Below are 70,164 nucleotides of genomic sequence, written 5' to 3'. Positions count from 1 at the left end.
GATTCTGTATTTTCCACCATACTGTCTGCATATGCAGGTAAAATCTTGCCTGTCAGTGCAAGAGCATGCAAACACCTGTGACCCCCCCCCCCATCTCTCTCTCTCTCTCTCTCTCTCTCACACACACACACACACACACACACACACACACACACACACACACACACACACACACACCCCATTAGGACCATTTCTCATTTACTCACCATTAGTTAAGAGCTCTATCTCTTACGCTGTAAAATCAAATCAGGAGTGTTTACATTTTCAACTTATGTCTTCTCCCTCCACTGTCGGAAAACTCAGTCCAGGATGTACTTGTTAGCCAAACAATTTTTTTAAATTTTTTTTTTAAAAAATGATGAAAATTGGAGGTCAAGGTTGCAGCAATGTTTTCCAGAAGCGTCCAGAGGAATGACCCGTTTCCATTCAGTTTGTAAGAATCACTCCCAGATGAAACAGTGAAACGGCTGTAACATGAACTGAGGCAGCTGCTCAGATCAGATACAGGAAGCAGTGTCCCCTCAGTCAGCCTGTCACTCCACAGAGCACTTTAAGTCCAGCACTGTTTTGGTCCTGATGCTTGAGAGCCCGAGAAACTCGCTTCTTTGAGAATGTGCCGACTCAGCTGAGGATCATCACAGAGAAGCTGCCCTGACCTGCACAATCATAGATGATAGCAGTGAGAGATAATCTGCGGAGACTGATGAGTCAATGTGGCATGAAAGCTCACCTGTTTTTTCTCAGCCCTCCTCCCGTCTCCCGGCGGTAAAAGCCGTCCTGTCAGACAGACACCAGCGCAGACACACCGGTCTCCTCTTCTCCCCTCGCCTGTTACACATTGACTGCTTTTGCTCTGCTCTATCTCTGCACTTGACCAATCCACTCTATCAGCTCCACCACTCTCAACTCCACACAGATTTGCACTGTGCAACCTTTTTCCATTTGGATGACACTTTCACTCACTTGCCTCTCCACCCCCCTCCGCCCCCCCCCCCCAACCACACCCCTCCCAACCACACCACACTTCTGCCAAACCAGTCACCTGTGGGCTTAGAGGTACTCAAAACCATTTCCCAATCTCCCGCCCTCCTCGCCTCATTCTTATCTTGTCTATCTCTCCTGTTCCTGTCATTTTCACCTCCCTCACTCCCACTCACTTTTCACTCCTACCCACTTTTAGCCCTTTCACTTCCTCTAACAAATCCTCTGCCTTTACCCAACCATTACCAATTTTCTCTGACCCACTATTTGCTATTAGCCCCTCGTCTTCCTCCACCCCTTCCTCCTATCCCTCCACTCTCCATCGCTGTCTCTGCCTATCCTCCTTATATATCCTCAGCCTTCGCTTCGCCTTCTCCCCATCTCCAGCGGCATGAATATATTATTATCTACACAATGGGGCCCTGCTTATTGTTTATGAATTACCAGCCTTGCGGCCAAACAAAGCCTATTTTCATAAGAAACCTCCATTTCATTTCAGCTCCAATTAGATTGGGGGCTAAAGAATAGGAGTCCTCAGGCCTCAGCCCCTAAGGATGGCAGGTCCATTCAGCTTCATTCAATGGGGCCTTATTGCTTTCCCATACAAAAGAGCACGTGGACGGGCTTTCAGACTGAAACACCAACCAAAAATGACTGGGAGACAGTACTGTACAATAACAAATCTTTAAAGAAAGGACACTGAGTGCTTATCCTCCCATCCATCAATTCATCCCTCACTCTTCGCTTTCTTCTCCTCCACTGTTCGTATATTGTAAGACCTGGACATTAATGACAGACAGTTGAAAGAGAAAGGGAGTGAAGAAGAAAGAGGCAAAGCAGCTCAGTTTTTCACAATACATGTCAAGTCTAAATGATCACTGGCTGCTGAATAGACAGAGGGAAGGGAAAAGAAATGAGTCGTGTGTCTGTATGTGTGTGTGTGTGTGTGTGTGTGTGTGTGTGTGTGTGTGTGTACAGCTGATTGATTCAATGCTTTGAAAAGCGAGTGAAAAGAGTGAAGGAAAGAGAGAGGAAGACCTTGATGCTTTTCTTTTTTTTTCTCCCTGAACTCCACAATAGTCGTGGGGGTCTGAGTCGTATTGTGGAGCACCCATAGTGACAAGCTGTCACTCCATCCTGATCGTAAGAAAGACTCGGAGAGAGTGAAGAGGGGCCGGGGCAGGTCAGAGCCTTGATAATATGCGTCTGCCTCTTCATTTCACAAGTTTCTCACCCATCAGAACACTTGACAGGAAGAAGAAGGCTCTCAAGTTTTCCCCGGTAAAGTGAGACTAGAAATGAGGGAAAGCCGGAGCCCAAGTGTGAGCTACTTACACTGGAAAAGCTCAGGTAAACTTCCCAGTATGAAAGTAATGGTTCCTTTCATGTTCTGCTTCACCACTGAGGACTGAATGGGAGTTGGCCAGACAAACACTCCCAGAGAGTCAAGCCAGCAAGGTCAGATCATGGCAACGCCGGTCTGGCCTTATCAGCCCAGATCTGCTGCACAGGATGAATGTCAATTGTGCCTTTGTTCCTATGAAGCAATATTCAACATGAAACAAAAGGCTACTGTTTTCATTACAAACGAGTAGACAAGGTGAGAGTCACGGTGAACAGGTTGACATCTGTGCTTATTCATCCAACAACAGCAGAATGGGATCATGTCCCCCACAAAGCTTGCCACGATTACCGGGGGTACACAATTGCTTTCAATATGCTGGTTGTTTAAAAAAAAAAAAAAAGAAGAAAAAAAAGAGGGGGCACACAGACAGACACGCACATAAAGATGCAATCAATATCATAGCCATACAAATCTGCACTTTTGTAGGGCTGTCATTTAATTCACTATGACACTATGGGTCATTTCTGTTTGTCACCCAACTCAAATGGAACTGATTTATGATGTGAACACAGAACCTGTATCCACATAAGCATAGCAAAGTAGACCGAACAGCATTTACTCTTCCACAAATCACATATTGCAAATCCTGCATTGCTGGAAAAGCAAGTCAACCTGTCAAAGAAGATGAATGCTTTCATCGCATACATACAGATGGTGTAGGCCTGAAGAGATGATATTTGACACCCATAAAGCATAAGCCAGGCAGCAGCCAGAGTCGTCTGGCCTATAGCTCCTGTTGGGCACCTCAGGCCAACACGGGAACATGATATCTAAATGAACGAGATGGATAAATCCTCTTATGTGCAGCAGCGGGGTTGGACATGGCCACATGTGCAGCAGATAATCAAGGCCACCCACACAGGTGTCTTCAGCGACTCTGACTCGGGCTGCTGTGTGAGACACATTAAGTCTGTAGCGCCTGTCAGTTATCAAGAGCATGACAGCGACTTTCTGCTCATCGTTTTTGTTTTTCACCTTGTAACTTGACTGCTTTGGTTAGGTCTCAACACTCTCATCAAGCCCCCCCCCCCCTTTTTGTGATGTCACAAACTCATGCTCATGTTATATGTCTGCCCTCAGCACAGCCCATTGTCCAACATTTTATGATAAAGGGAACACAGAGGTCATTGCATTTAAAAAAAAAAAAAAAAAAAAAAAACTAGATTAGGCCTGGGAAAGTGTCACTGAGAGAACATGTGGCCTAATACAAAGCTGTTTACTAATTTCTTCAACATAAGATGAGCTTGATGTGGTGACAATAAGCTATATCGATGTTTGTTTGTTCGCCTTCCCCAAAATGGGAAAATCGAAAAACAAGAATCACATTAAAAGCTGCTTAAACTGAAGCACAGACCAGCAGGTCCGAACCGTTGTCATAATAGGAAAAGCACAGGTGAAATAAATAATGTTCATAATGTTCAATTAAGTTTCAAGAGTTAACCATGAGATGAAGGTGCAGTTAATATCCACTGTTTATTTTATCATCTTATCTACTGATATTCCACGGATATTACAAAGCTCAAAACCACCAGCTGAACATGGCACATGACTATGTGTGCATGACTTACTTAGCTGGAGGTGAAGATGAATACTGGTGTCTGGTGCCTTTGGTGGCGAAGGTGCTCCAGACTACTTTAAGTAGTTAAAGTAAAAAGAAACTGCCATGACCTCTCAGAGCAAATGGTTGGTGGAGTGCAGACATAAAGCACAACGTTTACAAACGTTTTAACAGGTACGTTTTTCTCATAAATGCCGTATAAGCTTACAAAATTGTAACAGCAACATGCCGGCCAGAAACATTAAAAAAAAAAAAAAAAAAAAAAAAAAAAAAATCGTTTACTTTGTGGTTTAAGGGCAGCGTGCGTCCTTCGCCTTGTAATACCGCCACCTGCAGGTAGTAATTTGTCCTGCAGCGTCCGGGTTTCTCCTATCATGATGTTAAATGCTGCGTACAATTAAACATTTGGCGAGGAAACAAGACAAAAAGCTTTGAATACATATACCACTGCACACCATCACATTTTGAAACAGTCGTTACCCGAGTAAAACCGAGTTGGATGATCTCCCTCCTTCTAACTGTGTCACGAGTTCTAAACTTGTTGGCAGCATCAGTGACGTCACAAAGACGATTCCAGAATGTTTTTGAACTCGGTTTAAATCAATCTTTATAGACGTTTTCATTTTGACATGAGTATGTCAAACAATTGCCGGATGTCTTTTTGACCATTACATTTAAAATTAAACGAATGTTTTCACTTCAATATTGGTTATATTATTTGACTTTAGGCCAATGCTTCACTTTGATATTAGTGAAAACAGTGTGTTCTTTTGTCCCTTTCACATTAGCAATGACATTTGTCATGAAGCTGTTTTCACTTTGACGTTGGTCGTCATATCTGACATAAAGTAAACCAAATTTGTGAGAACTAGATGTAGACATATGGTTGCCTGTGAAGAAATCTATGATAAAATACAGTTTTCGAGGAAATTAATTCATTTTCATAATATTAAATTCAGTTTTAAGCTTATTGGAACTTAGTGCCCACTTTAATTTGACTTCAAATAATGCCACAATGTCACATTTCTTTTAAATACAAATATCCAGCTCCAGGGATTCAAATTTAAATGACTCGAATATAATTTCTAGCCCCTAAAATTCTATATAGCATTTGTTGTGCTTCATTTCAGCCACATCATGTTTGGAAGAACAGATTCTATCAAATAACTGGTTACTAACTTGTTGGTGTCCATCAAACTCAAGGTTGTTCATTTCTGCCGTACAGTTTTGCAGCCCATACTGACCAAAGTTGGAGATGCTTGAAGGGGGTTCAAAGTGGGACTGGTTTGGGCTCCTGGGTGTCTGGGGTCTAAGGCAGGTGCTTTCTCTGCCCAGTTGTTGGTTAAGCCTCAGTGGCTTTGTGTGTGTGATTGTGTGTAACAGAGAGCATCTTCTATTTTACTTCATGGTGAGGTGCAGATTAAGCAGCAACTCAAAGACATTATTCAACCAACAAATGTATTTCACTCAAAGGACAAAGGCTCATCTTTTGAGCAGTATTTACATTATACAGTACAAGTTCAAGAGCTGTACAGTTCCCTTAGGATGCCCGCAAAGATTTTCAAACCGCAAAGTGGTCAAACAATAAAGAGGATAAGAAGGATAAAAAAAAAACCAAAAAAAACCCAGACACAATAGACGAGTTTCCTGGCACAAGCTTTGCTACAAGCTAAAAGCATCAGGCTCAGCCTGTGGCCGAGAAAGATACCCTGAAAATATCATTCCATAAAAAAATAAATAACATGAGAGAGGTTATGAAATGGAATTGTTCAAGTTCAGACTTCTCCAAGGCCTTTGTGATCATTAACACCATTGAAGTATGATTTATGTACCGCTAGACAGCGGTCCTGTTAAATGATTGTAAACAGAGGGAGAGTCGCTCTCTCCAGTTGTCTTGCAGCCATGTTCTTCCTGAACGCAGCTACAGACACTGATGATGGATGTTGAAGTAATAGAAGTGTATGATTTATTCACTTTGCTTAGTGTTCAAGGAATGTAATTGTGGAATAGACGTTCAGGGCAGTTCAACATTACATTTCAGTGAGGCCTGTCTATTAAGCAGAGTGGAAGTAACAACACTCTTCTTAAAGCACACACACAAGTACGTGCATACAGATGCACCATGGCTTTCACTGAAACAACCGACCTTAAATTATGCAAGCGAGTATGCATTTCACACACAGTACGAGCTAGTCCACGTGTCGTGCACGCTCTTTCTTCTTGAAAGCTTCAGATGGGATGTGCACATGAGCCTCACAGGTTTGTCTCATCCCACGTCGGGTCATTAATGCTCTTCAACACCCTCCTCACAACTTTTTCGAGATCCTTCCGTGCTCTCTGTTCCTCCTCCAGTGACCTCTTCATCTTCTTATTATCCTGGAGCGGAAAATCATAGGACTCATTATTATCAGAGTTAGAGAAGACATTTAAACACCCTGTCTCAACCTTAAAGTTAAAGGAACATTATCATTAGCAAAAACATTTTAAAAAAAAGATCAAAACGAATTAATTTGATTAAATGTTAACACTAGTTAACACGATGTCTAGCAATTATTTTTCAGATCATAAAACCAAACCAAATCCGTTTAACAAACAGTGAATCACATGATAATGATCTACCATGAAAAATCCCACATTCACCTGTTTGAGCTCTTGAACTTCATCCCTGAGGGCGTACACCACATCCACCAGGCTCCTTTAACAAGATACAACTTACATTTACAATTACATCAACCAAAATCACTTTCATTGCACGCATGAGTCTAGTTTTAAGTCTTAGTTAGTTTTAAGGTTCAGTAGGGAGGATTTAGGGGGCGCTACTGACATAGGTGGAACATAATATTTATAATTGTGTTTTTATTAGTGTAAATTAATGCCCCTGAACCTAAGCATTTTTGATTTTAAGCTTGCTTAGAATGAGTCCTTCATAAAAACGCAGCCGTTTTAAATAAATAAATAATAAAGTAATGATAAATAATATCATTACTTGCAGGATTTGTGATTTTGGTCTTCAGTAGGAACAAATGTGCTTGGAGCCGAGTGCCAGAGGCAGCGTTGGCTTTGGTCTTTACGTGGGATTTATAAAATGTAAAGACTAAGGAAAAACATGAAAAAAAAGAAAGAAAAAAACCCCAGTTATAGTCATTATCTTACTTTGTTTCCACTGCACTTTGTCCATTGCGACTGGGATCCTCCAAAAGAACTTTCTCCTCACCGGGGATAATCACATGCAGCCCTGTGTCCCTTTGCGGCCCTGTTTCAAAACAGAAGAGCACTCAAAAACGTACACTTCACTTTGTGTCGCCGTGTCATCTTCAGTAAAATACTTCACTGACATGACAGTCAGCACTCAAGAGAAGGCAACAACAAACACCCCAGCTGATAGTAGTAGTAGTAGTGTGTTAGTCATGCACAGACCAGATCTCAGACGAAACAGAAGTCAGAGGAGAGTGAAAGGAAATGAGAGGCTGTGGAAATATCTAGCGAAAAAAAATCACACAAGCATATTCAATCATTCACAATACAGATCTCTGTCAAATGGAAAATTAATGAGAACACCATCTTTCCGAAATGAAACAAAACACGATCACATCTGCTGCTGGACAACAACAAATCACCAGAATGCCAGAGTCTACCAAAGGACAGATTTATTCAAAACTCATAATACAGCTTTTGGGACTTGAACACTTCAACAGTGTAGAACAAATACACTGAAGGCGCCGTTTGCAGAGAAGACATGGCCACACGTGTGTGAACTGAGTACGACATTAGAGCACACAGACGACGACGTTGGTTAAAGACAGTCGGTCTCTTCACCCTGCTTGTCCCACAGTTTGACTTGTTAAACCACAGAATACACCTGTCACAAAGTATAGCACATGATAGAAGGACAGTGATATTCTTAGCTCAAACACTCATAGAAGGTAGAATGGATTTTTTTTTCTTGCTCCAAGACAACTAGTATTTACAGAAAGGGAGACTATGTGCTCTTTATGTTTCAAGTCCACTCTGACAGTATTCTGAGGCTGAGTGTGTAGTTCACATAGAAATGTTCCTGTATAATTGCAATCTCTTGGTTCTCTTTTCTTCTTTTTTTTTTTTTTTAACCCTCAATGCTATTAAACCACTGAAGGTGAACTTTTACACTACGAATGAGCATTTACTTTACAGTAACACTGAATACTTAAGTCTACCTTTAGGATTATATCATACACACTCTAGGTAGACGACAAAAAAGTACAGAATTTAACAGTTTTTACCCCGCCCCCACCCCCACCCGCTGGCCCATTACATGATTGTGCAAAATAATTCAAACACCTCATGTTATAATTTCAGTGTAAACTTTGATACAGACCAATAAAACGTAAAAAAAAGAAAAAAAAAAAAGAAAAGAAAACAAATGATTCTTACAGGGACCATTTTGTAAACATCGACATACAGAATAAAATATAAATAATTTAAGAAAAACAGCTGTATAAAAAATAATAAATACAATAAAGAAAATCCTTTCAGAAACAGTTGAACCTGTAACATGGACCAATATATTCCATTTGTCGCTCACATTGCTTACTGTAAGAGCATGTCAACCTGTACTTTTAATACCAATACTGGAAAAATACTTCTTCATAAAAATAGTCATTAATGCAAGATAGCGTGGGGAGCCTCACAAGCCAGACAGCGCACAGGCAGGTCTGGCTTAGGAGGCCATAGCATAGGTGCTAGTTTGTTGTGACACGAGCGATGTTTGCAAGAGATATTCCGCTAAAAAAAACAGCTACACTCTGAAGGAACAGATGGACATTTTGGGGAAAATAAGGATATTTGCTTTCTTTCAGGGTGTAAGATGAGCTGTAAAGCCAGCAGTTGGTTAGGCATCTAAGCACAAGGACTCAAAGCAGAGCAATTTGTTCAAAGTGATTTGTTGTTTTCTATTCTTCTGACTCATAACTGTGAGTTTGAAACATGAAGATAGATACTTTATTCCGTTTTCCAATGAGTGAGATGGGAAGATCCATCAGTTCACACTTGTTAGTTTAGTATGAAGCTCCAGTCTAGACATGTTCATCCATGCCGAGCATAAAGACATGTAAATGACATCCCTAATGTTCAGGAATTAACGTGTTGTATTTTCTTTGTTTAAAGGCGCTTGTTGCTGGATTTTGTTCCCTTAAGACAAATCCAGACAAGCTTACAGTCTTCATGCTGAGCTTGAGAGTGATATCGATCTTCACATCCGACTCTCTGCAAGAAAGCAAGTAAGTGCATTTCCCAAAGTGACAGACTATTCCTTTAACTACCAGGAGACATATCCCTGTCAAACAAAGGCATTTAATTTGTATTAGAGGACTATAACTGTTTCAGTTTGTGGTTTGCAGTTTAGTAGTGCCGGGCTGGTACACTACAACTGGTTTTATCTGAAACATATTTGATAAAGGATCTTAGATTTAGTATAAATGCAACCCTGTGACACTGACAGAGAGGAAGATTACTGGATGCAAGCTCAGGCTGATCAGGGATGATGGTTAGGAGACTACACAATAAAGGAAATGATTAAAGTTAACAACATCAAGAGTCAGTTCACTGAAAATACTAAAAAAAAAAAAAACATATTCAGTCACTGCCTGCAACCTTGTACAATAGAGCCGAGTGGAATTACATAAGTAGTGCCCACTGGATTGAAACTGTACTTTATCTGCACGTGTACCTACTGCTGGAGGTAAGTGTGAAAATATGCTTTTTGTACATCGGATGAACAGATCCTTCATAATCACCATTCTTTGTACACTGACTTTTATCCAAACCTTGACTAAGAACAGTATGTGATAGTCTCCTCTTTCTGTAGCAGCTACGACAAAGGACAAAGAACGGACTGAATTTCACAAACTGTTGAAGGACTTTGAAACTTCGAAAGCTGCCTGGATATGATGGATTTTATTGTTTAGGCCTGGCAACATGAACAAAACTTCAAACTAAGATGTAAAATGTTGAGAATTTGGATTTAACTTTTGCATGCTGCTATATTTTCAGACAGCAGGGGCATATGTGCCTGAACCTGTGTGTGCGTGCTTGTGTAGCATCTGTGCTATGTTTGAGCATACATACTCTAAGAACACATACCAGAGAGAAGTAGTACATGGTAAATAGAATACACTCGTTCCTGAATTACATCTGAATATCAGACAGGAAAAGCTCAGTCCCCATCTCTCCCTCCCCCTATATTCCACTCCAAAAGTCCCTGTGCTCTCTGCTGAGAGAGACTACCACATCTATGGTCAAACAAGGGGAGTGGTCACATTCAAGATAAATTAACAATAATTACCAAACACTTACTGCATGACAACTACAGAAAGAGAGGAGGCACATAAAAGGGAAAGTGGCAAAGGCAACAGGGAGATGCTTAAAACATCATCAAACTAACCGTCGAAAAATAAATAAACAAAATAAGTTAACAAAAAAAATGAACAAATATAATAGAAAATAAATAGATAAATTAAAAAAAAAAAATTACTTTTCTTTTGAATACATTGAAGGTAAAAGAGGTAAGCGCGCTGTACGTTACATTAAAGTACAGCGTGGCAGTACTGTACGTTCTTTAGTTCTGGTGAGAGATGCAGCTTTTGCGCGGCACTGAGCCCATCCTGTAACTGTGGGTGGTCCAGATGGAGTCATAGTCAGAGTCCTCCGAAAGATCAGAGCTCAGTTCTGGCCGCGACACGCTGCTACGGCGGCCCGGCGAGTCCACGCAGGACTGGTCCACGTCCGCGAGCACGTGGTTGTGCATCAGGTCGGTGCCCTGCCAGGCTGGTCGAGGGTAGGCGGAGAGATTGCAAATGCAAAGGGAGGAAATGATGATCGGAGGAAGAGGAGTGACGGTGCGGGGGGGTGGAGGGGAGGAGGTGGTATACGCAGCACGCAAACAAATGGTAAATCATAAAAGCATCGCCAAATGCAGGATGGGGTGATGCAGGGAATCAGAATACGTGGAGGAAATTATAGCACAATATGAAGAAAACAAAATAAGATGAGAAAGGAGTGAACTCAAGGTAAATCAGAGCAATGCGAAAAAGTAAGGAATGGAGAAGAGACAGGAAGAAGAGAAGATACTGTTAGAAGGATCAGTTCAGAACAACAGCGTTAAAAGAAAGACACTGAGTACAGAAGGCAGGTACAGCTGCTCCAGCATGTGCTTCTCTTCTCTTGTGCACAAACATCAAAAGGTTCAGAGACTGCTCGTGTTGTGCGTGAACGGGAAGTTGCACCGTGACGTGCACAGAGCAGGGAGAAGCTATAACATTTGCGAGTAAATATCCCAGGTTTTGTCATTTCATCAACATCAGCACCCGAGTTACACACAATTTTGTGAGTAGTGGTGCATCAGATCAGGAGCGCCATCAGGTGGGTTTTCTATGAACTTCATGGGGTTATGCACTGTGAATTCCTCCCCCAGGGTCAGACTGTCAACACCGAGCTCCACTGTGATGTTCTGAAGCTTCTGAGGGAAAGCATTCGGTGCAAATGATCTGAACTGTGGTGTTATGGCACTCGGGTTCTCCAGCATTGATGCTCAGCGCGTTGCTCCTCACCACTCCAACTCATTGGATTTGACTCCCTGCTTTGACGTGCGCTCTCTGCTCGAGTTTCAAGTCCACACGTGTGGAACTCGGGTGCAAACGATGATCAAGTGACAAAAATTGGAGTACACACTCATGAAGGTTCTAGCCGTTCCTTGCACATTACGAGGCTTCCTACCGTTCATGTGCAACAGGAACAGTATCGTAGGCTTTGCATCGACCCTCGTACACGTACGAGTAAGGTTTAGTTTTTGCTTACTGGAGTTAAGGGTCTGCCTGGTTTTGGCGCTGGTGCAGTAAGCCTCGATAACTTTCAGGATCTGGGCGTCTTCTTCCAGAGCAGCTGTACCTGAGGAAGAGAAGAACACATTTTATTCACAAGCTCATGTCTCTTCTCATTGTTACTCTCCTACTATATCCATAAATGTCAGCATCTGCAAACCTCAAAAGAATAGTTGGACATACTGAGATGCGCACTTATTTGTTTTCTAGCTGTAAACTGGATGGAAGATCATTTACACTCTCATAGCTGCAGAGTGGTAGTGATCTTCTCTTGGCAAGGCTGACTTAAATTCATTTTTAAAAATGTCAATTATTTTTTTTATATATGAAAAAAAAAAAAAAAACTTTAGGCATAAACAGGAAGGAAGTTAAACGTACTCTTCCTCAAGGCAAATTCCTCTTCAGACTGTTTCCTCTCAGGCTTTCGCTTGGGAAGGAGTTTCTTCACACTCTTAGGACTTTTACTAAGGTCCTGCACATGCAGAGCAGAAGGGAAGAAAATTGTACATGAAAAAACAAACACATAAATGTTTAAACTGCATATAAAAACGCAATGCCTCACCTCCTTGTAGCAGAGGGCGGCGGAGGGCCGCAGTGGTGGCGCAGGTCGCAGGCAGCTGAGGCTCCAGGGTTTGGGGGTGTTTGGTGGTTCCAGTGGGCCCCACATCATGGTGCTGTGGGAGGTTCCATGGGAGGAGGGGTGAGGCAGGGTGTGGTAGGTGGGGGCCACTGTCATGGCTCTCCCATCAGCATGCCGGGATGGAGTGAGAGGGTGGGACGGGAGCTGAGGAAACAAAACAAGAAAGCCCGTTTATCACACTATGGACAGTCCTCTTCCATCCCAGAGAAACAACGGTTCTTTACCTGATAACCATGCAATCTATTTTAAAATGTACTGATTAGCAAATACTAATGCACCTTAACAGGACTTTATTCTTTACTGTACAAGTTGACTCACAAATGCTTTGGTTTGATTTTTATGTATGGATTTGGAGTGGCAGACAACTTGTGCAGGGATGAATTTACAAAACATTGAATGTGTTGTTGGGATCGTTAATGTATTTTTTAATCATACAAAAAAAAAAACGGACTATACCTTGTACTCCAAATTGTCTGTTTGATTTGACACCTTGATATTTTAAACTAAGCAACTGTTGTTGCCTTTACTGCGCAAATGCAGAAAAAAAGCAGGCCATGCTGAGCAGATAATCATGACACTAGACGATTTGAGCAGTAAGAGTAAGACTTTGTAATATTTCTCACTCAAGTGAGTCACAAGACCAACTCGAAAAATGTCTACAAAGTCTACAATGTGGTTCATGGTTTGGCTGCGTGAGTTGCATTTAAATTAATTCCAACAACTTCTAACGAACAGGTAGCTCATTCAAACTTGATTCAATTCTTGGAAAAGTGTGCCAGTTGGCAAACATTAACCTTTCAGAGTTGGTACCTGCGTCGCATTCACAATATGCCACCAGTTCATAAAGACTTTCATTCAAACACTTCAAACGTTCATCTGAACTTCAGTCTTCAGTAACACAAAAAGCTATTAATAGTGTTTCTTTTAATAATGCATCCGTCGATAGCCCTAATGCTGCCACATATCCCAGCCACACCCTGCAGAATCTTGTAGGAGTCCAAAAATGTTGTCCAGCCAAATGTGCAATGCAACTCTTTCACTTCGTCTTGGGTGTGTCCTTGGATCTACTCCTTGTTGCACTTGCCCAGAATTTCTCCAAAAGATATACATCTCCCAAGTGACACTTCCACATTTTTAAATCAGCCCAAACAATTGCAGCATCATATTAGTCCCACAGATCACAGTTTCTGTTTGGCACAATGTTTCCACCAATATGCAAATGTGGCGTATTGGAAACTAGAGCAGCACCTTGCAGAGCACAGACCTCCACCAAGGCCATCAGAGCACTCTTCTTTGATATGCAAATCTGCAACTGCAACAACTATATACAAACATGTGTCTGGATATATTTCTAAACTATTAGAATGATGTGTGCCCAGCTGAAGCCTCACTTCTCAGTTGTACTGGTTCCAGTTCTCCCCTAATAAACTACTGTCCATAAGTGCTCTTTAACAGCTGCTTGCTGTGTTGGAGCAAGTACATGTGTAACCCTGAGGATTACTGGCACCTGGGAATGTGGATTGTGATATGAAGTCATCGTTTTTCTAGACGAGCCTATATTTTATCACTATTAAACTTTACCACCATCTACTGGATTTTAAGATGCATGGCATTACATAGGCCAAATGCTTTATCCCAATAATTACAATAATGGAAGTGAAAACATTTTAAGGATCGGTAACATGATTCGGATCATCATCTCCAAAACATTATAGCTTCTTCCTTGGCCAAGGCCACACTCTTCCACCAAGTTTCAGAAATCAGGCCAGAACTTTTTCCATAATCCCGCTGACAAACAAACAAACAACCTCCACTGAAAACATCACCTCCTTGGCTGTTATGTTAATAAAATCACCATCATTGTTCTTTTTTTTTTTTCAAAGGATAAACGTTTATTATTATGCATGTGCATTCATTTCATTAAAGGCAATTGTGTACCACAGCCCTTCCAAGTGAGAAATAAGCCACTTCACATGAGACTGTGCCGTCAGCTGAGATGATTGCTAAACATTATGTGCCAACCTTTCATGGTATATTGACTTTAGGGGTCAGAGCCGGTGGGAAATCAACATATACATTCAGAGTGTTTACTCCACGCTGTCTACCAGTGAATAGAATGAAAATGATCAGAATGTGGGTGAGTAATGATTAGCTCCTGACCGTGTGGCAGGGAACAGTGAGTGGTTTGTGGCTGGGCGCTGTGGCTGCAGTGTGTTTGATCTGTCTGGTCAGATGTTCCACCCAGTCCTGCAGGTCCTGCTGGTTGGTGCACATCACCTGGAGACGGTCAAACAACGAGCCTGCGGAGACAAAGACGATGTTGTTGAAGGCATTGCCTGTAAATGAATCAATGCAGCATCTTGCGCGTCTCAAGCAGCTTTACCGTTGAGCTCAAAAGCGTTTTTATGGGCTTCACAGTCTTCTAGTTTGGTCACGATCATGCTGGCCAGGGGCAATTTACCCTGCAGAGAGAAATCAACTCATCAGACACAATTCATAAAAATAAACCTTTTATCCATTATAATATGTACAGAACTCTTGATCAGATTGCTCTAAAGGAGGGTTAGTAATTACTGACCTGGAAGATGAAGCCACTCATCCTGGGGCTGGCAGACAACATGAGGAGGATGTGAGGGAAGAGCATGAGGTAACGCTCATTCTTCTCCTGACAAACAGGAAGCAGTTTAAGAAAGAGAGAGAAATGTAGAGAGGATGGGAGAGTGGAAGCAAGAGAATTAGGAAGCATAATTCAGTTTGTGTATCACAACTCTATGATGGAAAGACCTGACCAAGTCCATTCAAATCAAAGATTTATAATAACATGAAATCCTTTTAAAAAAAAATACAATTGGGCGAGAAGACATCAGGAACATTTGTAAACTAGCAGGTGGAAAGCTGAACAACATATCCATCGTGTGTCTGTAACCAATCAGTCAATCACTCTGGCTACACATGACACAGCTGTCAAAATATGGTACATCCCCGTTTTGTTATTGACAGGATAAAATTTACACGTGTAAGCTGTTTTCTACAGCAAACCCAAGGCTGGCACTAGATGATTCACATTTCTTTGTGTGATCTAGATGAGCAGTTCTGAACATTTTCTTCACTGTAGACCACAATTATTATTTAGTTCTTTTGACAAGTCATTGTTTCCTTTTGTTCCTGAGGCAAACATTCAGTGACTGGTATCAGTCCATGTCCTGGAGGTTGGGAACCATAAATCTAAAAGGTTTGATACCAAATTATGTAAACAGATGAGGTGATGGAGAGAAGCACTCTCATTTTACACAGGAAAAACATGTTTGAAGGTTTGATGTTAGTTTTAGATCGTATATTTGAAAGACAGTCTTTAGTTTCAACCTGTTAAGTCATTATTGTTAATCTTTAACCTTTTTTTTTTTTAATAACATTAATTAGTTAAAAAATAATAAAAACACAGTTTTATAGCAGAGTGAAGTGCAGGGGAAGGAGGTGCAGCAGATGGTGTGTGTTTGTACCTCTGACACAGGACTCTGCACTAAGACCTGGCTCATGTAGATCACAGAGCCCAGGGTCTTGATGTCGTCCCCCTCCCACAGCCGGATGGACTCGGTGAGGATCTGCAGCTCCAGCTCCTTACGCTTACGCACCTCCTGGCACTGCGCCTAGTGGGACGGGAGACAGACAACAGCTTCAAGGCCTGCTATTCATTAATTTCAATTCATATAAAGTCTGCCTACATGCCAGGTCTGACTGTGGAGGAAGTGTGCTCAGCTTACAGACAGGTTTTTGAAGGATGCCATGCACTTCTGAATGTCTGGCCTGTCTGGATGACTCTCCTAAAATAATAGAAACATGTTTGTTTACTGAACACAACGCGCAACACAACAGCTGTAGACAGATGTTCACACACAAACACACACCTCCATGTGCCTCTCCAGCTCTTTGAGTAAGTTGGGGTATTTGTCCAGTCTCATAAAGGGTTTACTGAGGCCTGTGGTCAGAGTGAGGATCCCAGGGCTGACAGCACCACGGCCCTCCATAAACTCCCCCAACACTTCACTGCAGGAAGGAGATAAAAGAAATACAATTAATTATTCATCATTTAACAATACAGAAATTATCTTTGACATCACAAGTAGCTTCTTCACAGGGTTTGAAAGCCTTTGAAAGTTTGTCCTTCGGATGTATTCAAATCATTTCATTTTCTGTAGAGAGAAAAAACAAAATCAGTGCCTCGACAGCCTTTGTGTTGACAATGAAAAGTAGTTGTGACAACAATGAAAAGCCACAATATCCCCCATGATCAGCAGGTTGACTACAACTCTTGCCAAGATCAACATCTCAACGTGACCAGCTTCGCTCTATAAAGGCAGGTTGCAAACACTGTAAAGTAATACTAAATGCAGTCGACGCAAACATACCTGTGTTGGGTGAGCACATTAACTGTAGAGGGATGGTTGGAGCAGTAACCAACATAGAGAGCCTTCATCTGTGGCATGAGGTTGAGGAAGAAGCCACCCACCCTTTGCTGGCTTTCAGGAAGCCTAAAAAAAAAGAAATATGGACAAAGTAGGTAGGTATTTACTTTATTAATCCCCGAGGGGAATTTTTTTTTTTTTTATACCAAGTATATGAACTCTCCAACAATGAGAAGACAAGAGACTGTATGAATGTGTACATGTGTGCAATGGGCTGTAACGCCATCATTTCTGCAGTCTATGGTCTAATCCAACACCCTGTAGTACGTGCAGCCCAACACTAGATGTCACTCTGCTTATTGTGAAACCATGAGGATGCTGCTGCAGTAGGGCTGTGTGCGCTGGGAGGGACTAACTTGGTGCACTCCTCCAGTGATTGGACGAGCATCTGCTGGAAGGTGCTGATCTCCTCCAGGTTTCCCAGAATCAGAGCCACATCTGAGCTGCTCAGCCTGGAGGAGGAAGTGATAACGGGAAAATTCAAAGTGGTGACAACATATTCAGTGACATGTACATTTAGGTCAAGTGTTCAGGTCATCATTGTGGTTTAGGTTGTGTATCAAAATCTGATCCCGGTTCATGGTGTTCAGCAATCCCAGAAAAATAATCTGTTTAATGTCTACATGAGTCATACTTGTCAATGTTCTGAAGAGGCCGCAGGTAGTTCGTCAGGAGGCTCTGAAGGTCCTTGGAATATTCTGTCTCCGTCTCTAAAATGTTCTGTAACACCTACAACAAAAGGAAAAATAAATCTTAGTGTCCATGTATCATAGGCTTTCATAAAGCAGCTACAGCTTTTACAGTTATTACACATAAAATATGTTTATTTCATGAGCTAGTGCCAAAATCTTTTTAGTGATAAATTAATTAAAGCATTATAATGCTAATTTGATGCGTATCACCGATTTAATAATACATGCCTTGGTTAGCAGATCCTGGAGATTGACCGATCCGTGTTTTAACATTCATGATGCTTTCATTTATGCACAAATGTCTCTGATTAACTACTGTATGTAATGAAATTATAATGAAGATTGTTGTATTACAGTACAGTAGCTGGCAAATTAAGAGTGTCTGACTTTTGATTAAAAATATAACTATTTACAAACCAAATGTTGGTTTGGTTCCATCCGTTACCTACCATCAGTCACAGGTACCAAATAGACATAAAGAGGCAGGATTTACAGCTGCTGCTAAGTGCTACACGATGCATCCTACATACTGTGTGTGAGACAGACACTCACTTTGCTTATCATGTGGTTAGATGACTGAGGAGACAGATTCTCTCAGGGAAGATCATTTACAAATGGAAGAAGCACAGATGCAGGCACAGACAGAAAAACATGACTGACAGAAGATAGTTCAAATAACTGTAGAGTTGCTTCCTTACCAAGTTATAGTAGGTCTTGCTGATTGCAGAAGTGTCAAAGCCTTTAGGTGGGCTCTTCAGGGTGCCAGACTTGGGGGACACTTGTTTGTCTGTGGCCAGAAAGAAAGCAAAGGATTTAGGGCACATACTTCCACTTCAGAAAACACTGAGCTTTAAGTAATTTATGTCTGAATGATTTCTTATATAAAAAAAAAAAAAAAATTTTAAAAATTTTAAAAAATAAAAAAAAATAAAAAAATAAAAAAATAAAAAAAAAAAATATATATATATATATATATATATATATATATATATATATATATATATATATATTATTTTTTATTTTTAAATAATTTTGTTATAATGTAAAAAAAATCTTGCTACAATAAGTTATGTTATCAATGTATCATAACTTCCATTTTATTAATGGTGTGTGGGTGAGTGCTAATTTTCAAATAAATCTGAATAATAAATAAATCGCTGAGGTATGTGACGCTTTGGACAGAAATGAAATGCACTTTTAGTCCATGTTTATTAACAATATTTCATTCTTTTGTCACAGCATTTGGCGACCACTTTAAACACAACAACCGCATTGGGCAGCAACTATTATATCCCTTGAGAAAATAAAGAAAAACATCCTCGGCCAATTAAAACAGTTGCTGATGGGCCAAGATTTGACATGTTCTTGGTCACAATACGAGCAGAGTTGTCAAAACTGGCACCAACTCAAAACCTAACAAATGCGTCCAACAGTGACAATAAGAGTTTCTGAGTAACAGTGGGATTGGATTTTTTTATTCTTTTGTAAGACAAATCTTTTGTGCAGAGAAAAGCTCATCTTGTTTTACCCGGCATCTCTTTACATGCCACATGGCCTCTAAACCTGTTGTACAAGTGGAAAAAAAAACAACGGACCACAGCCGGCCTCCAGGGGCAACAGATGTGGAGCTGCATTTCTGTTATGGGGCCAGATGGAAAGACAGTGACAGAGGCAGCTGTGATGCTCTGTGCTGGTTGGAAAGTCATATTATGAGAGTCTCTATGTAGGAGCTTTCTGTAAAAATGTTTTAGTATCATATCCAAACATTGTAATTTCATGAAGTTGCTGATCAGAATCTTCCTCACAATTCCCAATCAGAGCATCTTTATCACCCATCGGGTTGAAATGTGTCCGGAAAATGTGCCCAGAGGAAGCTGAAGTACCTACCGGAGCCTTTGACCTCGCGCGTATAGTTGCTAGGAAACCAGCCGGTCTTGCCGTTGAGCGTCCCCTCCCACCATCCGCCCTCCTCCTGACGAGTCACGCCGATGATATCACCCTTGTCAAACGTGAGCTCATCCTCGTTGGTCTGCTGGAAGTTGAACCGTGCCTTCACCAGCAGCTGCTGCCCGCTGTTTTCTGACATGTCCTGACGAGCGAAGGCAAGATTGTCATCAAGAAGGAGGAGAAGCAAACAAAAATAAGAGCAAATATGGAATAACCTTTATTACTCATCATCTATGTTGCAAGCAACAAGCTTCGAGGTGTGAATCAGCTGTGGCTGCAGTTTTTGGCTGTTTTCTTGCTGCTGGTTTTGCTTGGATTCAACTAAATTGTGATTGATTCTTGGCTTAAATGAGTTGTGACAGACAGCAATTTAGTATTGAGGTGCAAAATTAAGGATTTCATTCCAGACACCCTACTGCGGTGCAATCGTTGCTGCTTACCGTATATGCTTTTAAATAACTTTCCCATTCGTTATTATTTATTTGTCCGGGGTACTGGTGTTATTTCCCAGCTCTCTAGATATTGCTGTAAGCCTGCATATAGAACTCAAGATGAGATGCGGTTCAATCAAATATAACTTGTGAGAATTAATGTGATGTAAAAAAATGAAAAAAGTCAGCGTGGAGTTGATTGATCAGTATTGTAAAAGATGTGTGTACGTGTGCAGAACGGATCAGGCACCGACTCGCTGCACGAGTTTTTAAACACAGCTTCAATGAAAAGGCTTCTCAAAAGGGATGATCACCATGACTACCTTTCATTCGCAAATAAAATAAAAAAGCGATGTCTGACGGATTGATGAGCTAATGAACTCTTGTTGTGTCTTAAAATATGATAACCTATATATTTATTCAATCAACGCACTGAGCGTGACTAAATTGAAATGTGTCTCGTCTTGTTGTTGTTTACGTACATAGGATAGTAACGAGGTGCAAACTTGGTGTAACTGCAGCCTTATTAATACACAGAGTTTAGTGCCATCTTGTTGTTGTCTGCACAGCTCCATCGGCCTGAGCAGAGGTCTAATATGAATAGTTACTTTTGTAAAAGCTGAGAGCACCATGTGTGGGAGTGCAGCACCTTTAACTATCCATTAATCACTCCATAATTATGTGGCTTAACACCTCAGAAACTATAATTGAGCATATTAAAACATGTACAGGACTACTGCACTGAATTAACTGCTTTGGGTCATAATTGATTCTTCACTCAACAGCTCACAGGCACATGCTCATCAAAAACTGAAGGTTGTGCTAACAACTGCTTTGAAATGCAATATGTGTGATCGGTGTAAACCACTACTGTGTCCGCCTTTCAGAGACTCAGTTTCACTGTGTTTCTGATCTATTAACTGGGTGGCGGCGAGTGTCAACCTTACCAGACTGCGAAACTGGTTCTGCAGCAGCTTGGAGGTTCGGCCCAGTGAAGCCTGAGAGGACAGCGACTCAAACGACTTGATGCGGAGAGCTGAAGAGTGCCGGGCGCACACCGAATCACTGCCCACGCCGATATCTGGTTAAATAGGGCAGAATATAAATAAACCAGACCTGGTACCTGCAGTCAGCAGCACCCACACACTCAGAACTACCTCCCTACACCCCCCACGGGCATCATGACACTCTCACACACTGAACACGTTCTGACTAACCTGCAGTGACTTTATTCAGAGCAACCAGACTGCTCAGCACCTTTGAGAAGTTCAGTCCCAGCAGCAGGTCACTGGCCTCGAAAGGCTGTGGAGGAGAGAGAGGACAGAAAGTTATCGGCGAAGGCATTTCCCCATGAAAAGCGAATCACTAAATTCAGCGCAGCAGGACTGTGTCATCAGCTGGCCACAGTGCCAGTTACCGAGCAGTCAGTCGATAGCTCTCATTATCTTTGACAGAAGTAATGGGTGAAACACACAAGCTCAGCAGAGACACGCGTATCTGCAGCAGCTCCAAACAGACCACTCACAGTCCTCTTCCACAACGGCTGAATGATATACATTACAAAAGGCCCTGACAGAAACTGAGCTTATCTGCCTGCATCATGAAAAACACTGTATGGATAAGGTTCACAATAGTTTTTTTGTTTTTTTTATCATGGTCATCAAATATTATTAAAAAAAAAGACCAAAGCCACAGATGCTTTCACATCTACTTTGTTTGGTCCGGGACTTTGGACTTTTCAGTTTAGTCTGAACCAAAATAAAAGGTATGAAAGATGCCTCAGACCACAGTCAAAGGACCACAATCTGATCTGACCAAAAGAGATGGTCTCTGACCAGATGGAACAGAACCATGGTTCGGTTTGTTTGCAGTGTGAGCTTTTGGAGCATTTTGAGGCAGGCTGTGGAGACCCATTAAACAATAGAAGAAGAAGAAAAAAAAAAACTGGAAAAGACGCAAAAATGAGTTGCAGTAATGCCTTGGGAGAAGAGACAAAGTATTTAATTGTAATTTCTTTGGACAAAAAACTCTAATCAAGTGGAAAAGACTCCCGGCTGAAGTGACAACACACCCATCTACAAACCAATCAAGGTTGCGTAAAGGGAGAAAGTTCTGTAGTGCGCTCGCAGAATTACAATGTGAAACCAAAACTAACCGGATCAAACGTTTACAATGTAACAAACACTTGTTTGGACCTTGGTGCAGCCAATAAAAAAGGTAAAACACACTTCGTCTACTATTTATTTCCTGTTTATCCAAAGCCTTCCGTAGAGGGTTAAATTGTGAAGTGATATCAAGACCCAATCCAGGCCGGTGTCAGATGTCATTTTCAAAGCAGCGGAAACAGTCACAGATTTTAACAACAAGTGTAAATTGGGTCAGCGGCCTCAGGTGTCAACTAACAATTACTTTTTATAATTGTTCAATCTGGCTATTATTTGCTCGATTAGTAAATAAATCTTTCAATCTTTAATAATAACAAGAAAACTTCGCCAAGAATATATCACAAGTTCTACGAGTCCAAAGTAACTTTTCAAATTACTACTTAGTCAGACCAATAATCAAAAACCCAAAGCTCTAAAACTCATAATCGTAATATGTAACAACATATGAAACAATATAATTCATTAATGATTTATTATTTGGTTTCTTGGATGATAGTTATAAAACTTATAGAAAAAGACACAAAATAATGAATTAAAGAAAATATAAAACAATTAAAAGTACATGTGTATTGATGTACACATTAATGCAAACAGTACACATGAGCACACAAACGCACATAGATAAACTCATAGATGCCGTCAACTCTATCACAGCATCATGTCACAAAAAGGGATTTATCACGTACGCAGATTATAATGAAATATCAAACAATCATTTTACCAGATTTGATGTTGACTAATTCTCTGATGCTTCACCAATTAATTAATGAAGTGATTGTTTGGTCACTAGAGGTATAGCTTTTCCTCTGTGCCATAAGCAGCACTTCCTTTGTTGCGCCCCCCAAAAAACAATGCACTAGATCAGTGGTCTTAACTGGCAGAGCCTAAGGAGCCACATTTCCCACATTTTTGCACTTGAAAGCCACTCAAATCTTTTTCACATGAAAATTGAGCTGTAATGCACAACGCCTTCAGCCACAGTTAAAAATATACACCCCAAGCCAGGCAGCAACAGTACAACTAGGGCAGAACTTTGTTTTTTCCATGCACACATCCGTAACCAACTCAAAATGGCTCCACAATCTCCTTTTGGGTCCCACAAGTTAAGTTCTAGTCTGGTGTTAACCGACCCGAATTCACTGAAGGAATATACGCCTCTAGCTCCCTCCATTGAGAATCATTCCCACTCTTTGCATCTTAGTAGGCATGGACGTAGGGTTAACTCTAAAACTGTAGGAGCAGCCTTCAACCAATCGGCACTGACCAGCATATGTGCCAAAACTACCACCGCGACAACAGCATTAAAAAAACAAAAAAACATTTGATTTTCACGTCATGACACTTAACCACTGACGCTGGGCACTGATTAACCTGCACTTCCGAGTAGCTGACCAAAGTTAATGTGAACAGGGTTTCCAGATCCGAATCACAGTAAACACTGTGTGCAACGGTCATGCAGATCAAGGTATGTTGAGAACCACTGCACTAAGACATGTTCGTTCCTTATGAAGAGCATGATTGACACGGATTTCAATCGATTCTACAACAGATCTAATTAGTGCGCCACATATGTAGCAGTCCATGGCTGAAAACCCACTAATAGATTTACTTTTGAATCATGCTTCAGTACGGCTGGACATAATTTTTTTGTTTTTTTTTTCGTGTGTTTTTAGTGCCAAGTAAAAAAAGCGGTCATATACCGAAAGTCTCATCAAATATAGTTAGATGCAGAATGTTGTTTACATATTCTGTGATCAGAGGCTCTCTGGCTCATCCAAAGTCTTGTGTTTAAGTGATGTTTGCTAAACACCGCAGTGTCCAACGGTTTCAGGTGAAATGACGTTATTTCCAATGAAACTACACGCTGTGTCTTTGACCTCTTTTGTTGCATAATCTTTATTTAAACAGATAATCTCATTAAGATCAAGATCTGTTGTGCTACAGACATCTGAGAGCAGCAGACAGAGAATGAAAACAAACATGGCCCCACATAACAAAAGGACAAATTAATAAAACAAACAGAAACGGAAAAACTATAGATCGTTATTAGGATCCCCTGCTACTAATGGGAGGGATAGACATCCAAGTCAAGACAGCGTGTTGAGAATCAAACGTTTGCATTTACGATTTAAGGTCTTTTCATAGTGTTTGGTCACAATAAAAATGTAGCGGGACGCCGACCTTATTATTCAACTGCAAGTAAACTGTAGTGTAGTGTCTGTATCACCATCGCCACGACTCTCACTGGGTTCTCAGTTAGTATGAATGGATACGAAGTGATTGTATCTCTGTTGATGACTGTAGTTGTCCCCTCTCTTCCTGTGGAACGGCTACAACTGATAAGTTACTCTCGCTTCAGCTGCACGGAGGGTGAGTGACTGAGAGATACGAGTCTCTTTCATCTTCCGCTCTGATTGCAGATATGTCTTCAGGGGATATGTGAATGACTGGGTTTGGAGTATACTGTATGTATGCGTGTTAAGTGTGTGTTTTTGTGTGTGTGTGTGTGTGTGTGTGTGTGTGTGTGTGTGTGTCACAGCAACAAGACTCCCTTAGTGAGCTTTCAGCTGGAAGCATCCTCTTCGTCACTCGTCTATATTCTCGCTGGGATTCAAACTGAAACTCACACTCTGTATTTTTACTTAACTTTTCTCTCGCCTGTGCAAAATGGGAGCTCTTCCTCCATCTTAAAAGGTGGTTGTAACAGGTTCACAGAGAAACACGATGAATGATACACCTTAAAGATCCATGTGGAGATAATGAACATGACTAACATGACGAGCTACGACTTGTCTGCTCGGCCTCAGCGTCACAGTCAGGTACTGATGCCTCGGAGGAGGCTGTTACGGTGGTGCAACACCCCTGTGTGACTCAGGGTGCTATAAATTACTCCCACACTGTCACGAACCAGGAACTTAGTGTTTACCTGCACGAGGGATAACAACAAACTACTCCATGTATGCTACAGTTAAAGGGATACGGTCACATATCAGAAGTATGAGATTCACCAAAAACAATGAGGGACATTGAGTGTTTTCGTTCAGTTTTACGGGTCTTCATATTAATTTTGAGTGGACAGCATTTGTATCATCGTCGTTTACCTTGTTTGTTCCAGAAAAATGCCACAAATTAAAAGACAATGGTTCGAAACATGCAGCCGAAGCATTCGAGCAGTTTTCTGGCAAAACAATGGAATATTCTTCACTGGCCAAGTTAGTCACCTGACCTCCCTCTACATGATCATGTGCTTCAGTTCCTGAAGACCACACTGAAGACAAAAAACCCATGAGACAAGCAAGACGATTACAGCCCGAGGAGAGTAAACCATTGCGTATATATTTGTTTCTTTCTTTCTTAGCTGTATGTCTATTCATGTTTTATATGTCTATTTATGTTTTATATGTCTGTTTATGTTTTATATGTCTGTTTTTGCACACACAGAACAAGGCACAAACGCAGTCTAATTCCCTGTACGTGTTAGTATACTTGGCCAATAAAGCTGATTCTAATTCTGAGAGTTTTAACATTGTTCACATGTCCATCTGATCTTTTTTTATATGCTACAAGACAGGTCATAAGCAAAAAACATCATAGCTGCGCAATTGTGCTTTAAAACTGCCAGACAATCTCAAAAACACAGATTCAGACAGTCGGACTTTCATACATCACATCCCTAAGAAAAAGGGCTGTTAGACTAACAGCCATCAGTTCAAAAGTCGACTAGTCAGCGCACGTTTATGATATTAACTTATCAAAATATTTTTTTTTTCAAGCACCGGATCAGGAATCAGGAATAATGAGCTGTTAAAATACAGCTTTTACAAACGCACACACGAAGTGAGCCGCCCGTTCAGAGCAATGCAAAAAAAAAAACAGTAATGATTCTGACTGAGAGAACAAACATTTTTTCATAAAGTATTTTGGGTTTTACAGCGGCATGGTGGTGCAGCGGTTTAACGCTGTGGCATCACAGCTGGACGGTTCTTTTCTCCGGGTACTCCGGGCTTCCTCCCATAGTCCAAAGACATGCATGTTAGATCAATTGGTGATTCTAATTTGTCCGTAGGTGTGAACGGTTGTCTGTCTTCCTGTGACGGACCGGCGATGCGATGTACCCCAACCTCGCCCAAACTCAGCTGGAATGGGCTCCAGCCCCAGTCTCTCTTACCCATCCATTATTCATACCCTGAAGGTGTACAGATAATAGATGGATGGAGTTTGTATCTTAGCCTGATAGTGTCTGCGTCAAAGCTACTAACAGATTATTGACATCCGGGACACAAAAAGAGCTGCGCACTCTGGTGTGTGCGTCTGTTTGCTTGGTGGCTAGCCTTTTACTGTCCAGAGTTCTGCAGAATGTTACATTTTTTTCGGGTGTTTTTTTTTTTTCCTTTTTTAGGGCAGCAAACACGATGCACAACATTTGGATTGCTCTTTTACTGTAACTTTGGCTTATCTGGACACTTTGTGGTTGATTAAAGTGAGCTACTGCTATTGGCATGCACTTCACAGTGGCTTCGGCTACGTGCTGCTAAGGCAAAGGTGGATCATCTAAGATTAGTCATTAGAGGATTTTATTTCTTGGAGAAAAAAAAAAGAAAATCTAAATATGGTATAATGACAGAGATGAGTTGTTGTTTTTTTGGAGCTTAATCAATGCCAGAAGATGAATTTTAATATCTGCTTAGAAATATCAGCCTGTCAAATTTATTGGTCTTGCTCTGGTGGCGATGGCTGCAATACAGATTATCTGTACAGACAGTTCATCTTACGCAATTGTGTGCCCTAACATTGGAGAGAATGTAAACCTGAAAGTCCGATTTTTTTACAATTCAAATGCAAACTGCTGGAGGCAACTGGAGCAAGAGCGGCAACTATTGTGTGGTTCCTGCATATCTGATGTTCACATTAGTTAGATGATTTAGAACCAGTGTGTTTTATATATTTTCTGTAATTTAAAGACTTCATCTTTCACACATAAATATTGCGATTGGTGAATTTTTTATTGGATATTTATTGGATTAAATGACTAATGGCTTGGCCTTTTCCAGTTTTAATTTTTGAGATCACATGATTTCCACCGTTAGTGTAGACAGATGGATGTGTAATTAATCTCGGGGTAGATGCAGGGTGACATTACGTGACTGTTCCAGAGGGACCAGAGGGGTCATGGGAACTCCACTGATCACTTCCTGTGGTCAAAGGCATTAAAGGTTAAGGGTCAGTACCAGCAGCTGCTCAAGTGTCAGACACGGTCTGGAGCGTCTCAACTGAGCAAGGGATCAAAATAAGACATAAGTGATCAATCCTGATGAACGATTTCAACGGCACACACACGAACACATCACATCTAGCACGTCAACACTCAGCTGAAAGTCCAGATGTCAGAACTGCAAAAGCACAGCGTCTTTCTGTCGGCCTTTCACATCCACTGCTTTAATCTGCCGCCACAGCTACCTGGGGTCTGAGCCAGCAGTGCTCTGGGCCCTGGAAGACATCCATCTTTTCTCTACAGATGGTGAGCCGGGGGACAGCCATGTCCCAAATCACTGTAATCCTGCTCTGTGCAGTTCACTCTAAAAGTCACATCATTTGATCATACTCTTGCACACCAGGACCAAACATAGAGTAAAAAAAAAAAAAACTATTGGAATAGTGACAGCACTGAGTAGAGTCCATCTTCCGGGAGATAAGATGGGTGACTTTACTGCATGTCACCAGAAAAGCTGCAGATTATTGCTCAATCCTGTTGCCAGAATCTGTCCCTGCAGCCAGTCAAAACTACTTCAGTTTAATCACGGTGCACGTCTTGTGCTTCCCCTGGCATTTTCAGATGTCCGTAACTCCTAAATGACATGTTTCACATACTCAATGTGACAGTGCTCTGTGTCATCCCAGCTCCACCTCTCGTTCAGTGGCTGCAATCTCTGTATGCTGAGGAACACTGAGTTGCATTGTCAGAGGAGGCTGGTTCAATGACCCCTCTATGCACTGGCCAATGCACAGCCATAAACTCTGGTCATAAAGACTCTGCCCTCAATTTGTTTAAGATTGCAGTGGTATTCTCATCAGCCAGAACTACTTCATTTTCTGTACAGGCCTGCATGGGTGAGATGCTTAATCCGGACATGTTTAGACTTCACACCTCATAATAATAAGACTGCAACAACTATATTGGAATAAAACCCAGTTATATAACCATGCGCTAATACTGGTCATAGCTGCAGAAGACAGACAAATAAAGTGCATGCACAATGGCTAGTGTGAGGTGCTGGTGACAATAAAGCCACGCATGAGCACGAGGACAAAAGCTTTGCATTAATTAGAAAGCGTAAACATGATCCAGGCGCCTCGAAGTGGGAGTGGGAAACGTGAATGGGCTCCACTGTAAAAGGATTTTGTCAATCAGTGTCCACTGAGGTTGCCAAAATGTTGCATTTGTTTCCCCACGTTGGACGGTCAAGCTCGACTCTCATGGGCGAGCGATGGGTGATTGTTCTCGGCTGCACATTCACTCCTCCTCCCTCTCTGTCAGGAGCTCCGGCCGGCCGTTCACTCCATGAACGCATTGTCTATTGTCTCCTCTTAAAACATGCAAACTCTATATCTACAAGCAGCTGCTCTCGGTGCAGAAGGGTTTCCTATAAACAGCATATATATATATATATATATATATATATATATATATATATATATATATATATATATATTTATTTATATATGTATATACATATTTATACACACACATATATATATATATACACACACACACACACACATATATATGTATATAAATATAAGAGCGAAATATTTACTTACTTCGACGCGGAACGATGTGCAGCCCTTGAGAAACTCCTTTATGTTGCTCAGGCACTCGCCGTCGTTCTTCGGTTCTTGGTAAATCTGGAAGGACGGAAACGCTGGTTAGAGATCAAAGTTGCACTTCGCGCTGCAGGCGTCTTGCTTTCCACGCTGCGGTTATCGGTCTTTAAACACGTATCTTCTCCTTGTTCGACGCGCATTCTACAGAGTGTGTGTGAGCATTGGGCCTGACACTCCGGGAGGCTGAACACAAACCCCGCAGCGGGGAAGTGGAGGAGGCTGGAGGATTGGGTCGAGGGAAATGACGTTGACAAATAGGGATCCCCACTGATGAGGGTGTAGCCTATAGGTGCGCTGGTTTATATACAGTGGAAGAAGGAATCGGATCCTGCGTTCATGTAAACGTACCAATACAATAATAATTTTTTTTTAAAAAAGATACCCTTTACGTGTTTCTAAATGTTCTTTTCTTTTGCGTTATGTTTTGATGCTTTTAATGGTTTTATGTGAAGCACTTTAAATTGTCTTGTTGTTGAAATGTGCTATACAAATAAACTTGCTTTGCCTAAAAGTCCTGCATAAAAATCCTACTTACATAAAAATACATAAATATTAGCAGCAAAATGTAGTTCAAGTATTAAAGTAAAAGTACTGGTTTGGCCTCTCTGACTGATACATTGTTTTATATATATATATGACATCATAATATTATTAATATTGAAGCATCAGTGTGTACACAGCAGATTACTGATGTAGTTGACAAAATGTACTTTGTTACTTTCCACCATTGCTTTTAGAACAACTCTATTCAACTACATGGATACAAAAATTTAAGAAAATACAGTAAGATGAAGAAAACTTTTCCCTCCTCAATGGGCAAAATATTAGGAACACTAGTGCAATACAGCAGCACCACAAAGCTATGACAAGAGTTAACTCTTTAGAAAACTTCATAATACAATTTATTCTACAGCTAATATTACTGTATTGGTTTTATTAACAATTCTCTAATGAGCTGGCAACAAATTGGCAATAAATTGGTCAGTATTTATTTTAACCTTAAAACATAACATAAACTAGCATTTTTAATGAGGGACTTTAAACTGTGTCCATATGTACTGATCAAGATGTTTTTAAAGTTAAAAGTAAACGTGTCAGTGCTCTCTGGTGGACAAACCATGCTGTAAAATGGACTCGCTATTTTTCAAGCATATCTGTGGCATTTCAGTATATTTCTTCTTACTACTTACAATTGACAAATAGATAACTGCAATTAGGTGAAATGTTTAAATGCATGACAAAGAGCATCTAAGTATATATTTATCTGTAACTGCAGGTCTGTATTAGACCACATCTTTTCCATGTTTCTAACATTCTCTTATATATTTTCCCTTTGCAAAATCAACTTTTCTTCACATTCCACCAAATTTTCCTCGCAATATCATCCACAGCCTCCAGCCGTCACATTTCTCATTTTCATCCGTTTCAGTTATACTCCGATTTTCCTCATTGTCCACAGACACGATGTTAACAAGGGCATTATGCACAGTAACATATCCAGGGCAGAGATACGTGTGCATGTAATATTCAATGGTTAATACAACCAAGGGCAATCAAAACACAAGGTCACTGATAAAAAAAAAAGAAGCTTTTCTTAGGATAAAGATGAAAAGGTGAAAGTGAGGCTGTACATGCTCACGTTATATTGGAAGAGTGAGGAAACTGTGGAGCAAATGTTCAGAAGCAATGCAAGTGATGGAGGCAAGGACTGTCTCCTGTTCTAATCTTTGGTCTATAAGGTAACATCACTAGCATGTATAGGATCGGACTGCTTTGGCAGCTGTGGCCCACATGTCCCACTATCTTCTGAACCACATGCATACACAGCACAGACCAGACTCACGGAAACTGCTCGACCTGAATGGAGCTACAGGAATGAAGCCAAAACAGAGTGACACCGTGCTCATTATTATGTAAGAAAACAAGGGAAGATGAAAATATAAACAAAAATAGGAGAAGTGAAATATTAAGAGTAGGAGTTTCGGTAAAAATGCCACTTATGTGTTAGTTTGTAACAGATTTATCTGGATATGCCAGTATGTTCGAGGTGAAAAAGTATCTCCACTGGATTGGTCCACCAGAGAGCAGTGACAAGTGTATTTTCTGCGTGGTAATGTATCTTAATTCTTTAATAACCTAATTAAAGTAATCCAAATGAAAGTTTGTTATGCATTCATGTAAAATCCAACAAAGACTCTTAGAGAATATTTCAGAATCAGACTTTTTTTAAAAGTTCAAATAAAACATCTGCATTGGCCAAAGAAATCTAGCATTTGACAGGCAATGTCCTTTTAATTATTGCCAACTCATTTTGTATTTATTTACAGTGCTTTATTCACATCTGTTGGGGACTTCTACTGTCATTTTTCCGAAGAAATAACTTACCTGTTACAGAGGCCTGTCTTCACCGTCTTCATTTTGAATTAAAACTTTTCATATGGTGCTCATACACATAAGTCATTCATCTTGCTATATTAAAGTAGTGATTGCTTTATAATTGCAATGGTTTATTATGTTGCCAAGTGAACATAATGTTGAGGGTGAAAGGCAGAGTCATTCAACCCATTTTGGGAAATCCTCTTAGCAGTTATTTGGAAATAAAACATATGAAATGGGCCGAAACGTGACAGCAGCAGATTTAACAGTATTTAGATCAGCAGTATTGGCTCGTTTAGCCACACTGGATTACAGCCATCAGTATGAGGGACCTACTGTGTCCCCAGTTGTTTTGCTGTGGATAGACCATTTGAAGTATTTTCAAGAGGGTTTATTGTAACGAATCTCAGGTCCCTTCACTTGCGCAAAATAATATATATTGGTGGGATATATGTCACAGAAATAGCTTTCAATTTGAGGGAGTAACTAGAAAGAACCTGGCTGCCTCCTCACACTTGAGGTGGAGGTAGCCTCGAGCAGAACATCCTCTTTTTAGGAAAACATTGCCTCCTTCAGGTAGCTGTCCAAACTGGCTGACGCTATACGTTGACAGACACAAACACTGCGCTGTTTCTTTAAAAGGGGAGAGGGTCTATCGCTGTCTGTGCGCCTTTGCAGTCAATGGCGGCCCACTCTTATGGTCTGTGTACAGATAGCCACTCATCCCCGGCTGATCACTCTGTGTGCATCGAATTACATTGACATATAAACCTCATCGCCCTGGATTAAAGAGAAATTTAAAACAGGGGATTCAAACGATGAGGCAGGTCTGTAGAGGGTTCAGAGCAAGGCATATTTATCGAGGCCTTCATTATAAAGACCATAAAGCACCAGTGGATCTAACAGCTCCTGATACATTTGATCAATCGATTTTTCTTTTGCTGTAGTGCTGCTTTACAGAGCAGAACAGTACGCAATGGAAACAACGGCTTTTTTTTTTTTTTTTTTTACACGCTGACAAACGTATGTGCAACCATAGTGCTGTTATCGCAGACAATAACACGGGCTGCTGTGACCTACAAAAGAAATTGCCTCATGGATCAGTGGGCAGAAAGAGAGGCCAGACAACAAACTGCGTCGGTTTCACGGATCTGGGCAGCGCGCAGACACGCCGACGGGGCGGGCGGTCGGTTGGTTATGCAGAGGAGGAGAGCTGGGGGTGTATTCATTGCCCTTACTTTTTCCGTGGACCCGGGGCTGAGCCGCTCCAGCAGTCTGCACAAGACCACACCATCTTTCAGGGAGGTCTGCAGAAAGGCTTCAGGATCCGAGATGGTCTTCTTCGGTGACTCCAGCACCCCGAGCGTAATCAACCACGTAACCGTCTGTTCCGCCGAATTCATGTCCAGTCACAGCAGATCCGATTCAACAAAGCGGCTGTTTTGGTATCTGAACAGCTTACCGCCCTGGTCACGCTGTCATCTGTGCGTTAGAACAGAAACATGATTAATCCACAAATATGATGCACGAGGTGAGAGAGGGAGAGAGGAGCTGCGGGAAACCCTCTACCTCGGGTGGATGCGGATGACGGCTGGCTGGTGGAGATTCAGAAGGTCTGGTTTCCTCCCTTGAATGGTCTGTTCCCCCCCCCCCCCCTCTAACCTGGAAAGCTGTCAAGTGCGGTTCGCTGTGATGCGTTGAGGCAGTGGACTGCATACATGCGCATCGCAGCCGCCAGCCACTCATCTATTGGATGACATCACAGCAGAGGGACAAGCCATTCCAACCAGTTGTTAGGGCACTCCAGCTTGTCATGAAAAGGCTTTCACTGCGTGGCTTTGCATATCCTGCTCTTTTATCCGTTTATTATAACCACGCCGCTGGCTGTTTGTTGTTAGCTGCTGTAAGAAGCGGTTTGGTTTTTTTTTCGACAGGCCTCAATGCAAAAGGGGAAGCAGCAGAAAACACAGGTCTTCTCACCGATCTCTATCTAGGAAGGTAACACATTATATATATTTCATGCAGGGAGGGAATTTTGCTGTGTTTTACATTCAAGATTTTATATCTAATCTCTCATCTCCCCTAAACAACTGTAATCTAATGCACTGGTTCTCAACCTGGGGGCCAGGATTACATGAAGGGGGGCCACAAGGTAAATATAGGAATAAAGAAAGATTTCTGCTATATAACTGTGAGATTTTGCATGTTGTTTTTGACTTGTGCAGGTTCATAAATGGTCAAACTGAAACAATCACTACTTGCTTGAAATGCTTACGTTTAATACAAATGTGTAAACTTCAAGATGACGGTCACAAGTTGACCCATATCTGCACATTCTGCAGAAAATGGATGCACTTGAAGGAATATCTGACCATTAAAACATGCCAATTGCATCATTGACAATTACTTAATCAGGTGAATTAATTCCACACAGCTGTTAATATTTGATTAATCATTAGATTGTTTGATTTAATACTCAATATGTTAAATTTTGGATTGTGAGGTGGAAAAAAACAAGCTATTTACATCAAGTAGGGTGGACAAAATATTGGAAACAATCAAATGTTGAGATCTTAAAATAATATATGAAGATGCTACTGAGGGGGGGGGGTTGTGTGTGTGTGTGTGTGTGTGTGTGTGTGTAATGAAGGTGCTATTAAAGAAGAATATATTATCTCAGGAAAACATTTCCATGGCACAGACTATCACAGTCACACTGGCACTGTAGCAGAGAAAAGCGTCGCTTCTCACTTTGGCCACAAGGTGGAGCCCTTTGTTCACTGTATTCGCTGATCTGCTCTTATCTTCTAATCTAGTGTTATATGGACGCTGTCAGAGTTATGAGGGGGCTTGCAGATATATACTGCAATAATTTTGCAAACTGCAAGTAAACAAGGAGCCGGTTAAGAGCCATTTATAATCCCCTATCAGATTTATATGAATGATTGATAAGCTTTTAATCTATTCAGGCCATCTGAGGTAGTGGGGTCATTTGGTTACAAAGTCAGGAAAAACTAACCGATAGGACAAAGAAATGTCCTTTAGGGACATATAAGCACATGGTGGTGCTTGTTAGTGAGCTAAATAACTAAATGATGTTGAAAATGTGTATAGAATCTTTATTTTTGGGTAGCTGCCATTTGAACAAAATTTGAATGGTGTGCAGGTGAAATTGTTACAAACCCTTTTTTAAAAAAGACTGAAATAAATCACTAAATAATGGTTTATAAATCTGGACCTAAATACATTTCTTACAAAACTTGTATTAATAATAACTGTATCAACATGTATAACTGCAAACATGTTGGCTAATTGGATAGTGAAAAATCCATTCGTGATCTATTAATAATTTAGCAACATGTTTTTAACCAGTCAGAATGATTTCCCAAAAACCTGACAACTGTGAAGTTATTTTTATTCATGGCTCGAAACAGACCTATAAAGAAGCATTAATAAACTCTAAAGCACAAAAATGGTTTGCACACCCATATCAACAGATACAAAAGTCAGCTGAAAGTATACATTATCTTCCATTTTAAATTGTAAAATTGGAGCAGAGTGGAAAACTATCAGATTTTTGGGTTGATCTTCGTTGTGCATGATACCTCATTTATCTGGGATTGTGAACTGTGTTTGTGCTTTTGTTTGTGTGAACTGTTCTAAACAGGCAGCGTCGAGGGATGCCCTTGTGCCTTTGACGTCCTGTCGCCATGGGTCTGTAACCATGGGTGCTACTGTGAGGCTGTGGAGACTGGCCCTAGGCATTTCACATCCCTCCATTCCCAGTTCATCCCAACAATTTAGACTCTGCTCCTTTAGGAAAATGCGGTACTTTCATTCTCTTTACTTCCGAGCTTTGTGAGCATGCAAATGAAACCTGAAAGATTCAGAGAAAGAGAGAAAAATGTGTTTCCATGTGTAGTCTCTTAAACAAGCAAAACTTATGAGTGTCACAGTATCAGACAGTTACTTGTGTCTGCCCCTTGGTTCAGTCTTTTGACAGGTACCATAAACAATAAGGGACACTGTGGTCTCTCGAGTGTACAGCCCAAACCCAAACTCCAGATTTAATCAATTAAAATGCTTCCCATTCTCTGTCTTTATAAAGACGACACTGCTCTTATACAAGGGAATGGGTGGTTTGAAGGATCGTGGTGTCACCTATGGCCCCTTGAATCAATGCAGTCATGCTCTAAAAATCAATCTTCTTGTGTCCATCTCTCCTTCCTCTCTCAGCTCTCAGTTCCCCCTCCCCCCCCCCACTCCAACCTCCCCACCTCAGAGCTATCTGAGCCAGAGAGACAGATCATATTTTATTATGACAAAGCAAAGTCCATGCAGCCCAGAGCCACTTCACAGGCCAGAATGCATTAAGGGAATAATGGATGGATGAGACAAGCAGGCAATGCCAAGATGTCGGAAAGAGAGATGGTCAAACATACATTTTCTGTAGAGGAGATGGAGCCTCGAGAAACAACAAATCTAATTTTACTCACAACATGCTTCAGCTAGAACTGCGTATATAATGTAGGTGACTAATAAAAAATAATCACCTGTTCAATTAAGCCATTTTTAATGGGGTTTTCGTGTACCTCCCCCCTGCTGGGCTCTGGACCTCACTGGCCGATCTGCAAGACTGCAAAGCTCGATTGGGAAATCCAGCATAACACATATGTGAACAGAAGTCCCTTTGTGAACCTGAGATTTATTTGTAACAATGAATGTCTTTCACTTGGCTCAGTTTTTGTACATACAGTATGAAAGTGCTGTTTGTTTACTTTGTCACATTTGTATTTGATACAGTATGTTCCGTACAGACATATATGTTTTCCTATTTTCCTTTTGGCTCTGTAGGCAAGTGGTGTCTCGTAAGTCCATGTGAGTTCCAGTCGCATTGAGAGAATGACATCTGAAAAGTGTAAAAAAAAACAAAAACAATAACATATATTTTGATTTGTTGATCATTTACTGGCTGAAAAAAAGTGCAGCTGACTTTCAGGCTAAATACTGATATATAGTGTACATTTTAGACAGTCACCCTTAACATAGTAAAAAGTGATAAGTATCCAAAGATGCAGTTACTTTCCATACATCTCAAGAAATACTGAATTCTGTTTAACTGCAGGCAGTTGTTTTTAGCAAAAAGCTCTAAAAACACCTGGCACCTGATCTGCCCAACACTAAACAAAAGTTAGCTGATGAACACAAAGAAGCATTTAGTAGTGAAAGAGGAGTTGATGACGACTGAAACAAATGATTATGGAATTTACAGGATGGCCAAAAACACCATTTGCCATTTCTCAAAAAGGTTTGAAAACTTTGTTTGAAAGTAAAAAAAAAAATTGTTTTGACATTCATCTGCTTAAATAAAACAAGTTTAACTGTGCTAACCTCAAGTCTGATTGAAAGATTGATACTTTTGGAAGCCAGTGCAGTGGAAAGTTGAGGCCTGTGTTACCCGCATCACGAGAGGCGACCAGCTGTATGCAACTATCTCAGTTACCAGGTCACTGAGCTATCTACCAAACTGAAGCAATTTCATGTAACAAACAAACCAACCAGGCGTGGCCTGCTGACCTTGGGGACAATTTAAAATGGAGTCTTCACTATAGAAAATGCAAATCATACCGCAAAACGTCCAAATGTTAATACATTGCTGTGTTCAAATGGAACTCGTGAGCTCGTGGTTACAACATGAAAAGTCGTGTGCACCGTATGCTTGACGTTCAAGCGGTTAAGTCGTAAAAACAACATGAATGGTGTCTAGAAGCCACAGAGGGGAACAATTTAGCAAGCTAACGGAATGCAGGAAATGGAAAGGCACAAAAGGAAAAGATGAGGGCGTTGGGAAGATCAACATTACCCTCAGACTGAGGCTATTATAAAAGTTATGAAGACAAAGTCCACATGACTAAAATTAAAATGTAGTAGCTTAATATCCAACAAAAAAATACACATCCATGGCCTCTGCTATTTCCGCAAACACGTCACAACTCGTCAACTGGTCTAAAGAAAAATTTTAGTTCCAAAGTCCCATTTGAATGCAGCAAAAGTTCATACACTCTAATTTTACAAAGATTAAATTGAACAAAAACAACAACCTACTACTAACAACAACCTACTACTAACAGCAGGGAAGGACTATGCAAAATTATACCAAACTGCCAAGAGTCAGACTGAGGGCAGACTTCATGCTACAGTGACTCACAACCGCCTCCACACTTACCAAGTGGTATTTCAAGAAGGGACTTTACTCTTACATATTTCCCCTTTAATGCATAGAAATATTGCTTGGTTATTTTTTTCTTAATGGGTAAATTGCAAACTGTGTTAACTTGTCAACAAAAACACAATTACCCGTACAATGCCACCCAAAAATATCAATTAATGCAGGTTTAGGGGTCCCATACTTATAGCTACGCCCCTGAGGTAGACTGGATGTCATAACATTTATGACATCACCGAGTGTCCCGGCCGTCGGCGGGTTTTTTTTTTAGCGACATTGGGCGGCTCGAATGGCCTAATTACGCATTTCCAGGCGGCACCAGTGCTTCACATCCACAGGGCCGCTGTGAGTCGTGATCTCTCTGCGTGAGCTGCGCGTGTGTCATCTCTGACGTTAACGACCCGCCTACATCGCCGTCTGTCTCCCTCAGAGTCAGACTGAGTCTGCTGCTGCTGCTGCTGCTGCACGGAGGATCCACGACCGAGGAGCCGGACTGATGCCAGCGTCACGGCGGGGGAAGCACCGCCGCCACTAACGCGAGTCCTCACTGGTATGGATACCGGAGGAGAGCACTGACCATCCAGGAACCATGCCTACTGTCCTCGGTGGCAAGGGGAAACTTTCCATTGTCCGCTTTCTGCTCCGATGCACATATTCTCAGGTAAGAGGGTGTATTGTAGTTTATAAGAAGACTGAGTTATGAGATAATGCTTGTGTTGATATGCTCTGGATGGTTAAAAGGCAGACATTTATTGACTTTTACGTGTATTATTCTTGCTCCAGATTCTTGCATGTTTCAAGTCACTAATTTGTAAATAGCTTTAGGATTTATTTGGAGTAATTTTGCTTTCAATTAAACAAAGAAAATTTATTATTTCGAATTGATTTATACCATAGGCTAACTGTACTGTTACATCTATCCTTATAAAAGATTAAATTTGTAGATTAAAAGTGTTCAGATAGATATTTGGTAATAGTACTCAGCACAGATGGAAGTGCTGAAAATCACCTGAAATTGAAAGATAACTTCAGTAATTGCGGATACTTTAAGAATGTAACAAGTGGTTGGCACAGTGTATTTGGCGTACATGTTGCTTGTTGCAGGTGTTATGATGGGTTGTGGTTTGTTTGGTCCCTGGAGGAGTTCACTCACCTGAGTATTGCACCAGAGCTGTGGCCTGTGAGTGGGTATGAACGTGTGAAACACATCACACATGATAATATTCACACTAATAGGTCTGTAAGTGTAAACTGATGAAGCAGGCCAGACTTTGTGCACCATGGTCACAAGGAGCTAAAATACCGGCTGTCTGTGTTTATGTTTCTCATTTAGTGCCCACGGCCTCATAACGGCCTTGTGGTTGTAATAATCAAGACAGTTTCACACACACTATTTCCTACTCACTGAGACTTTAGCCACTCAGACACCGACCATAGTGAGTCATGCAAGCAAGAAGAGACATACGTGCATGTTGCAGTAAAAACAGATTTTCTATTGTGCATTCTCATGCTGCACAGATGGCGTGAAATGGAATATAATGTGTAAAGGAAAAGTTAAACAGTAAGAAATATTCGCAGCCAAGATGTACGGCAGTATTACATTGAAATATGTAAATTTAGAATGATTAAAAAGTGAACCAAAACCCAAACCAGGCTAATGTAACGAGCGTGATAACATTATAAATGCAGGGAAACAATTGTTGCAGCAGGATCATCTGTTTTCACACATAAATAGCAATTTAACACAGTAACAATAAAACTCACTCCCACGTAGAAAGCACACACTGTTACACAGATGGGGAAGTGCAAGTAATGCAAAGTTGTCCTTTATCTTAACGCTTGAACAAATGGATCTCGGTTTTCCTACCAATGACATGAATGTAAATTGTGAGCTGAACTGTTTAAAAAAAAAAGTAGAAATGTGGGGGAGGGAGTAAGAGAGGGAGAGGGGGTGCCTGACATGGATGGAAACAGAAAGTTACTTGCAACAGAATTAGTATCCGGCTGATCATCTGCAGCTGTAATTTCTAAAATATGAGTCATCAACGAGCTTCAAAGTCCTCTCGACTCTCACAATGACTGTGGGTGTGTGAGACTGGATGGATTACAGTAAGGTGCTGAGCTGCGAATGTACCAGCAAAAAAGGCGGGAAGGAGAAGAGAGGTCCTTTTTTTGTTTTTTAGCATGTCTCAGTGATGCAGACTGAAAAAAGAACATTTACATTGTGAGCAACAGCCGGTGAAAGAAATTAATTAGTTGATGTACTCGCTGTCTGTGCACTGCTATCGTTGCTAATCAGCGCGTATATGTGAGCGCTCAATTCATCTTCTGCGTTTTACTGAAACTAAGATGCTTTAAATATGGTTTCGTGCGCTTTGTCAACCATAGATCCTCCTTCATGTGCTTGTCAATAACTAAACTTACATCTGTCATTGCAAAGTATAACAAAACTCCCTCTGATTAGCTGTTAGTCTCAACTTCCTGTGGTGTTCGCCTCATTTAGGTAACGAGAAGCCAACACAACACCTGTGCCAAAGAACTTTTTGAGGTAAGTAATTGCTTGAGCTTGACTGTAACTTTTTTGTGTAACCAGAGTGTTTTTGTATTTTAAACAGGATTTAGGGGCATCTATTGGCAGAGATTGAATATAATGTGTAACCACCTGAAACATCATCTTAAACTCTTATCTCGGGAGTGCGTCCTTTTCCATTAGCGCCCCTATGTTTCTACAGTAGTCCATCAGGGACAAACCAAACACTGGCTGTAGATAAGACTTGTCAAGTTTTTCGGGAGTTTCACTTCCCCCTGTAGGTTCCCTCACACGCTTGGATGTGGAGGGGTATTTAGTAGCACTCGAAATCTAACTGCTAGATGCCACTAAATCCTGCACACTGCTCCTCTAAAGAAGCTGCGGTTGGTTTTATTTTTGCAGAGTTGTAGTCATTTGGGACTGTAGACTCAGTAGACTGATTACGGAACATGATTTCTTGGAGGAGGAGACGCCAGCAGCAGCTCACAAGGAGGGCAGTACCTGATGGTTATCAGCTCATCTACACATTCATTTTGTTGATTAGTCACAGAACACATCTACATGACATATCAAAATACACTGAAAGATATCCTCTTCACTTTTTCCACAGAATACAATAAGGGGGCACCTTCAGCTGTCATATTTTGTCTGATCAACAACCCAAAAACTCAAAAATATTCCTTCTGAAATAATAGAAAATACAGAAAGGCAGCAAATCTTATTATTGAGATGCTTCGATCACATGCCATCAAATTATCCTACACATACCGCTCCAAACAATTTTACAAGTTGAACTATTGACAGATGAACAAAATAGTTGCAGATTAATTTGCAGCAAATCGCCTGATGAGTCAATTAATCTATTTAGGCTCCAACCTCACAGATTTCTTAGCATGTTTTTAGTGGCAGGTTCATATTTCTATTCTCTGTTCTGTCTCTCGTCTGGGACGAAGAGCAGGAGCAAAGGAGAAGAAGAGAGTTTGGGGTGGGAAAGGGTGGGAGGAAGATAGCAACACATAATGCTCCACCTGGGAGACCTTGTTGTTGTTGGAGGAGGAAAGCGTTGAGGGCTGCTGCTGTGTCCTTGGTGACTGAGGAAGGGGAGATAATGAAGTGAAAGGATGAGCAGAGAGAGGAAACACTTGGCCTCCGGGGCTTACTGTGGAGGGTGGGAAGAGGAAGGAGGAGGAGAAGATTAAGAGAAAAGAGTCACCTGCCAAGTTCATAGAAATGTGTAATTTTATGCACGAATGTCAACGAATGAATGAAATGCCCTTAATGCCGAGTCCTGGTAAGAGTTCAAGAAGGAAATTGACATTTTGTGAAATACATGACAAAATCTGCCTCCATGTGCTTCTAATAATCTTATTAAGAAGTACATTCAGCTCCTTCTGATTCCCAGGGGGTCAAACACTGGTTTTGTCAAAGCGTTACGATACGCCAAAGGTGCTCTTTGGTGTTGTCGAAGAAGGTAATGTGGCAGAGTAGAAAGAGTGGTAAAGTCTGTTCAGGGAAGAGGTGGGGTGGCGGAGTCTCATCGGGGAGACTGGTGTTCAAGTCTGTGAGAAAGAAAAAGTTCACCTGGACTTCTATACTAAGTATCATAAATAAGTTACATACATAACGTAATGTAGTTAACTTATGTAAAGTACTTAAAGTAAATTATGTGATGTCTGCAACATGACTTACTTTAAACTACTTACCTTAACCCAAACTAGGATCTTTTTCCAGACCTAACCATGCGGCTATTGGAGCCTTCAGGTGCAAATCTGAGACGGCAGAGGGTTGTTACAAAACAGCAGTAATTTTGACCCTAACAGGTTGATGCATTATATCTTGTTTCTTAAATCTGTATGAAAACCTAAGTGTAAAAAATGCAATGTGGTTCGGCATGTTCAGCACTTACTGTTAGCCCACCATAAAATACCCCTTTTTATGTGGGTTTTGTGATTTAAGACAGAGGCAGGCTATCCATTTCCCCTTGTTTTTATGCCAAGCTAAGCTAACCGGATACTGGCTGCAATCTTATATCAAACAGACAAAAATGAGAGTGGTAACAATGTTCTTACCTGACACTAAGAGAGAATGTAAAACAAACAAAAAAGTTCCCAAAATGATGAGTAATTTCTTTAAAACCTCAGCACTTCCTGTTCCCACGCACCCTGATCTGTACTCAGTTCACCAGCCCTCCAATACACACACACACACATACACACACACACACACACACACACACACACACACACACACACACACACACACACACACACACACACACACACACACACACACACTCAAATCCTCAGCCATCGGAGCTGATAAAACCTGACCTTTTCCAAAGCTTGCTCACTGTTTCAGCAGTCAAGCAACCTTGTGCCCTTCTTCTTTACTCAATAGTTGTTACACGCATATACATTACAGACAGAAACCCTCTGCTTCCACATCATGACAAAGCTGAAGATTCAGAGCTAAAATGGTAAATGAATGGTACAAAATCAGGCCATTTTTCTTCAACATCCGCGAGGTCTGGTTTGTCTGGGTGTGACTGCAGGCAATTTAATCAGAAGAGATTATTATCAGAGCGCGAGCTAAAACAGTGTACTGTGGATGCAGTGCCTTCTGCGTCTGGCTGGTTTCCTCTCGAGCAGTGCAGAGAGAGAAAACAAATAAGAAACAAGGCACATTCTCATCATTGTCCAGGTTTATAATACTGTGTATTCATCACAGACTATATTTTACCTCAGAGCGAGCATCCACACATGCACAGACACCATCACGGGCCCGCAGCTGTGAACACTAATAAACCATCATATTATGTGGGATAATTACCTGTAAATCTTCGTTTTTCATGTTTTAGTAAATACTGTCATAACTAGAAACCGCTCAGAGAACACACACCTCAGCCCAGCTAACAATATCCTATTTACTTTGGAATTGCAATTCATCTGCATATATATTATTCTGAAACAAAAAACACAGTCTTCAATCATACTGAGTGGAAGATGGCAGGCAGAGACAGATTTGTTAGTATATTGGAAAAAATAATGTTTGACATGATTAAAGATATTAAATTAATTAAATTAAAAATGATTGTATTGCTGTTGCACACAGTATAGGAACAATACAACCCAATGTAATGACAAGGTACAATAACTTTATGTTGGAAAACTTAAAAAAAAAAAAATTATATATATATATATATTACTACACTGCAAAAAATTATTAATACTTTTTTTAAAGGATTTTTTTTGGCTGCATCCACTCACTAACGGTATGATGCAAATTGCATTCTGGTGAAGTTATGTGGTGACATTATTGCAAAAGCGTAAGAATCAGTTTCTCTCACTCGCTAGGTTAGTATGTGATGCAGAGTAGCATAATTGTGGTCGACCCCGGTGCATATATTTATTTTGAACTCTTGCTTCACATTTCCCAGCATGCCTTCCTCCCTTGTACTTTTGGGAATAAAGCAACCAAATTAAATAAAAAGACGTTTCTATGGAAGATTTAAATGAACAAAATGAGATAATCTGCATAAAATAGACTGGGACTCAAAACCAGAATCTGCAGAAGGTGTGAAGGTAGTATATCTAATACAAGCTATAGGTTGTGTGAAGGTACAACAGATAATAGAGATCTGGACTGCCCTACACATTAAAAGAAATGTCCCAAAATCTTGAATAAGACGCTGATTGCTTTTACTCTAGGTGCATCGGCGACAGTAAAGCCACGGTGCGCGTTTGCTAGTAAACCTACACATTAAAGTGAACCTTTCGAAAGGAAGGTGGGCGTTTGTTGTGCACTCTGTGAAATATAATGCAGATGGTGCCACTGCCAAACAGTTCAATCTAACAGTGTTCAGCAGTTGGTGATTGGACCTTTTGCATTGGAAACTGATGATTACTTGTTGCAGCTTGAGCCACCTGGCGTCTTTTATGCTCATCTCCCCATGGCTGCCCTAAAAGCAACAAATGCTGTGATGAGCTTTCTTGTTTTCTGGTTGCACACCTTTAAGAAAGACGACTTTGAATAACTCTCTACCTGTATAGCACAGTAATACCTTGATCTGTCTTCCTGGAAAATGCGAGATCATGTCTGTTTTTAAGTTTATTCACACACACTTTCAGCCCACAAAGCGAGGTTTGTTCACATATAAAATTAAATGAGAAGCTGTTGCTGTCACCTGTTTATTTAGCCGTATATTAGCAGCTCTGATGTGCTGGTGTTTTTGATTTACTACAAACTGACTGATCACAGCCACTTCAAGCATGTAATTCACTTCTCTCATACGACATCAGAGACTGCAGATAACCCATAATCCCAGCCCGACCTACTCCCCCTGGTGGGGAGGAACAGTGCTGATAATGAGAGTCAGCTGTCAAACATGACTCTGCACCGTACACATGGAAATGGGAGAACTCCTAAATGAAAGGGAACTAAAGAAAGTTCTGATGACAGATTTAGAATAACTGTAATTTTGTAGGATTCATTGATCACATTGGCATCTCAACATTCACCTTTGACCCCTCATTTCTGTTGTACAGGACATGACTCAGTCCTGGCCGTCCCAGCAAGCCTTAGGGGGTGACCAGGCCCAGCGAATCCTCTACAACTCTAAGGTATGTGTGTGTTTGGTCTATCTTTGATAATTAAAGGGGAACTTTACTCAGTTATATATAGTCGGCTTAGAGCTGTTTCAGAGTGCTGTTACACACGTGAAAAAACTTTTTGTTACTTCAGTGGAAAGTCTGACGTATTGAAGTTAAATGTTACTCCTAGAAGATTGAGGCTGTTAGCCACTTCCTATATAGCACATCCAAATCTGCGCAGCAAACTAATTTACTTGCATTGTGGGTAATGTCGATGCCACATTTTGACAAGGAAGAAGAATGTGTAAAATATAATGATAATAATAATAATAATAATAACGAGTTTAATGCTTTAAAACTGTTAACAATGTTTTCTGTCCTACTTTTCCAAGGATGCAAAACAGCCGACTACACAGCAAAGACAAAGTATGTATTCTCTGATGATTAACTTGCCATATTTTATATATGCAATGTATGTTAATATACGGTTCGTCATCTGGTTTTGAATATATCTCGGTCTCTGTCAGGTCGGGGGGACGTTCCGCTGCGAATGACCCGTCACCCCCACGTGGCACCTCACAAATCGTAAGTGGGGCAAGAAGAAACATGATCCACCGAAGGTCATCCAACCTGAACCGCTGCTGCAGCACACACACAAGTGATAAAATACATCACACACGTAATTAGTGTTCTTCTCAGCAAGTTCTGTAAAACATATTTATAACCCTCATCGTCTAAACAGCCACAAGGAAAAGTGATAGAGAGCGCGAGTGAGTGGAAGTAGACATGCAGGGTCAGTCGGCTTGCACTGTTTCAGGCTATATAACATGGGTCAGGTCAAAGGTCACCTAACATTCCTGAAAGCTGTCAGTGGAGACCGATGTGCTCCCGTTTGTTAACTTTTTACATCCTCGTTTTAATGGGAAACACATGTTGAGTGGTGTAAGCCAACTGCACGTCCCACATTATCCCACCACCATAGTTATGTAACAGCAGTTTTCAATAATATTCAGAAAAGCTCATTCTTTTTCACACATTATAGCACTTCTTTGCAATCTAACTGCGATGTGTTTAATTACGTATATTACCAAAGTACTGAGTTTTTGAATAAAGTGATTTCAAATTTATTGGCAGTGTTAATCGCTATAGGTTATTTGTTTTGTCATCTTCAAACCAAATACACAAATTTTGGTTTTTAAAACTGAATTATATCTGTTTTGTAAATATAACTGGCTTGCAAATTTAATCCAATGCCTTCATAAACCATCTACCATATCTTCACAGTGACGTATAAATGTTTTCATCTTTGACTTTACTGTATTTTCAGAAACCTAAAGAAACATATTAGTGTGTTTAATTTGGATGAAAACGAACATTCTTAGGAAAACCTGATGTGTTCAACCACATTAAATACAGTTTCTTTGTTGATATCATTAGGAAAAATTTAGGATTTGTACTCATTGTTTTGACTGTTGGTTTGTTTACAGCATGCTTGCTGATGACCTGAAGCTGAGCAGTGACGAAGATGACACTCATAGGGTAGGTAGCACTCATCTTCCCATATTGTTGAGTATTTCTTAATGAGTAGTTTTGACCTGAGCATGATTAAGGAGGCAGGCCGAGAGAGCGTGAGAGCACCGAGGAAGAGAATGTGCAAGGGAAAGCAAAACACCAACTATTAGTGGAGTGTTTGGCAGCTCCTGCTGCCGGGTGCCTGTTTTTCTGGTAGTGTTTAATGGTGTGCTCACACACCCATACGCTAAGTATGTGAAGACAGTCATTCAGGGGGAGGTGATATATCAAAAGTAGCGAGGTGTTGTCTTTGCTACGCCTGCCGGGGATGATATATTTTTTGTTTTTTGTTCCCAAAGGCCATTCATGAGTCAGCTTCCTGGGACAGACACAGGTACTCGCTCACAAAATATGTCATTGTTTCGATGTTTTTTTTTTCACGAGTGTTCATCTGTAAATATAAGTCAAACTGTGGGGATAACAAAAGTATGTCTGCCTGTGTATGTACGCTCCTCTCAGCTGTGTACCTCCACTGACCTCTCTGATGTTTGCGTGTGTGTTGACTGACAGCCTGTCAGCACAGCGAGCGCACACACATGGCAGGCGGGTGAGACATTCCAGCTCGGACACTTCAGGCTCAGACTCCTCTGCCGAGTCGGGCAGCAGCAGCCTTCATTCCCGGAGCCCCAGCCGCAGTCCAGAAGTTCACCCAGATCCTGCGTCGCCTGCCAGCCGGCAGCCGCCCTGCAACGACAAGCAGGTACCAAACGCTGTGGCCACAAGCCCCCTCTTCTGCCTGTCTTTCTCTGCCCCACTGCCTCTCATCTCCTCCGTTTGTGTGCCTTTGGGTGAATTCTCTACAGCGAGTGGTGGCCTCGAGGCAGTTACTGGCAGGTGTGGGGAAGGACAGAGGAATGAGCAATGCATTGTGAGTTGGACAGGAGGAGGATTGGGGGTCAAGGGACCGAGGTAGCTTAGGGAATTAATGCCTTGGTGAACAGAAAGCCCTCAGGAGGTGGAAGTCATCAAGGCTAGAGTTAATGTTGACACCTACAACTAGAGTTACTTTCGTTTTCAAAACAGTAGTGCGGAGGTGAGCTTGGTAGGTATGATGGGGTTTTGGAGGTGTGGGGCATTGTGGGGGATGGTTTGAGACTCGTGCTATATGTGTAATGAAGGGGAAACCTGCTCCTCTTTTTATGAATGGAAGGCCCTGTACGACACAGCAGACTGTATTACTGAACATGCGCTACATTGGGCCCCTATAGCCAGAGGAAGGGAGGGGAGTGCATGTGTTTGTGGGGGGTGTACACCATGTGTTTTTCATTTAACGTAGAGTGTTTGAGTGTCTCCCAAGGAAAAGATGGGGGTTGGAGTTGTGGAAGCAGCAAATCCAGAGTTCCAGGTAGTGAGAGAAAAAGGGAGGGACAGAAAAAGAAGGAGGGAGGGCAGTCGAGACGGTACAAGAGATGCAGTGTCTTCTCTGGAAAGAGGGCGAGGGATGAGGGTAGGCGGGGAGGGAGGGGGGGGGGGGCAGTGTTTGACTTGAGGAGTAGAGGTTTAATTTAGTTCCTGGTCAGCTAAGACAGAAAAAGAGAACACGTAAGAGGGAAAGAAGTTTGCTCTCAAGCCGTGAGTACCCACCTTGTTTTTTCTTTGTTTTGTTTTTTAGGAGTAAAAACTTGTTCTTTGTTCTGATTCTTACAGTTAGCAAGCCAGATGTTAAGTAAACATTAAGTGAGTAATTTGGCATAATTGGATGGGGGTTGAGCTACTGTAAGCAGAGAGTGTGAGTCCTCTTTGACTGTGAGACCATGTAGCACGTAGACTGCTAAAAGGAGGTTAGAATGTCAGTTGGAATTTAGTTTTTGTGTCGTAATCCAAACATGTCATTTGGAGTTTAAAGGACTTTCATAACAGCTGAGCTTGTGAGGGGTTTGTTATGTGCAGTCGGTCTAGTGTATTCTAGATGGTTCTATTAGAATGTGCAGATGTTGTACTATATGCACAATTGTTTGAGGTAGGTTGTGAATCATTCGTCAACTTGGCTTAATGTCACATGAAGTGATCCTACATTCTCTGTTTGTACCTAATTATCCCTGAAATAGTACAAGAAGAGACTTGTCCTATTGACTACTGTCCTACTGTACTGCAGTTTTGATCACTTGTATTTTACTTGAGCAATATTTAAGTCGGCGGTATTTTACTAAATACGATTTTCCGACCGTCAAATGTTCCCTGAAAAATTGATGTCCTTTTTATCAAGTAATTTGAAATATTGTGCTAAACCCTGTTTTTCTTAAATCTAGCAGTGCAGAAAGGATGATATCTTAGCCTTTTTAAATACAAATGAATAAGTATTTTTTTTAAATACATTTTCAGTTTTCATAATTCTAGCGCATAGATTTGCCTCATATTTTTTCGTTTCAAGATATATTCAGATCAGGTTCATGTGAATTTAAATAGGTTGATTTGCATTAACAGAACTTTGAAAGAGACAGAGTGAATCGTCTTTTTCTCTTCGAGAGACTGAACTGTAAAAACAGTATATTACGTCAAATTACTGCTTTTGAATCAGTTGCAAATGGGAAATTAGTGCTAACATCACCAGTAATCCACTACGATCTATATAATGGAATTTTCTTTGTCAAGTGTTTAAAAAAAAACAAAAAACTTGTTTAACTCTACTACATGTGTATGTGGAAAGCCTTACGATCAGCAAAGATTCATTTTGAATATATCTGTTCTACAATTCATATTTATCATCTCTCCCTTTTTCTGTGTTTTCATAAGACTGGTCACCTCCCTGCGGCCCAGTGGCAGTTAGATAAATGGCTGAAGAAGTCCCGGAAAAAATCTGCCAGCAGTGAACAAGATCCCTCCCAGAGCATTCCAGGACGCCCGCTCTCTCCCCACACCCAGCGAGCCCCATCACCAGCCAGGTCGTGGGACAGCAATCAGGAATACAGCCCTAGCCAAAGCCCTATTCCCAGCCCCCAGTTCAATTACAGCCCCAACAACAGCTCCCTACCAAGCCCTGGTTACAGCTACTGCCCGAGCCCCAGCCCATTCCAGAGTACCTGCCCAAGCCCCAGCCCTTGTCCAAGGCACAGTCCGATCCACAGTCCAGTTCCAAGTGTTTGCCCTAGTCCGTGTGGGAGTCCGAGAGACAGCCCTAGCCCCAGCCCGAGCCCTATACCTAGACATCCTCCTAGAAGCCCAAGTCCCAGTCTACCCGCACCTACAAGGGTTTGTCACTACCCAGAGGTTCAGCGTCAGAACCAAACACAACCTAGTCTAACAACCAATCCACACAGGACAAAAATTAAGCCATGGGAAGCGCCATTGCCTAACTCCAGTACAAAGAGCAAGCCCACAACTAACACTCATCTTGAGCCATTTCATCAGCACAGAAACAAGACCCGACAAACACAGGACCAAGACCAAGGTCAAAGCAAGTCGAAGGCTTCTGCGGTTTTACCCTCTAGTAACAATCAAAGCCACAAACCTAGACCCAAGCCGAATATTTATTCAAGCTCTAAACAGCTTGCAGAGGCTCCCAAATGTAAAAACATATCAAATTTGGAGCAAATCCAGGGCAGCAGATACAACCACAAGCCCTGGCCTCCTTTTGAGCCTAGCGCACAACATAGCCCGACAAGAGTAAAGCAATTAGTTCCCACTAGTCGTGAAACCAACGCTGGTCACAGTTCTCATTCCCAATCTACCTCTAAAGCTACAAGTCATTCTGGTACTGGGTCGAACCCCAGGTCCAGCGCTAGCCTTAAACATAGGCCTTGGGAGCCTAAGGGCCCAAACCCTGTGCATGTCAATCACGCAAATTCATCACAAAAGAAACCTCAAGCTAAGGAACAGGAAGTGGAACACAGAAGAAATCATTTGACCCAAACAGAGGGAAGAAAACACGAGAGAAAGGACGAAAGACACAAGGAAAAACAGCAAGGGAAACCAGAAAGAAAGGAAGACAAGAGGCTGGCGGAGGAGCAGCTACTGAGACGTCCCTGGATCCAAAGTTCGGCCGAAGAAGAGGAGGAGGAGGAGGAGGAGGAAGTGATAAAACAGCAGAAGAGGAGTGAGGAGGCAGCAAGAAAGGAAAACAGGAGGAAGAAGGAGCAGCAACACCGACACGAATGGCAAACAGTTCAGTCCAAACAGAGAGTGCCCACCAACACCGAGCGACACCGGCCTCAAGACAACTCACACCATCAGGGGAGGACAAAGAAGGGAGGAAGAAGTGAGGAGCAGGAGAAAGAGCTACAGCCAGACCCATCATCGCCTCCCTCTTCACGTTCCCCAACTCATCATAGGCCGTCCTCCTTGTCATCTAACTCTTCCTCTTCAGATTCAGAATCTGAATATCAGGCTCCAGTCGCCAAAGTTCCAGCAGACTCCACCTCTCACAAGAGACTCATCAAGAAAGGGCAACAAGGCCCAGGCAGACCTGACGCCAACAGGCCGAAGGTAGCGCAGCCCAGAGGAACCAGCTCGGGTAATCCAAGTGAGGGACAGCAAAGGGAGGGGACGCAAAAACGCTACACCCTGGTCCCGTTTGGGCGAAGCGACAAGGCTGCACCCTCCTCCCAGCGGGGGCTGAGAAATCTGGTGGTGCACATAGACCTCTGTCTTCTCAAGAGGGTACCGGACAGCACTGTTAATTCCATAGTTAAAAAACCCTCCTCTACCTCCTCCTCCCAATCAACCAAGGACAAGCCAAAAGAGGCTATGAAACACCTGTATGTCCCTGAGACATTGACAAAAGATGGCAAAAGGAAACGCAAGGTAGACAACAAGTATTTATCTACATCTATCTCTTCTGTTGAGTGGGATGTGCATCTCAACAAGGTTTCTTAGTATAGCCATGTTTTCAAAGCATGCATGCGTGTGTTTGTGTGTGACCAGTTGGAGAATGGTGTGTCCCACAGAGAGAGCAAGCGGAGTATTCTTGACACAAATGACCTCACGAGCAACACAGAGTCGTCATCTCTCATAGCTGAGAACTTTGTAACTGAGACTACACACAACGGGTGAGAAACGCAACCCTTTTGTCTTATAAATGCACTTACAATTATACCGCATGCACAAACAAGCCTACTTTTCAGTCATATACTATGATGTGTTTGCATCACTGCAGTGTGTGGTTGTGTGTACTTGCAGGTACTTGGAGGAGTACTTGGACAGTAAGAGGCCAATATCTCCCCTGTCTCCCTTGTCTCCCCTGCCCCAGAGCCCCGACACCAACAAGACTACCTCCAAAACAAAGGCCGCAGAGCAGCATCGCGTCCCCCCCCACAAGATCAGAGACAAGAATAAAGAGTCTACTGTAAAGGTAACACAAAAATGGCTACTTGTTCTAAATCTAAACTCCATTGCCTGCAACATTTTGATTGATTTCACCTCTTTCTTTGCACTCAGCCCAAGATGGAGCTGGAGTGTGTAAAAGTGTCAAAGCCCCCCCAACCATCATCCGAGTCCTGGGGCCCCGCGGGACACAGAGGGACAGTGTCAAACCACGAAACGTGAGCAATCAGACTTAGTCCATCACTGTACAGCCCACACTGTCTGTTTGTCAGATAAGCACACAGCAGACATGTGGGTACAGTGACTTACTGATGACACCAAACACTTCACACTTTGTACTGCACTTTTTTTCCCTCATGTATTTTTGTGTTCTTCTTTCTAGTACACACCATGCTGAGTACTACTTACATGAAGCTAAAAGGATGAAACACCGTGCTGATGCCATGGTGAGTCCGTGATCTTTGATTGAATATAAATTGTTGAAAGAGATGTTATACAGTCATTGAGGAAATACTCTGTTGGGACAAAACAACCCAACTCCCGTGTTACTTGGAGTAAGATGAGAAGTTTGCCGGCAGTTCAATCTCTGAGTTCAATAAGCATGGAAGCAGCAAAAAGTTATTTACAGTACATTGCACATTTGGTTGCAGGAAATGACTGTCAAAGAAACATGCAATAAATATTGCAGTACGTATATGCACTACATTTTATGTATACATTGTGCCTTTTTCAACCAGAAGGCATGTATCCAATAACTTTCAATTTTTTTATAGTTTTAGATTTGATAGAAAAATCTGAATTGTGCTGTGGAAAAAAAACGTTATAGGCTAAATTGGAGTAAAACTAAATTTCACGCCTTACAGTTGTATTAATCCGTCAAGTTGTATTCATGTCTGTCCAGATTCATGAGAGTTTGAAGGAAATATGTCAATAAAGCTAATTCTAACACAAAATCGTAGGAATGACAGTAGACATTGCTTAACATGAAAATTCTCATCCTAAAACTTGGATGCTTCACACACATCTTCAGTCTGACAGCACAGATCTATACAATCACAACCGATTCAAGGTGGACCTTCAACATTATTGTCACCAGTTCATTATCCAACAAGAGTGAACTATGGTCACCATCTCCCCTCCTGTTCCAGAGTTATAGGGTTTAATAATGGGCAAAAAAGTGCTTGTTGCGAGTATTTTTATGTTTTAGTGAAGTTGAACTTTAACCTTTTGGATACAAAATGTCCTAACTTGATCACTTTATCCTGTTAGACATTTGTGTGAAACTGGTAAAGTGCTGTTTTAACCTTCAGTAGCTGTGCATCTTTGACTCCCCTTTGATGGTTTCTTCCAGGTGGACAAGCTGGGGAAGGCTGTGAATTACGTTGACGCTGCTCTTTCGTTCATGGAATGTGGGAAAGCGATGGAGGAAGGGCCAGTTGAGGCAAAGTCTCCCTATACCATGTACTCAGAGACAGTGGAGCTTATTAGGTGAATTACATATCAAACAAGTCATTTGGATTTGGTCATAGAGATAAACATGAACTGCAGCTCTGTTGCTAACAGTCCTGTGTCTTCAGGTACGCAATGAGACTAAAGAGCCACTCTGGCCCCGGGGCGAGACAGGAGGACAAACAGTTGGCGGTTCTGTGGTGCGCATGTCATCTCCTCTGTTTATGCCACATCTGTCATCACGCCGAAGGACTAGCTTTTTGAGGATGATTTGTGGTCGGTCTGACTCTCTTCTACTTTTGCTTGTGCGTCCACAGTTTCCGATGCCTTGCCCTCCTTTACTGGCAGATGTTTCGTTTAAAGAAGGACAATGCACTGAGGTACTCCAAAGTGCTGCTGGACTATTTTAAGGTATATCTAAAAGCAATAAGTCTGATCTGCCAGTTTTTTGTCCTTCCAGTTTATGGATAATGTCAGTAAAAACGTTTTTTTTTTAAATTGGATTTCTTAAAAAGCCTTGTTTTGGTGTCATTACAGAGTTCTCCCAAAGTGCCTACTACACCAGCCTGCTGGAGTGACTCTGGGAAGTAGGTGGACAATTAGCTGTATTATAAATTGTATTATGGACTCTCTAGTTTTATCCGTTTGGCTCCATTCAAGCTGCTAAAACTTTATTTATCATCATCACTCTGTGATGTGTGTTTTCACTCCCAGGGGCTCTGAAGGACCCCCCTCTTCACTCTCACCTGACGCCAAACACCTTGGACGGGGTTCACATGGAGGCAGCAGCTCCGCATCGCTCATAAGCATTCCCCAACGTATCCACCAGATGGCGGCAAATCACCTGAACATTACCAACAGTGTGCTGTACAGCTATGAGTACTGGGAGGTGGCAGACAACCTTGCAAAGGAGAATAAAGGTACTTCAATTTTTTTTTTTTGGAACCGTTTAAAATAAAAATACCTTAAATGTGTTTTTGTTTCTAGAGGTTTTCAGAGCGCTGTCTTTCTTTCTCATTGCAGAGTTCTTCAACTACTTAGATACTTTGTCAGGACCCTTGACTCTTCACAGTAGCATTGCTCACGCTGTCCAGTACACCAGACAGGCTCTTCAGTGGATACGCATTAGTGCCAAACTTAACTAACACGGAGAGGATGTACTTTAATGTGCCCGCTGGCCCACTAGGCCTCATTCACTGTAGAAAAGACAACACTCTGGATCTCTATGCAGCTAACAGGACAGCGCTGAAACCTACTGTGATGTGTGAAACCGAGCTGGATGAAGCCTAACGTCTGGCATCCTCGTTGTATGTTGGTGCATATGGTTCCTTACTGTGTGGAAAGCCTTCTGAGGGAGCTATCTCACAGATGACCAGCACACACCTTCTTCCTCATCATTGGATTAACTTGAAGAGTTGTGTGTTATGCAAATGATGGATGTCTCTAATTATTTGCCAAATGTTCCTTGGACCTCAAAGAGATCACAAAGGAAAACCCTCTTCATACTCTGGAATTAATCATTATCCAGCAGACTTTTTCTTTGGGGTCAAAACGGAAGAAGATACTAAGGAAGACCAACCTGATCAGGCACGTCTTCCTCCACACTTGTCTGCATCTTTTGCTAATGAAGGTTTTAATGACTCTTACTTTTAAAGTATCAAATATTTTTACTTTTATGTGTTTTTACTGTGCAATATCTGATGGATTATCTGTTTCTAAAAAAACAAGATACAACAGAATAAAATGTTGCAGAGTTTAGCTTCCAGTGTTTGAGGTCCCTTTTATGAAAAATATATTTTTGTTGCTGTTTTTTTTTTTTTTTTTTTTTTTTAAAGTGTGGTATTGTGTAACTGAATGAAACGTAAAGTTGAAGAAGTCCCCAAGCTTTCTTCTTAAGTTTACTTTTTTGGCTCTGGTTCAGGAGCACAGCACGAGTGACAGAGGTGAGACTTGTATGTTTTAACTTGAGTAGAGTCAAAAGATTCTTCAAATCATCAGTTTAGGAAACAATTACAAAGGCCAGTGGGTACTGGGGTAATTAATCTGACAATTTCACTGGAATGGCACCGTGTTTCATTTATTTCCCTCTTTTTTAAGAAAATGATTTGCCTCAAAAGGTGTGTGTGGTGATACACAGGCTACAAAACTGTGACATTTTGAAAACAGTGCACTGAGAAACAGGGATGTCAAACCATCGAGCAGGCTCACAGTCTAAAATGTTACTGCTTCGGAGATGTTAAGTGTTGTATTAGAGTCCATTCATTTTAGCCACCTAATAATCATATGAGTGTAGATACATGCATACATTAAGCTATTCTTTGATACTGTGAATTTTGCATAATTTTTGATAATTATTTATGAAAAAGGATGCCCCAGATACACCCACACTCATCTATGTTTACAAGAATCCCCTGAGCCTCTGACTGAATATCCTTCCCTTATTGTCTTCTTTGTTTCTTAATATGAATCCTTACATTGGTGCCAGGGTGCTTTCGTTTATTGGTGCATTTGTTATGGAAAGGAAAAGCATCCTGTAGGTTGCTTCTCATCTTCTTTAGCTTTGTTGCTATTACTAAAGACACACACCAAGCTATATATTATGGACTGAGGGCAGACTGGATGGTACAGTGAGTCACCTCTTAATGTGTGAGGTGTTATTACAAAACGGGACTAAACGGGTCGAGCTGGTTGGCATCCAAGCACTTTATTACTTAAGCGTTCTCAAAGCAATTTAACGTTTGCCTCTCATTGACCCACTTGCACAACAATTTGCACAACATTGGGATCAGTGTCTTACCCAAGGACACAGGAGGACCAAGGGATCAAACCGCCAAGTTTGAGTTCCATCAAATATCATCCTCTGCAAATGACATCCAGCAATATTAAACAGAGTTTTTTTTTTTTTATTACATAGTTGGACACTTAAAATGTCTCACTCTTCAAGATTTTCTGTTGGTTTGGTCTAAAATATCCTAGAAAGCTGCCTTACATTGCAGCCTTATTATGGGGCTTATTTCCCTGTTGTTGATGTCGTTGTCACGGCAACGCCAGTTGCCTGATAACTCCCAACAAAATTAAATAAGGCTATAAATATTGCCGGGATGTCTAATTTCACAATGTCTGGCGTGAGCACATTTCACAAAACAATCAAATGCCACTTGTTCGAATAGTGGTGTGGAAAATAAATAAATAAATAAATAAATAATTCGTTTTGATGATATAGCCCACGGTAAGTTGTATTGGACGCGCAGGCGTTTTGCTGAGCGCGCTAAATATTACTCGCCAAAAAAACAGCACACGTTTACGCGTGGCTTTATAAGCGTCCGGAGCGGGTACGCGGGGACGGTACTGTGTCGTTGGACGCCTCGCAGACTCTCGTCGGCCCGGTTGTCTCCTCTTTTGCACTCTCACGCTCTCTCCCGACTCTCCAAACACTACTTCCTGCTGCACTAACACAAATGTCGCGCATGAAGCTTTCAGCATCCGATGTCTGGTACCATAGCAACAGAGAACCACCAATAAGGGGGACTCTTTGGGACACGACAAGTCTGTCTTGGGTCAATAGCATCCCGGCGCTCTGCTGCAAACGGCGCCAGACTAGATATTAATTTGTATATCCCCGGACTATGACCTACTTTCTTCCACTGTCCGCTAACGTAAAAGGTGGCTGCGTATATTTTAGGTTATGTAACAAGAGGCAGTCATGTGGCCCGTATTAATACATTTATCAGCTGCAGCCTTGATCAGGCTCATCTTTAAAAATAAATAAATAAAAAAAAAAAAAAAAAAAAAAATAAAAGCTTAATAGATCACGTGCAGCCTACAAATCAAATCGGGCTTTAAAGCCAAACCAGGCTGAGATGCTGGAGTTTATTCCAGGTCATGATAATTCATCCACAGGCGCTTCTGACGTGCTGTTTCCCCCCATTAATTGTAATTCTTTATGATTGTTCCTCTTTCGTGTGACCGGAGGTGATTGTTGTTGTCACGGTGTGAGGATGCCGGAGCGGACCGCTGTGACTCGTTAATGCTGCACGTGCATCTACTGCGGTCTACTGCCGGTGTGCTGCCTGTGCGACGGGCCGGCTTTCTGAGGACAACCGTGCTCGGAGCCAGACAGTACACACACACACACACACCGGAGAGAAAAAATAAATAAATAAATAAATAAATAATATAAAAAAAAAAAAAAAAAAAAAAAAAAAATCCTAGACTGCTCCTGCTCCGGGTCGACTGTCTGCCGCAGGAAAAGCAGGGGCAGCGACACCGTGCACACGGACCCTCCCCGGTTTAAGGTGAACAGTCAATGTGGGGATTCCCAACTTGTACACACGTCCGGTCAACCCAGTGAATGATTTATAATAATCAGAACCGGGTTGTGTTAAAACCGCACATCTCCCAGGAACTATTGTAGTCAATTCAAGTGACATGTACCTTGCTGTCCGCAGAGTGGCAGTATTATAACACCAACTTGGAGCTAAGAACAAGAAGCCGGGAATGCCATGGTGGATCAAGCTGGCTATAAAAAAGCCACATATAAACCGGAAGTCAATTATATTTAGTTTTTGAAAACAAAATGCAAATTTTTGCGAGACACAATATGTTAATTATCTGAGCTTGAAGGGTAACAATCGTGTAACAAATACAAAAATATGTACGAAACTATTTAGAGGATGTTGTATTTGAATCATTTTTCAAACTAAATGTCCTTGAGTATGATATAGTAGTAGGCAATATTTAACAACATAAAGCGTGAACGTAAGAAAGAGTAAAACCCCACATTCAGATAAGTAGGCCTGTCTGATATATTTTACAGCATTTACAATAAATTACCTTGGCATTCACAACCATAAGAAAGATTCTCAAAATTGTATTTTAATAAGACTGAAGTTTTTGCAAGGTATACTTTAGTATGAAAATGGGGATTTTTTTTTTTTTTTTTAATTTTCCCATACAGAAATAAAATATAATACCAACAGCTTTTTGGCTCTTTGTGGTAACATCGTGTTTCAACCCCTTGTTCTCGCAACAATGTAGCGCGCGCATATTTTTTTTGGTTTTATTTTGAAAATATTTCCCGGAACTGCAAACAAAATTGTTTTTACATTGCCCGCCTTGACGCTCACTCGCCGATAGAGAGAGAGAGAGAAGAGAAAAGCGACGAGATCAGGCGGTTGAAATGGAGAGCGAAAAGGACCGGGAGGGTGAGCGAAAATGTTGAAGAGACACGGCGTGGCAGCGTGACAAAATAATAAAAGGGAATCCCGCTTTCAACCGCAGGACTCCTCTTGGTAAACAAAGTCAAGACGGATGGAGTCGAGCTGAGCGTTTCCATCTGGCTTTGCTTTTGGTCTTGCCCCGTTTAACCTAATCAGTGCGCACACTGGAGCAGGATCTTGCAGACAGAAGTCTGTTTGGCTGAAACAGCCTCGTCTTGACAGGATAATAAAAAAAAAAAAGAAAAAAAAAAAAAAGGTAAGAAGCGAGTGACTTCTCCGGTCAACTCCGGACTGTGTGTTTGTTTTTAAAAAAAAAAATTAAAAAAAAAAAAAAAAAAAAACACACCGTGCCGAAGTTACGTTGCCACACACACACACACACACACACACACACACACACACACCCTTGTTCGTTGTTTTTAGCTCGGTGAAATTTTTTTGCAAGTGCAGGCGGAGCACACTTCCTGCGCTCCGTGGTTTTTTGTTGTTGTTGTTTGCCCTGAACTGACAACGCCGTCAGCGCGGTGGAGTAGTTGGCGCAGCGACCCACGCTTTGATGAACTGACGGAGGAGCTAGGCTAATGTTAGCATGAGGAACCTAGCTGCTACATAAAAGAAGTGCCACATGGGGGGCTGCGTTTACCTGTCAGTGGCAGGGAGCCCCCACCCACCACCACCACCACCACCCACCACCCCGTCCGGGCATATGCCCTTGGATGCGAAGCTCGCTCTCTCTCTCTCTCTCCCCTCTTAATAAGGCGTGCAGCTGATACCGTGACATTGAATGGCAAATTCATTAGCACTCCCACAGAAATACAATCCATGACATAAACAGTCACAATGTGAGCTGTCAGTCGTGACACTGTTTGTTTGTTTTTTGGCTTGTTCAAGAGAAAGTTTTGTAAACAAGCAACAACAAAAAAAACCAACTCAGGAATTGTTGACTCACCAAGTCAGTTAGTAATCCAACTATTAGTCCCATTTAAAAAAAAATAATATTCTCATGCAGCATCATTGCAGGACGTATGGAAAGATATTTGTGAGTATCATTAAGACATTTAATAACCTATTCTTCAACCTAATTAAGCACTAAAGTATTGTGGTCCAGTATCTGGAGCCAGCTTTGACTTGTTATGTCTCAGTATTGAGGAACAGCTCCCCCCCCCTGTGCTTTCAGGTAGCTCAGTATGAGTCGAGATGGGTGGATGAAGAAGAAAGCCAACGCCAGTGGAGACAATGGTTGGGCGGAAAGGGTGAGTATCGCTCATCTCATCATAACCAGCTGTGAGAGATTCCTATGCCACGTAAGCCGCCAGCATACATAAATATGATGCGGAAGGTTAACGCATATTACACACGTGTTTTACTGGGAAACTCGCCCACTCTTAAACACTCGTTATAACAGCTGAGAACTGGAACTACATCGCTCGCCGTCTAATTAGATGAAGATAGGCTGCAGAAAAAAATGTACGATCACCGCAAAGCTTCTATGCAAGACAGGCGAGACACTAAGTAGGCAATAGTCGGTATGTAATTGTAAAGGAAAATGTATTATTCTTAAGCTTTAATGTACACACAGCAACATTAATCCGCAATTTGTGCATAATAGATGCCTGAGAACACATTCATTATATACTGTTTATGTACATGTGTGTGCATGCATTTACTGTTTGTATATTAATGATATTATAACTCTCTCTCTCTCTCTCTTTGTATATATATATATATATATATTTATGTAGACATTTCATGATAATCCACACCTTTTTGATCATTTTGTATTTTCCCCCTGTCGTCTTCTTCTTGTGTGCAGGGCGGCTACATGGCTGCCAAGGTTTCAAAGCTGGATGAGCAGTTTCAACTGGATGCCCCCAGAGAGAAGCAGAAGGAACGGTCCTGCTCCAGCATCTTCAGTGGAGTGGCTATTTATGTCAACGGCTACACAGGTAACACTGTGCATGCTGCATACATACTGTATTTGTGTAGTTTGTATGGTTTGCCTGCTTTTCTTCCGCGCCCAATTTCTTCAGGCGCTCCTTTAGAGTATGAAGAACCGTATTGCATTGGAAATGTTCTCCAGTAACGTCCCAGAGGAGTTCCAGAAGAAAAACAAGCGTTCTGCCTGCTGTTTGCTTTCAGCAATTTAAGCCGTATTTTTCTCTCCTCAATTGTTAGCCTGAAACAATATTTAATTGGATATATTCAATAAAATTCTCCCTGTATAGAACTGTACTATAAATGCTCTGATGAGTTTATAATACTTTTGAATGTCAGATTGTAATGATCTTTATTGTCAGGGATACACAAATCAGCTCACAGGTTGAAAAAAAAATCATTAAAATGCTCAGTTTGGAGCAAAGTGTTTACCTGCATCAGTGTACGGAGGTTTGTATTTACCGACTAATTTTTTCATTCAAGTACGGGTATATGTTTCCCATGTTTGTGTTGTTATATGCAGATTCTTATTAAATAGATGTCCATTGTCCATTGTGATCTGGTCAATGATTAGTGCCCAGTTTGTGATGCTTAAATTGTAACGGTAAAATGATTAAGAAAATAAACAAGTAAAGATTAGTTTCTTTAGTGCAGCATACATCAATTGACGTCCGTAGCTCACAGCAGACTGATCATAAAGACAAAAGATGCAAAGATTTGTTAGTTTGGATGAGATGAAATTGATGCTGTTCTAGGGAGATGATGCACCTCGACACTGAGTAAAAAAAACACAGTGACGCATCCTGCTAAGTTGACATCCTTTAAGCTGTCGTGATTCATATCAATATGCTGCCTAAAGTGAAGGCAACAATGCTTTTTGCCGCAGTTTTAATTGCATTTAAGTAAGTTGACATTTTATTCGTCTTACTGTTTTATTTTTGTGAGCAGAGCCAAGTGCAGATGAACTTCGCCGACTGATGATGCTGCACGGGGGTCAGTTCCATGTCTACTACTCGCGCTCCAAGACCACCCACATCATCACCAACAACTTGCCCAACAGCAAAATTCAGGAGCTAAGAGGGGAAAAGGTCATCAGGCCCGAGTGGATCACTGACAGGTGTGTTCAGGTAGAGATGAGAATTTCTACATTTATATTCCTGTTGTATAATATTACCTTAAAATATCTGTTTACCTTGTCATGAATAGTATCAAGGCTGGGCGTCTCCTGCCTTACCTGCAGTATCAGTTATACGCGAAACAGAAAGGCCCGCTCTTCCCTGGCCTTACTCTGCGCCAGACCTCAGAGATTGCAGGACCGAGCCGCGGGCCGTTTCAGCCGAACGCCCATCAGAAGCCCCATCTGCCCCAACGCAACATGCAGCTTTCTGTTCTCAACCGTGAACAGTCCTCGTCCAGCTGCCAGAACAGCTCCATCCCCAGCCCCGGTCGACCTCAACCTCAGCCCATCCAGCACAGCTCTGCAGCTCGCTCGGTTAACCCCCAACCAAGTCATTCAGCATCCACTTACCTCATTACAGATACCAGACACAGAAGTGCTTCACACACCCACTCGCTGTCTGATCCCATTCTCACAAAGCACCCACACAAAACTCCGCAGTCTACGTCACAGGAAGTGGAATTAAAAATGTGAGTAAGCAAGTAAACTTCGGTCATAAATTTAAAAAAATTGGGACATCTTGTTATATTCATTCTTATGAAATAAAACATGTTTTCTTTATCTCTTTTTATCATAGAAATGGATTATTGCAGACCTCATTGGATGTGATGAGCCATTCAAAAACTAATGAAATGCAAGAGTGTGGCCAAGAAGATCCTTGTCTTGCTGGGGCCTCAAGGGCAGTGAAAGAAGCCCCCCTGACCAATGGACACACTCACCTCATCAACGGTGCCTTAAAGCCAGAGGACTTGTCCCCTGTTAAAGATCAACTCTCTGTTGACAAGGACTTATCAAATTGCAGAGTCAAGAGTTCACCTCAGAGTTCGCCAGTACAGTTGCAGACCAAGCCTGACCCATATGAGTTTCCTCACAGTCCTCCAAAGCAACCTGACTGGTCCTCTGGTTCTCTGGAGGAATCCAGGTCACCAGGACCCAGTGGACAGAGACCTAAACCTTCAGCACCCACCTGCCATGAGGCTATAAAAGCCAGCGAAACCCTCCCAAAACAGCCCCAACCACCCTTTCAGGTTGATAAAGTTTCTGAAAAGATTCATCCCCCCCTTGCATCGAGCTCTCATTCACAAACCCCAGTTAGACTAAATGGAAGTCACCACAAAATAATCACATCTGATCCTGCGTCCCTCAGCACCACCAACCTAACAGCCAAACCTGATCCTCCCTCTGACCACTTATCATCAACAACATCGAAGTCTTCAGCGCAGCTGCTGAACCAGACGGGCAGTTTGATCTCCGAGTTCTACTCTCACTCACGTTTGCACCAGATCTCCACATGGAGGACCGGCTTCTCTGAGTACGTCAATGAACTGCACAGCAAACGAAAAGTAGTGGGCGGCGCCTACTTTCCTGGGAAAGATCGACTGAGGAGATATGTGGCCCAGCAATCTACAGACCCTCAAGGTAGGAAAGGATGAGTTGCTTTGTTTTTTTTCCTGATAAATCTGGCTGCTTTTTGGAGTTTTTTGTGAAACGAGTTGTGATGACTCAGCGGTCCAAGAGATGCAACACCCCTTCTGCAGCTTCCTCGGTTCAAATTTAGCAGGTGACCTTGATCACATGTCATGCTCCTCTCTTTCTCTAAATGTCTCTTTTCACTTTAATGTGAAATGTCTCATGAAAGGAAAATGTGTCAAATTTCTTTACAAATGTGGTGTATCATCATGTAAATATATAGTTGCAAGTTAAAACATGACACAGAAAACAAAGTCCTCTTTATGAGATGGCCACTGGGTTTTGAGGGATTCATGCACTTAGACGCTGTATTCATGTGTTTTTAGTATCTTAAAAACTGCCCACTGATGATTTGATTCGTATTTGTGCGTTTCAGGTACTTTGGGACCAGTCGGTGTGAAATCTTGTGTTCTCCATGTGGACATGGACTGTTTTTTTGTTTCCGTGGGGATCCGGCATCGACCAGATCTGAAAGGCAAAGCCCTTTTTTTTTTCTGTTGAGATATGTGCTGTCAGTAAAACCTTTTATTATGTAACACAAGGATTCGAATATGTCTTGTGTTTTTCTTGCAGGGAAGCCTGTCGCTGTGACCAGTAACCGGGGACAAGCCAGAGTGCCCGTGAGGCCCGGGGCGAACCCTCAGCTGGAGCAGCAGTACTACCAGAGGAAACATCTTCCACCTGGTGAGATTGTAAAATCCAACTAGTTTGTCACAAAGAGGCGTGACGGAAACATTCACAGGCCTGGCTCAGTGTATATCTTCTCCATGTTGACTAACAAGGTGGACCTTTTCTGTTTGTCAGAGAGGGCAGATGATGATCTATACAGAACTCCTTCACAAGAGAGTCCTGACTCTCATGCCAACGGAGTGGACCAGGATGGTGCTGCTCTCTCGATGGCAGAGATCGCATCCTGCAGTTATGAAGCTCGGTAAGACATAAACCCAGAGAACTTCTGTCTTCATTTTACACCAACAGGAATGTAAACGTATATTCTTTGTCTCACAGGCAGGCAGGTGTGAGAAACGGGATGTTTTTTGGCAAAGCAAAGCAGCTGTGTCCGTCGCTGCAGTCGGTCCCATATGATTTTGAGGCCTATAAAGAGGTGGCTCTAAACATGTATGAGATTCTGGCCAGGTAAGAACAACACAGAGGTGTATCTGTCACTCACTGCCCGGCATTTATGTGCAAGATAACATCTCTGTTATCTGCTCTTTGCAGTTACACCCATGACATCGAGGCTCTCAGCTGTGATGAAGTGTTGATAGACGCTTCTGCTTTGCTAGCTGAGGTGGGTGTCAACCCAGAAGATCTGGCCAAAGCGATCAGAGCTGACATCAAGGAGATATCGGGATGCTGTGCTTCGGTGGGCATGGGTGAGTTTCCATTTGCCTTAAATTGTAAAATGGATCAAGACAGCGGTCATATTTTACAAACTCAAACGGGCTAATCTGATCTGTTCAGGGTCCAACATCCTCTTGGCTCGGCTGGCGACCCGAAAAGCCAAGCCAAATGGGCAGTACTTCCTAAAGTCTGAAGAAGTGGATGATTTTATCAGGGACCTGCCAGTGACCAGTTTACCAGGTGGGTGTACAGCACCACCTGCTGGTCAAGGCCATCACTCTACAGTCTTTTAGCTTCCAAGTGGTAAATATGCAAAAATGCTTATGTAATTTCTTTTTCAAGGTGTTGGGCCTGTTATGGGCAGAAAGCTGGCTGCTATGGGTGTGAGGTCATGCGGGGACCTCCAGCAAGTGTCTCTATCTCAGCTGCAGAAGAAGTTTGGATCTCGTACCGGACAAACCCTTTTCCGCTTCTGTCGGGGTCTTGATGACCGGCCGGTCCGCTACGAGAAGGAACGCAAATCTGTATCAGCGGAGATAAACTACAACATTCGTTTTACCAGGGTGAGACCTGCACTTTCTTTGCCATCTTTTCCTTCTTACGCTCCCTGCTTGTCTAAGCTGTCTTTTCTAAACCTTGTGTTATCCCTCCAGCTTGATGAGGCAGAGAGTTTTTTCACCAACTTATCCATGGAGGTGCAAAAACGTTTGCAAGAGGCCGGGCTGCGGGGTCGCAGAGTTACCCTTAAGCTCATGGTTCGCAAAGTTGGAGCACCACTGGAACCGGCTAAATACGGCGGTCATGGCATATGTGATAACCTCGCCAGGTAAGAAAGAGATCGTCCTCCCCCTGTGTTACAAGAGAATTGTAATGTCCTCTTTACTTTTCAGATCGATGTCATTTCTTCTTTGTATACTCATTTTTATCTGTCTCACTTTCTGTCAGGACTGTGATGCTCGCTCAGTCCACTGACAGTGGTCAGCTGATTGCCACCGCTGTCATCAAGCTGTTCCATGCCATGAAGCTGCAGGTGCAGGACTTGAGAGGAGTCGGCATCCAGGTTCAGCTTCTAGACGGGCATCAGTCCGGCCCCCAGGACTGTAAGGGCCAAAGAACGCGCTCCATCAAAGAGATGCTGTTAGGCCAGGGGCTCAGTGCCAGATCCAGTAACAGAGGTTTGTTTGGTGTTTGAAATGCTGTTTGTATCTTTGTTGCTGTCGTTGAAATAAATTAAGTCTTAAGTTCATTGTTTCAGAAGCTGCAGACACACATCAGGAAAAGACTTCCTCGACAACAGTCCCATTGTTTCATCCTCTGTCGCCTCCCGAGCCAATCCCAGGGACAAGCAAAGACCCGCCGGCATGCAGACAAACTCCCAAACATTGTCGGACACGTCTCAACTGTAGTATTGAAGTCCCCTCCCCTTCACAGGTGAGGACCGGGAGGAAATGTATGCTCGATGAAAAGAGAGCCAAACAACGTGTTTTTAACAAAGCGCGTTTCTTAATGACCTCTAAGGTGGATCGCTCTGTGTTGGAGGCCCTGCCTGCAGAGCTGAGAGAACAAGTGGAGCAGTCGTGGACAAAGAGAGACGGCAGATCAAACAACTCCCATTCACCTGGTCTGCAGCTTTCCTCCTCTAATTCTTGTCCAGCCTCACCTCCTCGACCTCCTCTTGCGTCTGTACCTGCACTCTACACTCCACCAGTAGGAACGCTGGTTCTGCAGATTCCAAACCAGCCAGACGGTCTAGGAATTGTACTGGAACTACCGAACTACTCTCAGGTAGGGAAACAACTGAACTATGATCATTATGCTTATTTATTTTAACAGCAGAAAAGAACAGGGAAAAATTAGGACAATTAGTTATTAAAGGTTTCATTTTGTGGTTTATTACATTGCCTTCCTACAGAAACCTTAACTCTGTCATGAAAATGTTTATTCCCAGGCTTAAATGATTTTAGTAGCTTATTTTGCCTGAACTATTTTTCGCTGCTTATGTCGATCTGAGTAGCAAAATAGCCTCGAGGGTTGGATATATAGACTTAAACCTTTAGACAAAATACTGCACTGCTTTTTATTCCAAAATGATGCTTTTGGAAATAAATCATACCGTTGGAGAAGCCTAGTTTTCTACTGAAAAAAGTGAGCATTTAATTCAACTGGCTCTAGTACCAGAGGATGCTGTGAATCTGCTGATGGCCCATACAAACAAGTCTTGCAAAGCTCCAGTTACGTTCTATTTGTTGTTAGAAATTGTCAAAAACATAGATAAATTGAGGGCTCGGTTTTTATACATGAACAGTCTAATTTTAATCGGTAAACTGACAACTTTTAATGGCCTTTGGTTAGATACAAATCACATATAAACATAAGTACAATCAACCGAAGTTTCTGGGATGTAATTATTAATTACAGTGCCCTAACTTCAGTTGTACAGAAGTCAAAGAGTACTCGCATGGTATGCTGTGAAAACATCACAGTCAAGAGTGATGACACCACTGAATTGACCCCAAAATACACAAAGCTGGTTTCCCTGTTAGTGACGAGACGGTCAGCTTCTCGGCTCTCTGCCTCCAGGTTGATCCAGATGTTTTTGCTGCACTTCCCAAAGAGCTGCAGGAAGAGCTGAAGTCTGCGTACAGCCGTGTAACAAATATTCAACCGCAGGCAAATATATGTAAGTCAACAGTGAAGTAGTTATTAAGCAATGCCGTCTGTCTTTTTCCACTAAATTCTCTACTTAACTTTTTGACCTCCTTGGTTTTCTTCGCAGTGGAGCAGAAGAATCCTCTGTTGCAGCTGAAACAGTCTGGAGTAGGAATTGGCATTGGTCGCGTGAAGCGGCGCTACAAGAGGAAGAATGCAGCGAGTCCAGTTAAGAAAGGAGTTTCACCGCTGAAGAAGCGTCAAATGACAAACAGCCCGGCCAAAACTCTACCACCTCTAAAAACACGGGAGCCAATAAACGGACGAAAGGCGAGTCTGTCCACGGTTTCATATATGAAGATGGAGATGCTTTATTCTGTTGCTACGTTATGTAAAACGATTTATGGCAATTTGAAACTTCACTTTTCTTTCTAGCTCACACCTGTTTTCCCCTTTCAGACTGAAAATAGTCCCTCCACATCCACCTCAAAAGCAGACATCCCAGAGTCTGTGACTAAATTTATTGCCCGTCCTGCTCCAGCGTTGGCCGGAGCCTGTGACCTGACAGACATTAAAACTCTCTTACGAGAGTGGGTCACCACCATAACAGGTACGCTGTGAAGAACAGATGTTTTAATTGTCTCTATTGTGTTGTTGTTGTTGTTGTTGTTTTTTGTGGGTATTGAAAAGTCCCTGTTTTTATTCCTTTCTTACTTTTTGCTAGAACCCATGGAGGAGGACATCCTGCAGGTAGTGAAATACTGCACTGATCTAATTGAGGGCAAAGATCTGGAGATGCTGGATTTGATTATTAAATACATGAAAAGGTCAGTTCTGTACAGTTTAACCTCCTCTGTTTATCTACTTTCCCTTCTTTCTTTTTCTTTGTTTTTTTTAAATATTTTTATTTATATTTTGTGTTTCTCTGCAGGCTCATGCAGCAGTCGGTGGAGTCTGTATGGAGCATGGCTTTTGACTTCATCTTGGACAACGTGCAGGTGGTTGTGCAGCAGGCTTATGGTAGCACCCTAAAGATAGCATGAAGAAGGAAGGGGTACCGTTTTCAAAGTGCGTAGTCACCACCACCATCGCCACCGCCTTTTGTTTTCCTACTTTCACAAGGTCATCTGCAACACTAACCATGACATCGACTTGATGATTTTCTCAACCGAGACACCCGAGCTGCAGCTGCCAGTGTTCTCGGTGGCCTCCTGAGAGTGAGACACAAATAATGACGACACAAGGTTTGAGAAAGAGCCGTGAGAGTGTTTGACGCTTTTCTAGGATTTACTCTTTTAAAGGACAAGTAACGCAAACTGAAGGGGAAGAACATTTTCTTAAAATCATCTCACTAAAACCCAGGACAGTGAAAATCGTAGCAGCAAAGTTATCAAGACTCATTTCCACAAACGTTTGTCGAATTTATTTTTTACAGGCACCGCTTCTCTATTTCTTACACGACGACTTCATCCAGGCGTTGTCAGATTTAAAATTTCACTTTTCCTAAAGTGAGTGTTTTCCATTTTATACAGCACTTGACTTACCTCATTTGTCCACAAATTAGATTATGTTCATAAAATAATGACAAACACTATCATGTTTCAACACAAAGCATTTTTAGCAGTTTTTAAATCTGTTAGCCTCGTAGCACTCCTACTACAGCCGACACATGGTGATCTCAGAAAATGGTAGGACGAAAATATCATATTTTTTCATCAGTTTATTTGTCTCTCCTCGCCTCTAGCACTTATCTGTGAAGTATCTACAACTGCTGCATACAGTAGTACCTTTTTTTTTTTTTCTTGTCTCTTTCAAAAAAAAAAGTGCCAAACCCTGTTAATACAGTGTGTAAATAATGTTTCCAAAACATTCTTGTTGAAAGTTTTAAAAGAGAAAAACGTACGTCGAGGAAATACCTCTTGTATTGTTTACCTGTAGTGAATTCTTAGTAACTGTCTTTAAATTGTAACTCTTCTTGCTCTTTAACTGTTTCTAAGTGTTCCAACATGGAAATCAGAAGCTGGCCAAAGTACTTCACAAGAGGTTAACTGTTAATTCTGAGTCGCACTCAGATTTGGGAGGATATTGACAGGGGCAATGGCAATCAATAAGTAGCCTATGCATTTCTTTTTTTTCTTTTCTTTTTTTCCAAGTGGGATGTTCCTCAAAGATAATGTGACATGTCATGAAGCATTTATATCTGCAGTAAATCGAGTATTCCAGTGTGTTTTCAATGTTTTTTTTGTTTTTTTTTAAGTCTTAATACACTGGGAAGCAAAATTGCAACTTTTTTTGTCCCACAAACTGATTTAGATGGACATTACTTTTTACACTGAATCTGAATCTGTTTTTAGAATTTTGCTATCAGACATGGAGTGTATATTACTTCTTCATAAATAAGGATGTTTTTACACTTAAAATTTTACAAACCTACTTTTAAAATGTACAGTGAATGATTTTCACCTCTATTTGGCCTCAGGTACATCCCTCTTTACTCTGCAACAAAAGTCTGCCTCCACTTTCCTTCCCTTCCCATGTCCATGTAATGGAAAAAAAAACCTGTGTTTGATGGAGATATTCTGGAAACATATTTGATTCAGTGTCGCAAAAATGCAAAACAAAGTTGTTGTTTTTTTTTGCATGGGACAAAATATTTGTCAACCAGTGATATTGAAACAATGCTGGATCTGCATAGGAACAGGTTGTGTGATTTTTATCTCATGTAATTCACACCTTGGAGACACCTGTGTGGCTTGTTGCTACATTATTGCATTTCTCTGAAGTTAACTTTTGTGATTGATCATTACAAGTACTCAGCACATGCGGCTGGCTGACGTGATCTGACCATGGAAGATAATGTCCGTGTGGTTGAAATGTTTGTTTAAAGGATAATCCTTATATGCAAACCAAATCAATCGATCATCTTTTTAAGCTTGTTGAAATGAATGTAATTCAGAATGTGCGAGTCTCCATTCACCTTCAAGATGTTGCTTCTCCTTTCCTGATATATCACCTGAAGGGAATGGCCAGACTTTAAAATTGTCCAGTCTTGTCTTCTCTAAAACTGGCTTGTGCCTGAAGACCTGAAGCTGTGAACTTGTTTGTAAGTTTTCTAAATCTTGTTAATAAACTGTAAACTCTGTATTACTTTGTTTGTCTTTGCCTTTTTTCCTTCTTTTTTTTTGCAACGATGGTGCGAAATCCTTATTGTTCTTCAAGGAATTATTATTAGGGCCCGAGCACCGATGGTGCGAACGCCCTATTGTTATCCAAGCGATTATTATGATTCTCCGTAAACAACTGGATTTTCGGAGACTTTATCGTACTCAAAAACTCATGAAAGCTTGTACAT

The 70,164-nt window shown here is 41.6% G+C and overlaps 4 protein-coding genes across 14 annotated transcripts in view; 2 read left to right on the top strand and 2 right to left on the bottom strand.

Moving 5' to 3' along the window:
* Window positions 1–974, bottom strand: part of sox1a (SRY-box transcription factor 1a) — a 74,422-nt gene extending 73,448 nt beyond the window's left edge. For 5 of the 6 annotated variants that reach the window (XR_011178454.1, XR_011178455.1, XR_011178458.1 and 2 more), the window contains exons 1-2: window positions 731–974; window positions 207–656 (exon numbers count right to left, since the gene is read on the bottom strand). The gene's annotated coding sequence lies outside the window, so the exon portion shown is untranslated. The remainder of the gene's footprint in view (window positions 1–206; window positions 657–730) is intronic. The other variant, XR_011178459.1, reaches the window with a different exon arrangement.
* A 4,436-nt stretch (window positions 975–5,410) lies between these two features.
* Window positions 5,411–33,167, bottom strand: arhgef7a (Rho guanine nucleotide exchange factor (GEF) 7a). 5 transcript variants are annotated; one of them, XM_069154155.1, is made up of 22 exons: window positions 32,632–33,050; window positions 28,955–29,038; window positions 21,188–21,272; window positions 20,918–21,051; window positions 19,480–19,681; window positions 18,291–18,379; window positions 17,535–17,629; window positions 17,257–17,352; window positions 16,844–16,966; window positions 16,343–16,481; window positions 16,199–16,258; window positions 15,938–16,084; window positions 15,016–15,102; window positions 14,821–14,899; window positions 14,598–14,737; window positions 12,360–12,581; window positions 12,176–12,269; window positions 11,775–11,864; window positions 10,566–10,745; window positions 7,098–7,197; window positions 6,585–6,639; window positions 5,414–6,320 (listed from the first exon to the last, which is right to left on the bottom strand). In XM_069154155.1, exons 1-22 carry the CDS (start codon window positions 32,794–32,796, stop codon window positions 6,198–6,200), a joined length of 2,589 nt encoding a protein of 862 aa, XP_069010256.1. In that variant the 5' UTR covers window positions 32,797–33,050; the 3' UTR covers window positions 5,414–6,197. The 5 variants fall into 5 exon arrangements, with proteins under 5 accessions (XP_069010252.1, XP_069010251.1, XP_069010256.1 ...); XM_069154151.1 differs by lacking the exon at window positions 10,566–10,745 and having other exon boundaries at window positions 5,411–6,320; window positions 12,176–12,581; window positions 32,632–32,875; window positions 32,963–33,167; XM_069154152.1 differs by lacking the exon at window positions 10,566–10,745.
* Window positions 33,168–38,068: 4,901 nt separating this feature from the next.
* aff3 (AF4/FMR2 family, member 3) lies at window positions 38,069–55,298 on the top strand. The gene is made up of 19 exons (XM_069154149.1): window positions 38,069–38,280; window positions 40,123–40,167; window positions 44,694–44,768; window positions 45,131–45,164; window positions 45,266–45,323; window positions 46,226–46,277; window positions 46,610–46,644; window positions 46,821–47,010; window positions 49,044–51,050; window positions 51,171–51,295; window positions 51,426–51,597; window positions 51,684–51,787; window positions 51,952–52,015; window positions 52,921–53,057; window positions 53,147–53,218; window positions 53,336–53,429; window positions 53,556–53,605; window positions 53,733–53,938; window positions 54,042–55,298. Exons 1-19 carry the CDS (start codon window positions 38,209–38,211, stop codon window positions 54,161–54,163), a joined length of 3,714 nt encoding a protein of 1,237 aa, XP_069010250.1. The 5' UTR covers window positions 38,069–38,208; the 3' UTR covers window positions 54,164–55,298.
* Window positions 55,299–58,159: 2,861 nt separating this feature from the next.
* Window positions 58,160–69,949, top strand: rev1 (REV1 DNA directed polymerase). 2 transcript variants are annotated; one of them, XM_069154148.1, is made up of 23 exons: window positions 58,160–58,493; window positions 59,247–59,276; window positions 59,415–59,490; window positions 60,051–60,183; window positions 61,121–61,289; window positions 61,379–61,819; window positions 61,927–62,768; window positions 63,196–63,294; window positions 63,393–63,503; window positions 63,624–63,750; window positions 63,828–63,956; window positions 64,041–64,195; window positions 64,284–64,403; window positions 64,506–64,726; window positions 64,817–64,989; window positions 65,109–65,338; window positions 65,419–65,594; window positions 65,682–65,948; window positions 66,744–66,843; window positions 66,940–67,142; window positions 67,272–67,422; window positions 67,537–67,639; window positions 67,744–69,949. In XM_069154148.1, exons 3-23 carry the CDS (start codon window positions 59,425–59,427, stop codon window positions 67,853–67,855), a joined length of 4,128 nt encoding a protein of 1,375 aa, XP_069010249.1. In that variant the 5' UTR covers window positions 58,160–58,493; window positions 59,247–59,276; window positions 59,415–59,424; the 3' UTR covers window positions 67,856–69,949. The 2 variants fall into 2 exon arrangements, with proteins under 2 accessions (XP_069010249.1, XP_069010248.1); XM_069154147.1 differs by lacking the exon at window positions 59,247–59,276.
* Window positions 69,950–70,164: the final 215 nt, after the last annotated feature.

The sequence above is a fragment of the Embiotoca jacksoni genome, unplaced genomic scaffold (genome assembly GCF_022577435.1).
Source record: "Embiotoca jacksoni isolate LCO1_2020_lvr unplaced genomic scaffold, fEmbJac1.0.p SCAF_2, whole genome shotgun sequence".
Lineage (NCBI taxonomy): Eukaryota > Metazoa > Chordata > Actinopteri > Embiotocidae > Embiotoca > Embiotoca jacksoni.
Note: the sequence above shows the minus strand (reverse complement) of the source record. Positions and strands in the feature narration are given on the sequence as shown.

Coding starts and splice junctions, on each gene's coding strand:
- arhgef7a (XM_069154155.1), bottom strand. CDS start 32,796: ATGAATTCGGCGGAACAGACGGTTACGTGGTTGATTACGCTCGGGGTG. Junction 16,482..16,843: donor AATGTGCTCACCCAACACAG/GTATGTTTGCGT, acceptor TCCTTCCTGCAG/TGAAGTGTTGGGGGAGTTTA. Junction 15,103..15,937: donor TGCAGAGTCCTGTGTCAGAG/GTACAAACACAC, acceptor CCTGTTTGTCAG/GAGAAGAATGAGCGTTACCT.
- aff3 (XM_069154149.1), top strand. CDS start 38,209: ATGCCTACTGTCCTCGGTGGCAAGGGGAAACTTTCCATTGTCCGCTTT. Junction 51,598..51,683: donor ATAAAGAGTCTACTGTAAAG/GTAACACAAAAA, acceptor CTTTGCACTCAG/CCCAAGATGGAGCTGGAGTG. Junction 51,788..51,951: donor ACAGTGTCAAACCACGAAAC/GTGAGCAATCAG, acceptor TCTTCTTTCTAG/TACACACCATGCTGAGTACT.
- rev1 (XM_069154147.1), top strand. CDS start 59,425: ATGAGTCGAGATGGGTGGATGAAGAAGAAAGCCAACGCCAGTGGAGAC. Junction 63,957..64,040: donor ATGTATGAGATTCTGGCCAG/GTAAGAACAACA, acceptor TGCTCTTTGCAG/TTACACCCATGACATCGAGG. Junction 67,640..67,743: donor ATTATTAAATACATGAAAAG/GTCAGTTCTGTA, acceptor GTTTCTCTGCAG/GCTCATGCAGCAGTCGGTGG.